At 45.4% G+C, this 72,089-nt stretch overlaps 2 protein-coding genes across 2 annotated transcripts; one reads left to right on the top strand and one right to left on the bottom strand.

The window, feature by feature from the left end:
• Positions 1-19,097: 19,097 nt before the first annotated feature.
• Positions 19,098-53,874, top strand: LOC137532447 (man(5)GlcNAc(2)-PP-dolichol translocation protein RFT1-like). Its single transcript, XM_068252933.1, has 8 exons — positions 19,098-19,175; positions 34,152-34,230; positions 37,645-37,695; positions 39,896-40,026; positions 42,848-42,992; positions 46,874-46,979; positions 49,451-49,700; positions 50,894-53,874. Exons 1-8 carry the CDS (start codon positions 19,098-19,100, stop codon positions 51,056-51,058), a joined length of 1,005 nt encoding a protein of 334 aa, XP_068109034.1. The 3' UTR covers positions 51,059-53,874.
• A 15,258-nt stretch (positions 53,875-69,132) lies between these two features.
• On the bottom strand, positions 69,133-70,991 carry LOC137533699 (E3 ubiquitin-protein ligase TRIM11-like). Its single transcript, XM_068255035.1, has one exon. It carries the CDS (start codon positions 70,989-70,991, stop codon positions 69,429-69,431), a length of 1,563 nt encoding a protein of 520 aa, XP_068111136.1. The 3' UTR covers positions 69,133-69,428.
• Between the last annotated feature and the right edge of the window lie 1,098 nt (positions 70,992-72,089).

Here is a 72,089-nt window from a genome sequence, read left to right as displayed (position 1 = left end):
GCCTATAGCTTCAAGTTTTACACAGCCATATCAAACCCACATGTAGACAGCCTGTTTCGGACTTTTGGTCCTCATCAGAACTCAACAAACTGCGCCTGGGGCAAGATACCCGCTAGCCCCCCCCCCCTACATCCGTCCCTGCCCATCCCCAGCGCAGCTTCAGCCTTGTCACTGATTCCTGGACATTGGTCTCCAGAATCTGCTGATACTGAGCGGAATCCATGCCTCCCTCAACCTTGACAAAATTCCCAGTCCCTGCACTGGCCACACAGCCCCACAGCATGATGGAACCACCACCATATTTTACTGTAGGTAGCAGGTGTTTTTCTTGGAATGCTGTGTTGTTTTTCCTCCATGTATAATGCCCCTTGTTATGCCCAAATAACTCATCAGTCCACAGCACCTTATTCCAAAATGAAGCTGGCTTGTCCAAATGTGCTTTTGCATACCTCATGTGTATTTGTTTGTCCTGTGGGCTTCCTCTGCATCACTCTTGCATACAGCATTTCCTTGTGTAAAGTGCACCGAATAGTTGAACAATGCACAGTGACTCCATCTGCAGCAAGATGAATGATGTTGTAAGTCTCTGGGTTGACTCTGACTGTTCTCACCATTCGTAGCTTCTATCTATCTGAGATTTTTCTTGGTCTTCCACTTCAAGCCTTAACTTGAACTGAGCCTGTGGTGTTCCATTTCCTAAATATGTTCCTAACTGTGGAAACAGATAGCTGAAACCTCTGAGACAGCTTTCTGTATCCTTCCCCTAAACCTGTAACGATTGGTGTCAGCACGCAGAGAGAATCTGATTATTGGTGATCTGCAGTATCACCAAGAATGCAGATATATAGCTGATTATTGATGATCTGCAGAATCACCGATAATACAGATATATTGCTAACCTCTGGACACCTATGGTATGTGAATGTTTGGTGTAACAGTAATACTTTGAGTAATGCACCTGCTGAGCAGGTGATCAAAGGCAGTGTAGCAATACTCCAAGTGGTGGAGTCAGGCTGGAGATAGAAAGGACCAGGAGGAGAGTGACACCTGAAGGTGGATGTCACTGTCTGATCTGGAGACTATCTCTTAATGTGAGAGATAGCTCTCGAGGTCGGGCAAGCCAGGTCAGGAACACATGGTCAAATAAAGTACATAGACAGAAGGCTGATTCGGTATCCAAGACTAGCAGGGTTTGGCAACAGAGTATCAGATATGCGAGGTACCGAATCAGAGATCAGAGGGATAGTCAGGAAAGCAGTAAGTCATAACAGATATCAACAATGCCTAGTCTGGGTGTGAGGTCCTTGGTCTCTACACCCTGGAACTAGTCTGATGTATAACAGAATGATCGCACAAGTTCCCTAGTCTTGGGTGCGAGGTCCGTGGTCTCGGCACCCTGGAACTAGTCTGGAATATAACACAGATGATAATACAGATCCCTAGTCTGGGTGTGAGGTCCGTGGTCTCTACACCCTGAAACTAGTCTGGAGTATAACACAGATGAAGATACAGTTCCCTAGTCTGGGTGTGAGGTCCGTGGTCTCTACACCCTGGAACTAGTCTGGAGTATAACACAGATGAAAATACAGTTCCCTAGTCTGGGTGTGAGGTCCGTGGTTTCTACACCCTGGAACTAGTCTGAAGCATAAACAGAATAACAATACAAGTGAACTGGCTCAGTGTGAATTCCCAGAGGAGCCTGGTTCAAACACACTGGAGAATCTGACTAAGGTCTGAGTGCTTCCACGTAGTGATCGCAACGGCAGACAACTAGAGACTGGCCAGCAGTAACTATATATGGAGTAGTGCTCACCGGCACCACCCCTGATTGATCAACCAATAGTAACCTGCTCTGGAGTCAGCTGATCGGCGTGATCAGCTGACCTCTCCTTGCCCGGTATAGGAGTTCTGCCTCTCAGCACGCGTGTATTCCTAAGCCTGTGTGCACTAACAGACCCAGCCACACCAGACCCACGCTGCTGCGTGCAAACCGCCGCGCTGGACACGGAACTAGCCGCCTTACTGTTGTTCCATGTGGTGACTTTTCCGCGTTCTGCCCTGTTACCAGCCGCACGCGTCCGTGTGCAAACCGCCGCATTGGACGCGGAAACAGCCGCCTCCTCAGCAGCACACGCGGCGGCTTTTCCGCGTTCTCTAACAGTACCCCCCAGCCCCCCCCCCGAGTGGACTCCGGACATCTCCTGCCCGGCTTCTCAGGATGTAAGTCATGGAACTCCCTTTTCAAGTCCTCTGTGTGCATGCGACATTCTGGTACCCAAGTTCTCTCCTCAATGCCATACCCCTTCCAGTGCACCAAATACTGCACGGAGTTCTGCACAAGCCGAGAGTCTAGAATCTTCTCAATTTCATACTCAGGTTGGTCATCAATCAACACAGGGGGGGGGGGGGAGCGGAATCCACGTGCACTGCCGGCTTGAGCAAGGACACATGGAACGATCTCACACCTCGCATGCTGGTAGGGAGATCGATGGCATAAGTGACGTTATTGATTTTCCTGGTCACTGGAAATGGACCTACAAATCTGGGACCTAACTTGGGAGAAAGTTGCTTCAGGGCCAAATGTCGTGTGGACACCCAGACCAAGTCTCCTGGAAGGAATTCCCACTCTATAGAACGTCTCTTATCAGCCTGTTTCTTCTGACTCTGAAAAGCCCTCCTCAAATTCTTTTCTACTTTTCCCCAAACTTGTCTCAAGGACTTCTGCCAATCCTCCAGGGCTGGAAACGGGGTGGCAGCCACTGGTAACGGGGTGAACTTAGGTGATCTTCCTGTCACCACCTGGAATGGGGAGAAACCTGAGGAGGAGCTTTTCAAATTGTTGTGTGCAAATTCTGCAAAAGGCAGGAACTTGACCCAGTCGGTTTGAACATCTGCCACGTAGCACCTTAGAAACTGTTCCAGAGACTGGTTGGTTCTCTCGGTCTGGCCATTGGTCTGTGGGTGGTAGCCTGATGAAAATGATAACTCCATGTCTAACTGATGGCAAAATGCCCTCCAAAATTTAGAAACAAATTGGACTCCCCGATCTGACACTATATTTTCCGGAATCCCATGCATTCGGAAAATATGTTGGATGAAAAGATCGGCCAACTCCTGGGCTGAGGGGAGTCCTTTCAGGGGAACAAAATGGGCCATCTTGCTGAAACGATCGACTACCACCCAAATGACCGTCATGCCCTCAGACCTGGGGAGTTCGCCCACAAAATCCATGGACAGATGGGTCCATGGCTCACTTGGGACTGGCAAGGGTTGCAACGTCCCAACAGGTGCCTGACGGGAGGGTTTGCTCCTAGCACACACTGCACATTCTCTTACATACTCTTTGCAGTCAGTTGCCAATGACGGCCACCAGGCACATCTCGCAATGAGATCCTGAGTTCTGGTGGCCCCAGGATGCCCAGCATTCTTGTGGGAATGGAACAACTGCAGTATCTGTAGACAAAAAGGCAATGGTACAAACATGACCCCTTTAGGCTTTCCCTCTGGTACATCCTGTTGGAACGGACTCAATGTTTCTGTCCAGTCCCTCCAGGTCTCAGTGGCGGCCAGAACCACTTTCTGAGGGAGAATGGTTTCTGGGACTGAGGGCTGTGCTGTCTCGGGCTCAAAGCACCTGGACAAGGCATCAGCTTTGATGTCCTTACTACCAGGGGTATACGTGATTACAAATCTGAACCTCGAGAAAAATAACGACCACCGAGCCTGTCGGGTCTCTTAGCGCCCTCAATGTACTCCAAATTCTTGTGGTCAATATAGACAGTAATGGTATGTTCTGTGCCTTCTAGCCAATGTCGCCATTCCTCAAAGGCCAACTTAATGGCTAGAAGTTCCCTATTGCCTATATCGTAGTTCTTCTGTGCGGGTGAAAACCTACGTGAAAAATAGACACAGGGATGTAATCTTCCTTACAGCACAGGCACTACTCCTACCTCTGAGGCATCTACCTCCACAATAAAGGGGAAGGTGGTGTCGACATGTCTCAAAATGGGTGCAGAACAGAACAATTTCTTTAAAGTGGAGAAAGCAGCATGGGCCTCAGGGGACCAGTGATGAGTATCTGCCTGTGACGAATCAACGTTTATTCGTCCTAAAAAAAAGTAGTTAGAGCCTTATAAAATATTCCCTGTCGCCACTATTAAAAGTGACAGCAGAGGGAAAGGCTTGGTTTATAAGAAGATCAGGGGAGCCAGGGGTTAACAGTCCCTCTCCCTGGTCAAATGCTAACAAACACTGGAAATACATTGCTTCTCCCATCCAAGGGTGGAATTTGTCACCTAGCCTTGCTGGGTAGTTATATAGCTCATCCATCAGAGGAAGGTGAGACATCAGCCTGACAGAACCAATCTATGCATCCACTGGTAGACAGCCGGGCACCGACCCAGCAGGAGTCCGACACACATAGCTGCCTTGTGGCCTGAGTTGAAAGGAGACAGGAATGATCCTTATCACGCCATCTGGCGGCACCCAAGCATTCAAAAAACTGAAGAACCTATATTTAATAAATAGGCACAGATTGGTAATATTTCTGGTGTTCCCAAGATCGCAGTTCCCTCAAATTCACGGAGTTTATTAGATTCCACACGACACTGGTCCTGAGAGATTTTCAGCCCTCTGGATCTTTCGGAACCAGTGCCAGTAAGGTGAAAGTGAGGGACGGTGCTATTAGCGATCATCCAGACTCCTCGTGTTTGGTATTAGCAGATTCCCCCACTTGTGCTGATTATGAATATTTATTTGGGTTCCTGATATTACCCACGGGCATGCCGAGAGAGGGCAAAATATGAATTGGCCCAAAACCTCTCCCTGCCTAAGGGGGCATTGCCTTATTCAAATTGCAAGGCTGGACTTGTATGTGTCATAACTCCTCCCACCTACAGTGAGGAACAAAACTGACATGATTCAAAAGTCCAGTGTCCTTTACCTTCAATCTGATGCCTAGTAACATCCTGGCAGCCCGCAAGGACGCGGGCAAACCCTCCCTCTTGGAACTTCCTAACAAAGGCCTGTTGGCCGCATGGCAACCGCCATTTTGGGACTTTCGCCAAAGACTTGCGATTGCCGCATGGACTACCAATAACGGTATTTGAACTGTATATTAAGACATTCTGTTCTCTTTTCCTCTCTTCTCTCTGTCAATCAATCTGTTCTAAAATAAGCTGTGTGTATGTAGTTTAGAAATAAACTAACGATTTTATCGTTCAGTCTTGTGCCTGTTCTGGTCATCTGATTGCTGCTATAATGAATCTGCCCTCTGAAGAGTCAGTCATACTACCGCATTGTTTATGATTTGCTTATAAATTGTTGATTTGCTAGCTAGGTTGTAAATAACCGTTTCTTCCTTCTAGGATTAGCTCGTACCAGATTTCCTGTGCGAAATCGATAACTTCGTTTCTCGATTATAAATACAATTCGAGATTGCATCATATAGGGACCCAGTAACCTTTCTTTAACGTCACATTGCTCACAGTCTTTAAGCCGTCGGAAGTGACTATTCCCCGAACGGTGACTTGAGCGTGTTGAACGTGATTGGGCTGGCTACCGTATTATGATAGCGGGAGTCTCTTTCCTCCCTGAACTTGAGAGAGTGGTGGCAGTTTACTTTATTTACCTGATTTCCAGCGCGAAATCGATATTTTTTTGTTTACCGATTGTACATACAATCAGAATTGTACATGTATGGGCACCTCCAACCAATCTTAACCGTTTACTACGCACACAGTGAATTTGCCTCCAGCAGTCTCTAGTGCATGAGACCTGCATGGCAACAGTGGCCTAGTAATACGGGATTGGTGGAGGTTTGTCCCATTACATATTGTCGGCAGCTGCGCGACCAATCTTTATTGTCAGTCTGTTCACCGTACTTCCTGCGTATGCTAACGGGAGCAGATTAGACGGGATTGGCACGCTCTGTCGCCTTTTCTTCTTACCTCTGACGATCCAGCAACCGGTCTCGTTGTCCGTCTGCACCCGTACTTCCTGCGTACGCTAACGGGAGCAGATATCGACGGGATCGCGGGGCTGGATTGTCACACTGCCCCTTTCTTTGTAAGACTGGTTAGAGGCGAGATCACCGTAGAGTACCCCTTTATAAACCTCCTATAGTAATCGGCGAACCCCAGGAACCTCTGGAGAGCCTTCAGTCCCACCGGTTGGGGCCACTCAAAAACAGCTGAAACTTTCCCAGGGTCCATAGAGAGGCCAGAGGTTGAAATTATGTACCCCAGAAAGGCAACAGAGGTTACTTCAAAAATGCATTTCTCCAGTTTAGCGTACAGCATATTTTGTCTCAGCTTTTGTAACACAAACTTAACATGCTTTCTGTGCTCTGAGAGGTTGGACGAGAAGATTAGTATGTCGTCTAAGTAGACTAAGACGAATCTGCCCAATACTTCTCTAAAGACCTTGTTAATTAGCTCTTGAAAGACGGCAGGGGCATTACACAACCCGAAGGGCATCATCAGGTACTCGTAGTGCCCGTCGGGTGTGTTAAAGGCCGTCTTCCACTCATCACCGTCCCTGATCCGCACAAGGTTGTATGCGCCCCTTAAATCAAGTTTTGAAAAAATCTTAGCATTGGTGACCTGAGTAAACAAATCGTCTATCAAAGGTAGATAGCGATTTTTTACTGTAATTTTATTTAAGCCCCGATAATCAATGCATGGACGGAGGCCTCCATCCTTCTTTTTCACAAAAAAGAACCCGAAGGGCGAATAAAACCTTTAGCCAAGTTTTCTCGGATGTATTCCTGCATGGCCAATTTCTCTGGCCCAGATAAATTATAGAGATGACCTCTAGGGGGCATACAACCAGACCTAAGATCAATGGGGCAATCAAAGGGACGGTGTGGAGGAAGTTTATCTGCTGCCTTGGGACAAAACACGTCCGCAAATTCTGAATACTGATCTGGCAATTCCTCCATGTGAATCTTGGTTTTACCAACGGTTACTTTCGCAGGACAATGATGATAGCAATGGGCAGACCAGCTTGTTAGCTGACCCGTAGCCCAATTGATCTGAGGCGAGTGAATTTGTAACCATGGCATGCCAAGAATGATCGTGGAGGTTGCGATTCGTAACACAAAAAATGGTAAACTTTCTTTATGCAACACCCCTATTGTGACCCCCAAGTCTGGGGTCTGGGAGAGAGGGTGGTTACTCTGCAGAGGGGAATCATCCACTGCAGTGACCCGGATCTGTTGTTTTAGTGGAGAGATCGGGATCCCCAATTTCTTAGCAAATTCATAATCCATAAAATTAGCCGCTGAGCCAGAATCTATGAAGGCCTCAGTAGTCTCTGTCTTATCCTGCCAGGAAATAGTACAAGGGAGAAGAAAACGTTTATCCTCTAGAGGTAAGACTGCGCACCTAGGGTATTACCTCCGACTACACCTAGGCGGCAGGGTTTCCCGACTTCTTGGGACAATTCCGCACTTTATGACCCCCCTCTGCACAGTATTGACAAAGCTGCTCTGTTTCTCTGCGTCTCCGTTCCACCTGAGACAATCTCGACCGACCAATCTGCATTGGTTCCGGTGGAGGTTAAGCTGGTGGAGATGGAACAGAAGGAGATGCTGCGTAGGACAAACGTCTCAGATTGTTCCTACCCCGGGTCTGTCTTTGGTATCGTAAGCGACGGTCAATTCTGATGGCCAACGAAATGGCCTCATCGACAGATTTGGGCTCAGGATGGCCCAACATCAATTCCGAGACCGCATCTGACAGCCCTGAAAAGAAACAGTCTAATAAAGCAAATGAGCCCCATCTGGCCGAAACCGCCCACTTCCTGAACTCAGCTGCTTAACTCACAACCGGATCTTTGCCCTGCCGCAATGTCTTGAGCTTCCGCTCTGCGGTAGAGGCAATGTCCGGGTCATCATAAATTATAGCCATAGCTTCAAAAAATGCCTCAACTGAGACTAGCGCGCTATCACCTGGCTGGAGATTATATGCCCAAGTCTGAGAATCTCCTGACAGTAGTGTCTTGATAAAAATTAATTCTCTGGACTACGGTTCCCGAGGAATTAGGTCTTAACTCAAAGTATGATAACACTCTGTTTCTAAAATTCCGGAAGTCAGATCTGTGACCAGAAAACTTTTCAGGTACAGGCATGTGTATGTCTGTGCTAGGAGGAGATCGCACTGTATCCACAGCCATCTGTAGGGTTTGCGCAGACCCAGACAAGGCATTGATCTGGGTCTGATGATCGCCCAGCACTAAGCTGAAATTTTCCACCGAGGTGGTGAGTGCATCAAGACGGCTGCGGAGTGCGTCCGTTTGGGTTTGGTCTGCCGTTCTGTAACGATTGGTGTCAGCACGCAGAGAGAATCTGATTATTGGTGATCTGCAGTATCACTAAGAATGCAGATATATACCTGATTATTGATGATCTGCAGAATCACTGATAATACAGATATATTGCTAACCTCTGGACACCTATGGTATGTGAGTGTTTGTTTGGTGTAACAGTAATACTTTGAGTAATGCACCTGCTGAGCAGATGATCAAAGGCAGTGTAGCAATACTGCACTTGAGGACACAGAACCTTCCAGCAGCCTGAGACTCTCCAAGGGGTGGAGTCAGGCTGGAGATAGAAAGAACCAAGAGGAGAGTGACACCTGAAGGTGGACGTCACTGTCTGATCTGGAGACTATCTCTTAATGTGAGAGATAGCTCTCGAGGTCGGGCAAGCCAGGTCGGCAACACACGGTCAGATAAAGTACATAGACAGAAGGCTGATTCGATATCCAAGACTAGCAGGGTTTGGCAACAGAGTATCAGATATGCGAGGTACCAAATCAGAGATCAGAGGGATAGTCAGGAAAGCAGAAAGTCATAACAGATATCAAACAATGCCTAGCCTGGGTGTGAGGTCCTTGGTCTCTACACGCTGGAACTAGTCTGATGTATAACAGAAAGATCGCACAAGTTCCTTAGTCTTGGGTGCGAGGTCCGTGGTCTCTACACCCTGGAACTAGTCTGGAGTATAACACAGATGAAAATACAGTTCCCTAGTCTGGGTGTGAGGTCCGTGGTCTCTACACCCTGGAACTAGTCTGGAGTATAACACAGACGAAAATACAGTTCCCTAGTCTGGGTGTGAGGTCCGTGGTCTCTACACCCTGGAACTAGTCTGAAGCATAAACAGAAAAACAATACAAGTGAACTGGCTCAGTGTGAATTCCCAGAGGAGCCTGGTTCAAACACACTGTTGGATCCGACTAAGGTCTGAGTGCTTCCACGTAGTGTTCGCAACGGCAGACAACTAGAGACTGGCCAGCAGTAACTATATATGGAGTAGTGCTCACCCCTGATTGATCAACCAATAGTAACCTGCTCTGGAGTCAGCTGATCGGCGTGATCAGCTGACTCTCCCGGCCCGGTATAAGAGTTCTGCCTCTCAGCGCGCGCGCGCGTATTCCTAAGCCTGTGTACACTAACAGACCCAGCCACACCAGACCCACGCTGCTGCGTGCAAACCGCCGCGCTGGACGCGGAACTAGCCGCCTTACTGTTGTTCCATGCTGTGGCTTTTCCGCGTTCTGCCCTGTTACCAGCCGCACGCTTCCACGTGCAAACCGCCGCATTGGACGTGGAAACAGCCGCCTCCTCAGCAGCACACGCGGCGGCTTTGCCGCGTTCTCTCACAAAACCATGATGATAAACAATATTTGTCTTCAGGTCATTTGAGAGTTTTTTTGAGACCCATATGTTGCTACTCTTCAGAGAAGATTAAAAGAGGAGGGAAACTTACAATTGACCCTCTTAAATACACTTTCTCATAATTGGATTCACCTGTGTATGTAGGTCGGGGGTCACTGAGCTTACCAAGCCAAATTGAGTTACAATAATTAGTTCTAAATGTTTTGGAATCAATAAAATGACAACAGTGCCCACATGTATGCTCCTGCCTAATTTTATTTAAACATTTATTTATTTATTTATTATTTATTATTGCACGCTTTCTGTAAGGGCTCGTTTCCACTGATGCGACGCGATTTCGCCGGCATCCCGACGCTTGTAAAAACGCATGCGGATGCGTTTCCGCCTGCGTTTTTACCCGCGATTTCGCGTGCGATTTCACATGGCAGGGTGCCATGCGAAATGAACCATGACACTGCCAGGGCAAAATAACATTGAAAAAGGTGCGAAATCGCACGCGAATCGCGGGTAAAAACGCATGTAAAAAACGCATGCGTTTTTCCTATTAAATACATTAGCGGCGATTCGCACGGATTCCCGACGCAGGCGAATTCGGTGGGTCCCGTCGTGCAGATTTGGCCCGCCGCCAAATCGCTCCCGCACGCCGCACATATGGAAACAGCCCCGGCCACTTCAATGTACCAAGCGAATCCGAATGTCGGCGCCGCATGAGGATTCGCTATGGTGGAAACGAGCCCTTAATCCAATGAACTTCATATCACTTCTCAAATATCACTGTGTGTGTCTCCTATCTATATATATAAAATCGGATGTATGTATGTATGTGTGTGTGTGTGTATGTGTGTGTGTATGTGTGTGTGTATGTGCCGCGATCACGCGAAAACCGCTTGACCGATTTGAACGAAACTTGGTACACAGATCCCTTACTACCTGGGATGATATGTTCTGGGGGTCTCGCGGCCCCCCTGCACATGTGGGCGGAGCTACAAACAGCCAATCAGATTCCACCAATTCAAGTCAATGGAAAAAATGTAAAAGGCTGCCATTCTCACAGTAATCAAGCCAAAGTCCCCACACTTGGCACAGTTGGTCACTTGGTGACCGAGGTTACAAATCCAGGAAAAGTGGGCGGAGCATAAAACAGCCAATCAAATTTCAACCGTTCATTTTAAATGGGAAAATGTAAATTGCAGCCATTCTTAGACTGTTAATTGCAGGGTTCTCAAACTTGCCACACTTGGTCACTGGGTGAATGCGATTAAGATTCAAGAAAATGGGTGGAGCCTACAACAGCCAATCAAAATTCACCTATTGATTTTCAAGGGGAATATTTAAACTGTTGCTATTCTTACACTGTTAATGGCAGAGGCTTCAAACTTCCTACAGTCGGTCATTGGGTAACTGGGGTCCAAATTCACTAAAGGGGCGGGGCCACATACAGCCAATCAGATTTCCTTAGTGGATAAACTGCTTCCATTCACACATTTTTGATGCCAGGAACCTGAAAGCTCACAAACTTGGTCATTGAGTGACTGTGTGTCAAGGTTACAAAAAGTGGGTGGAGCCAAAACAACTTTTACTGGGAAAATATAAACTGCAACCATTCTTACACTGTTAATGGCAGGGTTCTCAAACTTTGCACAGTTGGTCATTGGGTGACAGATTAAGATTTTGGAAGGTGGGTGGAGCCTACAACAGCCAATAAAAATTCACCTTTTGATTTTCAAAGGGAATATTTCATCTGCTACCATTCTCTTATACTGGTAAAAGCAGATGCCTCAAACCTGGTACAGTTGGACACTGGGTGACTAGGGTCCAAATTCAGGAAGGGAGCGGAGCCACAAACAGCCAGATTTGTTTATTTTTCAATGGGAATATACAAAGTATTGATACCAAGGACCCCAAAGCTGATAAACTTGATAATTGAGTGACTGTATGTCAAGGTTAGAAAAAGTGGGCAGTGCCAACAACTTCATTTTTTACATTGCAGGGTTCCCAAACTTTACACAATTGGCCACTGGGTGACTGGGATGAATATTCAGAAATGTGGGTGGAGCCTACAACAGCCAATCAAAATGAACCTATTGATTTTCAAGGGGAATATTCACATTGCTACCATTCTTACACTGTTAGTGGCAGAGGCCTTAAACCTGATACAGTCAGTCATTGGGTGACTGGGGTCCAAATTCACTATAGGGGTGGAGCCACAAACAGCCAATCAGATTTGTTAGATTGATTTCAGCCATTCTCTTATTGGCAGGGTTCTCAAACGTGACACAGTTGGCCACTGGGTGACTGGGACTAATATTCAGAAAAGTGGGTGGAGCATACAACAGCCAATCAAAATTCACCTTTTGATTTTCAAGGGGAATATTTACATTGCTGACATTCATGCACTCTTAATGGCAGAGGCCTAACATCTGCTACAGTCAGTCACTGGGAGACTGGGGATTAAATTCTGAAAGGAGCGGGCCAAAAACAGCCAATCAGATTTGTTTAATTTCAATGGTGAAATGCAACTTATTGATGCCAAAGCTCATAAACTTGGTCATTAAGTGACTGTATGTCAAGATTAGAAATAGTGGGCAGAGCCAAAAACAACTAACTTTTTACATGGGGAAATGTAAACTGCAGCTTTTCTTACACTGTTAATGGCAGGGTTCTCAAACTTCACACAGTTGGTCACTGGGTGACTAGAATTAATATTCGGAAAAGTAGGTGGAGCCTACAAGAGCCAATCAAAATTCACCTATTGATTTTCAAGGGGAATGTTGAAACTGCAGCCATTCTCACACTGTTAATAGCAGAGGCCTCAAACCTGCTACAGTCGGTCGTTAAAGAGAACCTGAACTGAAAATAAAAAGTCAAAATAAACATGCACAGGTCATACTTACCTCCCGTGCAGTCTACTCCCCAATCTCTTTCTCCTCTCCCGTGTCCCATTTGTCCACTGTGATCAATGGAATTCTCCGTCCTCCATTTTAAAAATGGCCATTACCCCATAACAGCTTCCTGCTCATCACACTGTTAAACTGTAATATCGCTCACTTGAGCCATAGGAAAACATGGACATTACCTTGTACATTCAGTTGTAACTGACAGCTGCTGATATATAACTGACAGCAACTGGTATATTTCAGTTCTGACAAAATATTGTCAGAACTGGAAGTGATCACTGTAAGGAGAAAATGGTGAGCTTCTGAGAGGAACTGACAGTGAGGTAAGTATGTAATATTCATTTGCAGCGACGTCATGTGTTTATTTTAAATAATTTTACTCACTTCAGGTTCCCTTTAAGTGTTTGGGGTTCAAATTCAGTAAAGGGGCGGAGCCAAAAACAGCCAGATTTCTTTGCTGGATAAACTGCTTATATTAGCACAATTTTGATGCCAGGAACCCAAAAGCTCACAAACTTGGTCATTGAGTAGTGACTGTGTGTCAAGGTTACAAAAAGTGGGTGGAGTTAAAAACAGATTTTTCTGGGAAATTGTAAACTGCAGCCCGTCTTCACTGTTAATGGCAGGGTTCTCAAACTTAGCATAGCTGGTTACCGGGTGACTGGGATTAATATTCAGAAAAGTGGGTGGAGCCTAAAAATGCCAATCAAAAAATCACATGTCACATTTCAAGGAGAATATTAAAATTGCTGCCATTTTTGCACTGTTAATGGCACAAGCCTCAAACCTGGTACAGTTGGTCATTGGGTCACTGGGGTTCAAATTCAGAAAAGGGGACAGAGCCACAAACAGTGAATCAGATTTGTTTCATTTCATGGGAAAATACAAATTATTGATGCCAAGGACCCCAAAACTCACAAACTTGGGCATTGAGTAGTGACTTTGTGTCCAGGTTACAAAAAGTGGGCGGAGCCAAAAACAAATTTCACTGGGAAAGTGTAAACTGCAGCCCTTCTGTTTATTTCAGGGTTCCCAATCTTTGCCCAGATGGTCACTGAGTGACTGAGATTAATATTCAGGGAAGTGGGTGGAGCCTATAGTAGCCAATCAAAATTCACCTGTTGATTTTTTAAGTGGAATATTTAAATTGCTGCCATTTTTACACTGTTAATAGCAGATGCCTCAAACCTGCTACAGTTGGTCATTGGTTGACTGGGGTTCAAATGCTGGAGAGGGGTGGAGCCACAAACAGCCTATCTGATTTGTTTAATTTCTATGGGAATATACAAATTATTGATGCCAAGGACCCCAAAGCTCACAAACTTGGTCATTGAGTGTTTGTGCGTTAGGGTTAGAAAGTGGGCGGAGCCAACACCAGTCAAATACATACCCGGGCAACGCCGGGTCATCAGTGGGTGAAGACAAATACAAATTTCACTGAGAAAATGTAAACTGCAGCCATTCTGTTAATGGCAGGGTTTTTAAACTTTGCACAGTTGGTCACTGGGTGACTGAAATTAATATTCAGAAAAGTGGGTGGAGCCTACAAAAGTGAATCAAACTTCACCTGTTGTTTTTCAAGGGGAATATTTAATTGCTACCATTCTTGAACTGTTAATGGCACAGGCCTCAAACCTGGTACAGTTGGTTATTGGGTGACTGGGGTTCAAATTCAGAAAAGGGGGTGGAGCCACACACACCCAATCAGATTTGTTTCATTTCAATGCAGATTATTGATACCAAAGACCGCAAAGCTCACAAACTTGGTCAGTGAGTAATTGTGTGTTAGGGTTAGAAAAAGTAGGCGGAGCCAACACCAGCCAAATACATACCCGGGCAACGCCGGGCAATCAGCTAGTATGATATATTTAACTGACATTTTTTATCGTAACAACCAACAATTTATACAGGAAAATCATGACAATTAACAACGTTGCCCAAACTTTGGCATCCCTCTGTATCTAAAATAGCCTCCTATCTATCTATCTATCTATCTATCTATCTATCTATCTATCTATCTATCGTATATGTATGTATGTATGTATACTGTATATCGGGAAGAGAAGGGAAATCCAGCCTTGGGCAATACATATGTTAATTCACAATTGATACCTTGTAGGAGGGCAATTTAGGAGTAAAATATAACTTTTAATTCATTAAGCTAAAATTGGACGGAACACAGATACTACTAATAGTGAACAACGTGACCACAATTGGGTTGATAGGTATATGGTTATTAGTCATACGACAAACCTATCAATCTCCCATTGTTTTTATTATAGACCCCACACCAAGAACCCTACATGTTTCGTTTCATTTAATTAGAAACTTCGTCAGGAGTAAATAGTATTAAAGTGCCAGAGTGCAATTTGTTCGCCAGAAAGCTGGCTGTATATAAGTTTATGAATTCCCCTACTATGCAACAGAAAAGAAGGGAAGAAACAGATGAAAACACGTTGGCCATTTTGAATGGACTCATGGAGGAGAATAGAACTGGGGAAATACAGCTGGAGGCCCAAAAGAGTGATCTGACTATAAAAAGCAAGTTTTGTCCCAGCATTAGCGGGTATGCGACAATTCAGACCTTTGTTGACACAGTGGTATAATAGCAGACAGAGAAACCTGAGCCTAGATGAACAGAGTGCTTTGGATAAACTGATGAAAAATGACAGCTTGGTTATTAAGAAATCTGACAAAGGGGGTAATGTTGTTATAATGTCCCGTGATGCCTATATTAAGATGTGTACGACAATTCTATCAGATGAGAAACAATACAGGAAGCTGGATAATAATCCCACAGCTCTATTTGTTCAGAAACTAGAAAAATTGTTAAAGGAGGCTAAAGTGAAAGGTGTCCTGGACAAAAATGACTTTGACTGTATTATTAACAAATCCCCTACCACGGCTACGTTCTATGCTCTCCCGAAAATACACAAAAATGCCTCCACACCACCGTGACGACCAATTATATCAGGCAATAACTGCCTAACTGAACAGACTAGCAGATATGTAGATTTCTTTCTGCGACCTTTTGTGGAAAGTCTTCCTTCCTACCTTAGAGACACTATGGACCTCCTTAATAAATTACATGACGTACATATTACAGAAAATGTCTGGCTGGCCAGCCTCGATGTCGAATCGCTATATAATAATATTGGTCATGATCTGGGCTTGAGGGCCACCGAACACTTTCTCAAAACAAGAAGTGTCCATATGAAAGATCACACCTCCCTAATCTTGGAACTAATAGAATTTATTCTTACTCACAACTATTTTTTGTTTCAGAACAAATATTACTTACAGGTGAGAGGATGTGCCATGGGGACGTCTTGCGCCCCTTCTTATGCAAATTTGTTCTTGGGGTGGTGGGAGGACACCCTGGTGTTTGGAGAGGAACTTGCTGTGTATACTTCCCATGTCATTTTCTGGGGCCGTTTCATAGACGACATCTTTATCTTGTGGGACGGCCCCAGAGATCTGTTCATTGATTTTGTTGATCAGCTCAATTCCAACGAAATTGGTATGTTTTTCACATACGAGATTGATAGACATACCATACATTGTCTCGATGTGCAGGTAGCCAAGAACGAACAGGGAGGGCTGGATACTAAGATATATCGTAAACCAACGGCTACAAACTCACTATTAACATGGGAGAGTTACCATCCAGAACCCCTTAAAAGAGGCATTCCCAAGGGGCAGTTTCTTAGAGCCCGCAGAAATTGTTCAAATCAGTCCGATTTTGAAAATGAATGTCAGACTTTGCACAAAAGATTCACAGAACGTGGGTATCCTAAAGCAGTGATATCTGACGCACATGAAAAGGCACAAAGAGTTGACAGGAAAAACCTATTGATCCCCAAGAACAGGGACCAGGCTATAGGAGGGAACAAACCTAAATTGATCAGCACTTTTTCTAATCAGTCCAACAACATCAAGAGAATTATTGATAGACACTGGTCAATTTTAAAGTTGGATCCACAATTAAACACGTACCTACCACGGGCCCCTCTAATCACCTATAGAAGAGGAACAAATTTGAGTGATAGATTAACACATTCCTTTTTGCCAGTGAAGGGTGCAGGTGTAGAAACTAAAAAGACCTGGCTTGGTAGCCCCCTAAAGGGAATGTTCAAATGCGGCAGGTGCAAAGCCTGCACAAATGTGTTGAAATGTAAGGATTTCATTGCCCCTAAAGATGGACGTACATTCGAATTGTTTGACTTTTTTAACTGCGAGACAGAGGGGGTTGTGTATGCAATACAATGCCCCTGCCCCCTACTTTATGTGGGTGAAACCACAGGGGCAATTAAGACTAGAGTCCTGGAACATCTGGGGGATATCTACCATAAACGCAAAACATCGGTGGCTAAACATTTTGTGGAAAAACATGGAGGTGACCCCAACTGTCTACGCTTTTGGGTAATACAGAGATGGAAGATGGGTCCAAGAGGGGGCAACCTTGATCAGAAATTGAGACAGTTGGAGGCCCGTTGGATCTATAGATTGAGCACCTTGAGTCCAGGTGGCCTAAATGAGGGGTTCACTTTTGCCCCCTTTATTTGAGATTGCCAGTTAATTCGTTCCCCCCTTGTCACTATTCCTTCCTTATGTGTCATTTTCTTTGGAATTTCTAAACCTCTTTTGCCTTTTTGTATGGTCTTGAGCTGATATAAGTAATCCATTGTAAACAATCTCTTTCGCCCGACATTTTTCATGTACCACCTGAGTATGCGCCAATAAGTATACTGTATAAGTGGTGGGGTGAGGGGATTTAGATCATCTAGAATTAATGGTTGTTTACTAAATGGATAACAGGATGGATGCCCCCCCCCCCCCCATACACATATGGATAGTGTATACAATAAAAGAATAAGCATTATTATGTGCTCAAATCTGTCATATCCTTTGGGCAGAGACTAGTTGGTAATACACATATTTATCTCTTCCCGGATATGTCTGCTATGTATTATAATTGTGGGTGGTATCTGTTTGGATTAGGTTGGGCTCCTTTAAATCTACCCGTTTAATACTGGTTATTTTATTCCTTTAGGAGATCACAATGGATTTATTTCTTTCTATTTATGATCATTGAGGTCTTTCACAATGGACGCTGCACACACGCCGACGCCGCTGTCAGCGATGTGTGTTTACATTGCGAGGCTGTTACCTTGGCAACCAGGCTTGGAGACGTACGCGGAAGCGGCCGTTCTGTTGGTGACGTCACGCAATTTATTCACTGCTCGGATACGCCTGACAGGCGAAGAAGTCGTGCGCACAGAGCGGCCTCCCATTGGCCAATCCGGCGGGTGAGTGCGCCCTGATAGGCGCAGTCAGCACACCCCTCCATAATCTTACAGCCAATCAGGACTTGGCTTTTTCGTACGGACTTTTACCGGCACTGTTTCCCCACAATAGTTGAAGGGATTACTTCCTGCCTTCCACGATTGGCCAACTAATCCGTGGAGCGCTGATGTATGTAAGTGGAGCGCTGGAATCCGCGTTTTAGTGACTGTTTTTTACATTATGCGCTCCTATGGCCCTGATACCTATTGGATGATGTGATGAGTGACAGGCTTAGTCACCAATGGAGGGCTAGTTTGTGGGCAGTGCAGAGAGAGGTGTAGCTACCGCCCCTCCCAGTGTCCAGTGCGAGCCTTTCCCTCAGTATAAAAGGACAGCTTCAACGGGCAGCATCTGTTTGGCTTCCGCCTTGCTGCCATACTTGTTGCTACTTTAATATGTGTACTATGTGATTCTGATCATTTCTTTATTATTTTGGCACTTTTTGCACTCTGGCACTTTAATACTATTTACTCCTGACGAAGTTTCTAATTAAATGAAACGAAACATGTAGGGTTCTTGGTGTGGGGTCTATAATAAAAACAATGGGAGATTGATAGGTTTGTCGTATGACTAATAACCATATACCTATCAACCCAATTGTGGTCACGTTGTTCACTATTAGTAGTATCTGTGTTCCGTCCAATTTTAGCTTAATGAATTAAAAGTTATATTTTACTCCTAAATTGCCCTCCTACAAGGTATCAATTGTGAATTATTACAAATCAGGTGTGTTGTTCAATACATATGTTGCAGACATTGATATATAATATAGGTAGTAAATTAGATGTCAGTGCCATATAAATACAGTGCTGCCCATAATTATTCATACCCCTGGCAAATTTCAACTTAAAGTTACTTTGTCAACCAGCAAGTCATTTTTTGATAGGAAATGACATAGGTGTCTCCCAAAAGATAATAAGACAATGTACAATAGGCACTATTGTGGAAAAAGAACATATCTTGGCTTTTATTTACATTTGGGCAAAAAGTATCCAGTCCAAAATTATTCATACCCTTCACAAACTGTCACAGTCTGTGGGAAAATCCAAAGTTCTATACCATTCCAAATAGTCCGAGCTGTTCTAAAGTATCCTAGTTACCCTGATTAATTGGGAACAGCTGTTCTAATTAACTCAAAAACAGCAGCTCTCTGCGGTTGGTTTATGGACAGTCATGGCTAAGACAAAGGAGCTCAGTGAGGACCTGTGGCTGCGCATTGTGGCTGCTCGCAAGTCAGGAAAGGGTTACAAGGTCATTTCTAAACGTTTTCAAGTTCCATTGGCTACAGTGCAAAGAATTCTTAAAAAATACAAGATGTTCCGCACTGTGGGAAATCTCGGAGGATGTATTGGGTAGCCAAAAGTGACACCTGTGCTGGCCAGGAGGATTGAGAGAGAGGTGAAAAAGAATCCAAGGATCACCACCAAGGCCATCCTGGTGAATCTGGGCTCTGTTGGTGGCAATGTCTCAAGGCAGACAATCCAACGGACACTGCACACTGCTGAGTTCCATGGATGCAGACCAAGGAGGACGACACTTCTCCAGATAAGGGGCACAACAGCTTGCTTGGCCTTTGCAAATGCTCAAGACGACTTCTTGTCTTGTGTGTTATGGTCAGATGAAACAAAAAAATGAATGATGTTTCCTTCATTTGGCGTAAAAAAGGAGAAGCCTTCAACCCAAATAACACCAACCTCACTGTCAAGAACGGTGGTGGGAACTTTATGCTTTGGGGGTGTTTTTCAGGCAATGGACCAGGGAACCTAATCACAGTAAACGGCACCATGAAAAAAGAGCAATACATGAGGACTCTCAATGAGATCAGGCAGTCTGCAGAGAAACATGGCCTTGGGCACCAGTGGACATTTAAGCATGGCAATGACCCAAAACACACAGCAAAAGGGGTGAAGAAATGGTTAGCAGACACCAACATTAATGTTTTGGAGTGGCCCAGGGCCAGCCAGAGTCCTGACTTGAATCCAATTGAGAATCCGTGGAGGGAGCTAAAGATTAGTGTTGGGCGAACAGTGTTCGCCACTGTTCGGGTTCTGCAGAACATCACCCTGTTCGGGTGATGTTCGAGTTCGGCCGAACACCTGACGGTGCTCGGCCAAACCGTTCGGCCATATGGCCGAACTAAGAGCGCATGGCCGAACGTTCCCCGAACGTTCGGCTAGCGCTGTGATTGGCCGAACGGGTCACGTGGTTCGGACCCGAACGCGCTCTGATTGGCCGAACTGTCACGTGGTTCGGGTAAATAAATACCCGAACCACGTCATATCTCCGCCATTTGTCTGTGGGTTTAGCTTTGGGTAGGCAGGCAGGGTAGTTCGCGCTCCAGCCACGCTAGCCAGGGTCCCCCCCAGTCATTGTGTGTCGCTGCTGGGAATAGTAGTACACCGCTCGCTCAGCATTCTGTTTACTGCCACTCTGTGTACCTCGCTCAGCCACACTATATAGCATTCTGTTTACTGCCACTCTGTGTCTGCTGGGAATAGTAGTACACCGCTTGCACAGCCACACTATATAGCATTCTGTTTACTGCCACTCTGTGTACCTCGCTCAGCCACACTATATAGCATTCTGTTTACTGCCACTCTGTGTCTGCTGGGAATAGTGGTACACCGCTCGCTCAGCCACACTATATAGCATTCTGTTCACTGTTCTGTGTCTGCTTGGAATAGTGGTACACCGCTCGTTCAGCCACACTATATAGCATTCTGTGTACTGTTCTGTGTCTGCTGGGAACAGTAGTACACCGCTCGTTCAGCCACACTATATAGCATTCTGTGTACTGTTCTGTGTCTGCTGGGAACAGTAGTACACCGCTCGCTCAGCCACACTATATAGCATTCTGTTCACTGTTCTGTGTCTGCTGGGAATAGTGGTACACCGCTCGCTCAGCCACACTATATAGCATTCTGTTCACTGTTCTGTGTCTGCTGGGAATAGTGGTACACCGCTCGCTCAGCCACACTATATAGCATTCTGTTTACTGTTCTGTGTCTGCTGGGAATAGTGGTACACCGCTCGCTCATCCACACTATATAGCATTCTGTTCACTGTTCTGTGTCTGCTGGGAATAGTGGTACACCGCTCGCTCAGCCACACTATATAGCATTCTGTTCACTGTTCTGTGTCTGCTGGGAATAGTGGTACACCGCTCGCTCAGCCACACTATATAGCATTCTGTTTACTGCCACTCTGTGTACCTCGCTCAGCCACACTATATAGCATTCTGTTTACTGCCACTCTGTGTCTGCTGGGAATAGTGGTACACCGCTCGCTCAGCCACACTATATAGCATTCTGTTCACTGTTCTGTGTCTGCTTGGAATAGTGGTACACCGCTCGCTCAGCCACACTATATAGCATTCTGTTTACTGTTCTGTGTCTGCTGGGAATAGTGGTACACCGCTCGCTCAGCCACACTATATAGCATTCTGTTCACTGTTCTGTGTCTGCTGGGAATAGTGGTACACCGCTCGCTCAGCCACACTATATAGCATTCTGTTTACTGTTCTGTGTCTGCTGGGAACAGTAGTACACCGCTCGCTCAGCCAGAGTATATAGCATTGTGTTTACTGCCACTCTGTGTACACCGCTCAGCCAGACTATATACCATTGTTTACTGACACTCTGTGTACACCACTCAGCCACACTATATACCATTGTTTACTGACACTCTGTGTACACCGCTCAGCCAGACTATATACCATTGTTTACTGCCACTCTGATTCTGCTGGGAACAGTAGTACACCGCTCGCTCAGCCAGACTATATACCATTGTTTACTGACACTCTGTGTACACCGCTCAGCCAGACTATATACCATTGTTTACTGACACTCTGTGTACACCACTCAGCCACACTATATACCATTGTTTACTGACACTCTGTGTACACCGCTCAGCCAGACTATATACCATTGTTTACTGCCACTCTGATTCTGCTGGGAACAGTAGTACACCGCTCGCTCAGCCAGACTATATACCATTGTTTACTGACACTATATAGCAGACTATATAGCATTGTGTGTACACCGCTCAGCCAGACTATATACCATTGTTTACTGACACTCTGTGTACACCGCTCAGCCAGACTATATACCATTGTTTACTGCCACTCTGATTCTGCTGGGAACAGTAGTACACCGCTCGCTCAGCCAGACTATATACCATTGTTTACTGACACTCTGTGTACACCGCTCAGCCAGACTATATACCATTGTTTACTGACACTATATAGCAGACTATATAGCATTGTGTGTACACCGCTCAGCCAGACTATATACCATTGTTTACTGACACTCTGTGTACACCGCTCAGCCAGACTATATACCATTGTTTACTGCCACTCTGATTCTGCTGGGAACAGTAGTACACCGCTCGCTCAGCCAGACTATATACCATTGTTTACTGACACTCTATGTACACCGCTCAGCCAGACTATATACCATTGTTTACTGCCACTCTGATTCTGCTGGGAACAGTAGTACACCGCTCGCTCAGCCAGACTATATACCATTGTTTACTGACACTCTATGTACACCGCTCAGCCAGACTATATACCATTGTTTACTGCCACTCTGATTCTGCTGGGAACAGTAGTACACCGCTCGCTCAGCCAGACTATATAGCATTGTGTTTACTGCCACTCTGTGTACACCGCTCAGCCACACTATATAGCATTGCGTACTCTGCCAGTCAGTGTGTATATTGCTGGGATCAGTAATACTCCACTCACCGTCAACCACTATATGAGCTCAACATGAGTTCCCCAGAGACCTCCGCTGTGAGCAGCACTCCCAACAACAGCAACAGCCAACGCCCCACGCAAGCTATAACATCCACCCCAGCAGCCAGTGGTCAGCAGCAGCCCTCCCCGGAGGAGAACGTTGTGTCCATCAGTCCGTCGCCAGAGCGATTAATGAGGGCTGCCATTGAGGAGATGATGGGGCCTGATGTGGAGGAGGAGGTCTGGCTCAGGCCAGCATCCCAAGTTAATGTTGAGGACGATGAGGGGTCTGTGTCTGGGGATGTTGGGGTGGCAGAGGTGGTGGGTGGGTCAGACTCAGGAGAAGAGTTGTATGATGAGGATGATGATCGGGACCATCTGTATGTGCCTCAGAGTCCGACCCCGGAAAACATGTTGTATCGTGTGTTTAGGTACTAAAATCTGCGTTCCCTCCCAGTAGTGTTGGGCGAACAGTGTTTGCCACTGTTCGGGTTCTGCAGAACATCACCCTGTTCGGGGTGACTATATAGCAGACTATATAGCATTGTGTTTAATGCCACTCTGTGTACACGGCTCAGCCACACTATATAGCATTGTGTTTACTTCCACTCTGTGTCTGCTGGGAACAGTAGTACACCGCTCACCCACCACTGTATAGCATTGTGCTCTGTGTCACTGCTGACAATAGTGGTACACCGCTCACCCACCACTGTATAGCATTTCTGTACTGCCACTGTACTGCTGCCAGTCAGCGTGTACTTTAAGGATAAGTGAAATGAGGAAGAAATCCGGTGAAAGAGGGAGGGGCAAGGGAAGAGGTGTTTCCCCTGACGGTTCACGTACAGGCCACAGGGGAGCACCCAAGAAAACCCACTCAATACTGCCCATGTTGTCCAGGACAACAACCCTCACAGATCCAAAAGAACAGGACCAGATAATTACTTGGATGACCTCTCAAGCGTCCAGCAGTGGGTTAAGCAGCACCAGCACATCACGCACGAGGTCCGAGTCCTCAGCCAGTTAAAGTCTGGGCTTTCTTTGAAGACTGCACTGAGGATGTTACCATGGCGATTTGCAAGGTGTGCAAGACCCGCCTGAGCAGGGGGAAAAGTATTAACAACCTCTCCACCACCAGCATGAGCCGCCACATTCTATCCAAACATCCCACTCTGTGGGCAAACGCGGCAGGACAGGGTACCACCAGCAACACTGCCTCCCTTGGGTTCACCAGACTCACCACCAGACCCGCCTCAGCAGCAGCAGTAGCCCAGCCATTGCGTGGTTCACAACATTCACAAACATCAGACGATGCTGACACTGTCACTTTCCGGACTAGTGCTCTTGAGGTCTCCCAGTGTTCATCAAACACAACAACCAACAGCCCTTCGGTGTGCAGCGCTACGGTTGAGTTGTCTGTTTCTGAGATGTTTGAGCACAAGAGGAAATTGCCAGCAAATGACCCCCGGGCCGTGGCAGTAACAGCCAGCCAGCATAGCCAAGCTTCTGGCCTGCGAAATGCTGCCATATCGAGTGGTGGAGACAAACAGCTTCAAGGGCATGATGTCAGTGGCCATCCCACGTTACGTGGTTCCCAGCCGCTACCACTTTGCGCGCTCTGCAGTGCCTGAGTTGCATGAGCACGTGGTCAGCTAAATAACCCGAAGCTTGAAGAATGCCGTTGCCTGCAAGGTTCACCTCACCACTGACACCTGGACGAGTGCGTTCGGCCAGGGTCGATACATCTCCCTTACCGCGCACTGGGTGAACCTTGTGGAGCCTGGCAGCGATTCCTCACCTGCTACGGCGCGGGTGTTGCCCACGCCGCAAACAGCTGGATAACAACAGCAGCACCTACCTCTCTGACTCCTTCTCCTCCAACGCATCTCAAAGCTGTACCTCATCCGGAAATGCTAACCCAGCACCAGCAGCAGTAGGATCGTGGAAGCAGTGCAGCACAGCTGTTGGCATGCGTCAGCAAGCGTTGCTGAAGCTGATCTGCCTTGGGGATAAGCAGCACACAGGGGAGGAAATTTGGAGGGGAATAAAGGAACAGACGGATTTGTGGCTGGCACCGCTGGACCTGAAACCGGGCATGAAGCTAGACACCTGGCACGAACTGGCAATGTACGCAATAGAGGTGCTGGCTTGCCCGGCAGCCAGCGTTATGTCGGAACGCTGTTTCAGTGCTGCCGGAGGCATCATCACAGATCGGCGTATCCGCCTCTCCACAGAAAATGCAGACCGTCTGACTCAAATTAAAATGAATCAATCCTGGATTGGAAACGACTACGCAACACTCCTGGACCCCAACCAAGTAACATGACCGATGAACATCTGGGATGGTTTAGCGTTTCCGGTCCCTGTTTATTGAACCTCTCATCTGTATTACATTTATGACTGCATGGCGGCAAAAAGCATTGCTGCTATATCCGCACGCTTTTTGTCCTCATGCAAGGCCTGGGTTGTTGTGTCTCACAAAGCGTGGCCTTCTCCTCCTGCGCCTCCTCCTGTTCCATCACGTGTGCTGCTGCTGCTGCTGGGTTACCGTTGCCGCGTGGTCCCTGTTTATTGAACCTCTTATCTTTATTACATTTATGACTACATGGCGGTACAAAGCATGCTATCCGCACGCTTTTTGTCCTCATGCAAGGCCTGGGTTGTTGTGTCTCACAAAGCGTGGCCTTCTCCTCCTGCGCCTCCTCCTGTTCCATCACGTGTGCTGCTGCTGCTGCTGCTGCTGGGTTAGCGTTGCCGCGTGGTCCCTGTTTATTGAACCTCTTATCTTTATTACATTTATGACTACATGGCGGTACAAAGCATGCTATCCGCACGCTTTTTGTCCTCATGCAAGGCCTGGGTTGTTGTGTCTCACAAAGCGTGGCCTTCTCCTCCTGCGCCTCCTCCTGTTCCATCACGTGTGCTGCTGCTGCTGCTGCTGCTGCTGGGTTACCGTTGCCGCGTGGTCCCTGTTTATTGAACCTCTTATCTTTATTACATTTATGACTACATGGCGGTACAAAGCATGCTATCCGCACGCTTTTTGTCCTCATGCAAGGCCTGGGTTGTTGTGTCTCACAAAGCGTGGCCTTCTCCTCCTGCGCCTCCTCCTGTTCCATCACGTGTGCTGCTGCTGCTGCTGGGTTACCGTTGCCGCGTGGTCACTGTTTATTGAACCTCTTATCTTTATTACATTTATGACTACATGGCGGTACAAAGCATGCTATCCGCACGCTTTTTGTCCTCATGCAAGGCCTGGGTTGTTGTGTCTCACAAAGCGTGGCCTTCTCCTCCTGCGCCTCCTCCTGTTCCATCACGTGTGCTGCTGCTGCTGCTGCTGCTGGGTTAGCGTTGCCGCGTGGTCCCTGTTTATTGAACCTCTTATCTTTATTACATTTATGACTACATGGCGGTACAAAGCATGCTATCCGCACGCTTTTTGTCCTCATGCAAGGCCTGGGTTGTTGTGTCTCACAAAGCGTGGCCTTCTCCTCCTGCGCCTCCTCCTGTTCCATCACGTGTGCTGCTGCTGGGTTAGCGTTGCCGCGTGGTCCCTGTTTATTGAACCACTTATCTTTATTACATTTATGACTGCATGGTGGTACAAAGCATGCTATCCGCACGCTTCTTGTCCTCATGCAAGGCCTGGGTTGTTGTGTCTCAAAGCGTGGCCTTCTCCTCCTGCGCCACCCTCCTCCTGTTCCATCACGTGTGCTGCTGCTGGGTTAGCATTACCGGTCCCTTTTCCTGGAACCTCTTATATGTATTACATTTATGACTGCATGCCGACAAAAAGCATGTTACCTGTGCAAAGAAAACAGACATTTCCCGCATTTAAAAGACAGTTTTCCCTTTGAAACTTTAAAATCGATTTTCTCAAAAACTATAAGCTCTTTTTGCTAAATTTTTTTTTCCTCTTGTACCCACTCCCAAGGTGCACATACCCTGTAAATTTGGGGTATGTAGCATATAAGGAGGCTTTACAAAGCACAAAAGTTCGGGTCCCCATTGACTTCCATTATGTTCGGAGTTCGGGTCGAACACCCGAACATCGCGGCCATGTTCGGCCTGTTCGGCCCGAACCCGAACATCTAGATGTTCGCCCAACACTACTAAAGATCAGGGTGATAGCAAGAAGACCCTCCAACCTGAAAGATTTGGAGCTTATTGCTAAAGATGAATGGGTAAAAATACTTGTGGAGACATGCAAAAAGCTGGTCTGCAATTGTAGGAAGCGTTTGATTGCTGTAATAGCCAATAAAGGCTTCTCTATTGATTATTGAGAAGGGTATGGATAATGGACTTGACACTTTTTGCTCAAATGTAAATAAAAGCTGTGAAATTATTTTTTCCCACAATAATGCCTCTTCTACATCGTCGTATTCTCTTTTGGGAGACACCTATGTTATTTCCCATCAAAAAATTGCTTGCTGGTTTAAATAAAAGTAACTTTAAGTCAAAATTTGCCAGGGGTATAAATAATTATGGGCAGCATTGTACTTAATAATAATATGGTAGGACATTAGACTATGACTATGGTAGGATTAGAGTGTGAGCTCCTCTGAGGACAGCCAGTGACATGACTATGTACTCTGTAATGTGCTGCAGAAGATGTCAGTGCTATATAAATACATAATAATAATATGGTAGGACATTAGATTATGGCTATGGTAGGATTAGAGTGTGAGCTCCTCTGAGGACAGTCAGTGACATGATTATGTACTCTGTAATGTGCTGCAGAAGATGTCAGTGCTATATAAATACATAATAATAATATGGTAGGACATTAGACTACGACTATGGTAGGATTAGATTGTGAGCTCCTCTGAGGACAGTCAGTGACATGACTCTGTACTCTGTAATGTGCTGCAGAAGATGTCAGTGCTATATAAATACATAATAATAATATGGTAGGACATTAGACTATGACTATGGTAGGATTAGATTGTGAGCTCCTCTGAGGACAGTCAGTGACATGACTATGTACTCTGTAATGTGCTGCAGAAGATGTCAGTGCTATATAAATACATAATAATATTATGGTAGGACATAAGACTGTGACTATGGTAGGATTAGAGTGTGAGCTCCTCTGAGGACAGTCAGTGACATGACTATGTACTCTGTAATGTGCTGCAGAAGATGTCAGTGCTATATAAATACATAATAATATTATGGTAGGACATTAGACTGTGACTATGGTAGGATTAGAGTGTGAGCTCCTCTGAGGACAGTCAGTGACATGACTATGTACTCTGTAATGTGCTGCAGGAGAGGTCAGTGCTATATAAATACATAATAATAATATGGTAGGACATTAGACTATGACTATGGTAGGATTAGAGTGTGAGCTCCTCTGAGGACAGTCAGTGACATGACTATGTACTCTGTAATGTGCTGCAGAAGATGTCAGTGCTATATAAATACATAATAATATTATGGTAGGACATAAGACTGTGACTATGGTAGGATTAGAGTGTGAGCTCCTCTGAGGACAGTCAGTGACATGACTATGTACTCTGTAATGTGCTGCAGGAGATGTCAGTGCTATATAAATACATAATAATAATATGGTAGGACATTAGACTATGACTATGGTAGGATTAGAGTGTGAGCTCCTCTGAGGACAGTCAGTGACATGACTATGTACTCTGTAAAGTGCTGCAGGAGAGGTCAGTGCTATATAAATACATAATAATAATATGGTAGGACATTAGACTATGACTATGGTAGGATTAGAGTGTGAGCTCCTCTGAGGACAGTCAGTGACATGACTATGTACTCTGTAATGTGCTGCAGAAGATGTCAGTGCTATATAAATACATAATAATAATATGGTAGGACATTACACTATGACTATGGTAGGATTAGATTGTGGGCTCCTCTGAGGACAGTCAGTGACATGACTATGTACTCTGTAAAGTGCTGCAGGAGAGGTCAGTGCTATATAAATACATACTAATAACATGGTAGAACATTAGACTATGACTATGGTAGGATTAGAGTGTGAGCTCCTCTGAGGACAGTCAGTGACATGCCTATGTACTCTTTAATGTGCTGCAGAAGATGTCAGTGCTATATAAATACATAATAATAATATGGTAGGACATTTCCCATCAAAAAATTGCTTGCTGGTTTAAATAAAAGTAACTTTAAGTCAAAATTTGCCAGGGGTATAAATAATTATGGGCAGCATTGTACTTAATAATATTATGGTAGGACATTAGACTATGACTATGGTAGGATTAGATTGTGAGATCCGCTGAGGGCAGTCAGTGACATGACTATGTACTCTGTAATGTGCTGCAGAAGATGTCACTGCTATATAAATACATAATAATAATATGGTAGGACATTAGGCTATGGTAGGATTAGAGTGTGAGCTCCTCTGAGGACAGCCAGTGACATGACTATGTACTCTGTAATGTGCTGCAGGAGATGTCAGTGCTATATAAATACATAATAATAATGTGGTAGGACATTAGACTATGACTATGGTAGGATTAGATTGTGAGCTCCTCTGAGGACAGTCAGTGACATGACTCTGTACTCTGTAATGTGCTGCAGAAGATGTCAGTGCTATATAAATACATAATAATAATATGGTAGGACATTATGCTATGACTATGGTAGGATTAGATTGTGAGCTCCTCTGAGGACAGTCAGTGACATGACTATGTACTCTGTAATGTGCTGCAGAAGATGTCAGTGCTATATAAATACATAATAATAATATGGTAGGGCATTAGGCTATGACTATGGTAGGATTAGAGTGTGAGCTCCTCTGAGGATAGTCAGTGACATGACTATATACTCTGTAATGTGCAGCAGAAGATGTCAGTGCTATATAAATACATAATAATAATATGGTAGGACATTAGGCTATGACTATGGTAGGATTAGAGTGTGAGCTCCTCTGAGGATAGTCAGTGACATGACTATATACTCTGTAATGTGCAGCAGAAGATGTCAGTGCTATATAAATACATATAATATGGTAGGACATTAGACTATGACTATGGTAGGAATTAGATTGTGAGCTCCTCTGAGGACAGTCAGTGACATGACTGTGTACTCTGTAATGTGCAGCAGAAGATGTCAGTGCTATATAAATACATATAATATGGTAGGCCATTAGACTATGACTATGGTAGGAATTAGATTGTGAGCTCCTCTGAGGACAGTCAGTGACATGACTATGTACTCTGTACAGTGCTGCAGGAGATGTCAGTGCTATATAAATACATAATAATAATATGGTAGGACATTAGACTATGACTATGGTAGGATTAGAGTGTGAGCTCCTCTGAGGACAGTCAGTGACATGACTATGTACTCTGTAATGTGCTGCAGGAGATGTCAGTGCTATATAAATACATAATAATAATATGGTAGGACATTAGACTATGACTATGGTAGGATTAGAGTGTGAGCTCCTCTGAGGACAGTCAGTGACATGACTATGTACTCTGTACAGTGCTGCAGGAGATGTCAGTGCTATATAAATACATAATAATAATATGGTAGGACATTAGACTATGACTATGGTAGGATTAGAGTGTGAGCTCCTCTGAGGACAGTCAGTGACATGACTATGTACTCTGTAATGTGCTGCAGGAGATGTCAGTGCTATATAAATACGTAATAATAATATGGTAGGACATTAGACTATGACTATGGTAGGATTAGAGTGTGAGCTCCTCTGAGGACAGTCAGTGACATGACTATGTACTCTGTAATGTGCTGCAGGAGATGTCAGTGCTATATAAATACATAATAATAATATGGTAGGACATTAGACTATGACTATGGTAGGATTAGAGTGTGAGCTCCTCTGAGGACAGTCAGTGACATGACTATGTACTCTGTAATGTGCTGCAGGAGATGTCAGTGCTATATAAATACATAATAATAATATGGTAGGACATTACACTATGACTATGGTAGGATTAGACTGTGAGCTCCTCTGAGGACAGTCAGTGACATGACTATGCACTCTGTAATGTGCTGCAGAAGATGTCAGTGCTATATAAATACATAATAATAATATGGTAGGACATTAGACTATGACTATGGTAGGATTAGACTGTGAGCTCCTCTGAGGACAGTCAGTGACATGACTATGCACTCTGTACAGTGCTGCAGAAGATGTCAGTGCTATATAAATACATAATAATAATATGGTAGGACATTAGACTATGACTATGGTAGGATTAGAGTGTGAGCTCCTCTGAGGACAGTCAGTGACATGACTATGTACTCTGTAATGTGCTGCAGAAGATGTCAGTGCTATATAAATACATAATAATAATGTGGTAGGACATTAGGCTATGATTATGGTAGGATTAGATTGTGAGCTCCTCGGAGGACAGTCAGTGACATGACTATGTACTCTGTAATGTGCTGCAGAAGATGTCAGTGCTATATAAATACATAATAATAATGTGGTAGGACATTAGGCTATGATTATGGTAGGATTAGAGTGTGAGATCCGCTGAGGACAGTCAGTGACATGACTATGTACTCTGTAAAGTGCTTATAAGGATCCCTCCTGTAGCATGTCCTGTCGGTTGCAGTTGAGCTGAAATCGAGCAGTTTTGATTTCTCTGCCTGCATTTGGTTGCTTGGTATTGATCGCATTCGCAATGAGTCTCATTGCCATCTGCAATCACTCTGCAATTCAGAGCAGCTCAGGATGTTGTCATAGACCCACCTATAGCTTGCTGCAGTTGAACTGCAGTCAGACAGCTGTGGATTTCTTACATGCATGTGGTTGCATAATCTGGCATGCATTTGTAATGAGAGTCCTTTCCATTCACAGTCAGCTTGCAGCCTTCAATCAGCCTAATGTTGCCCATATGTGGTACAATAAAAACATTCGATTTTTACATTTATTCGACCAAAAGGATCGAATCGAATAAGAGTTGAAAATAATCTTTTATTCGATCAAGAAAAGCAAACGATTATCCCTTTTTAAAAACAAATAAAAATCTGATCGGACATGTTGGAAAAATCTTTATATTCGATCTAACAGAATAATCGAACAAAATAATCTAATTGAAACAAATGGTACCGTGTATGGGCACCTTAACACAGGATTGTGTGATTACCATTCAGCTGTGTGGGAATTTGCATGTCTGCTCTCATTGGCTGATCCCCCATAGAAAAGCCATGCTTCTCCTCTCACACCACGCCCATTATAGCGTTCAGCTTTGCCTTAGTTGACTGCAGCGTTCCTTGTGTAAAGGTTGAATATTGTATCGCATTACCTTGCTTTGCCTGCCTGGACGTACACTGCGCCCGCGGGGGTACAGTGAAGTCTTTTCCTAACCTTAGAGATAGAACAGAGGCACCAGTACAGTAAAATTGGATAAAAGTTTTAAAATGGCTTGGAGGAAGTGGTGGACTTACCTCCGCAAAGCAGACACGAAAGACTGTCTGATTTTATGCAAACACATTTATTAAAGGTACCCCAAAGTATGCAACGCGTTTCACAGGCACAGCCCGCTTCATCAGGCAATTAAATGGGGACAACAGCTGTGGACAAGAGACAACACATAATGCTATAACGAATTCTGCATATACATTTTGTTTTATAAAAAATGTATGTAATTTAATATGTACTGTACATCTAATAATTGATTCAAATAAAATAAAAACCGTGGAAATAAATACATATAATATATGGCAAGGTCAAAATGGATTGTAATGAGGTTATTAAAAATAGAAGTTGATAAACCTGCTGGATAATAAAGTGCATATTGCGTATTGATAGTAAAACGCTAGTTATAGGGGAATATCAGGGGTCGAGTCCTGCGTGGACGTGGGTAGACGGCGTCCACCTGCTTTTTTCAGAGAGTGGACGCTGTCCACCCTGGCTTGTGTGGAGGGGAGCAGCGCAGAGAAGGAGAGCTATGGGGACAGCGGGGAAGGGCAGACGTTTCCCCTCCCCTTCCCTCACCTTCGTGCTCCCCTTCCTGCCTCTCCCCTCCGTTTTTTTCACATGTCGGGTCGGCGTCTAAAGTGGGCGGAGACTTACCGCCTTCTTCCAGCCGCAAGGGACGCTCCGCTCTGTTTGCGGCTAGAAGACCAGACTAGCCGCACACAGAGCGGAGCTTCCCTTGCGGCTGGAACGCTGTAAGTCTCCGCCCACTTTAGCCGCCGGCCCGAAATTTGAAAACACCGAAGGGGAGAGGCAGGAAGGGGAGCACGAAGGTGAGGGAAGGGGGGGAGACGTCCGCCCTTCCCCGCTGTCCCCATAGCTTGCCTTCTCTGCGCTGCTCCCCTCCTGCTGGGGGCACACCTGACTAAGAGAAGTGATATGGCTTACCAGAATTCCGGCAGTAACACATGTAGCGCCCCAGTACTGGTATATGGGCGTTGTCTGTTATTAGCAGTTCTACAGATAGTGTAGGCTAGATGTGACTTGTGAAGGGCTCCTCCCCTCTCACTCAGAGCTTGCTGACAGCAGGTGTGTTGGTTACCTCAGCAACAGCAATTCCCCTCACACACTGCACTGCCTGAGAGACCTTCCTAACTCCTTCTATTCCTTACAGTTTAAGAAGAAATCTGCACTAGCTAGTGATTTCTGATACAGTTCTGGATGCCTGAGACAGTTCTGCACGGATTTCTAAAAACCTACTAATATTTTGTCTCAGACACTCTTGATAAATCTGGCCCACAGTACCTTACAGTCAATGTACATCATGTGCATAAGGAATAAAAACATAACCCTCCTCCGTCCAACTCGCAACAGACTATCAGGATTTGTACAGCATGGAGAGGTGGCAGCGCTTTCCAAGACAGGCTGTATCTGAATGACTACCAGCATAGAGGCACAGAGGCTAATTATAAGCGGGATACAACACTTGCATTCAAAACAGATGCACCAAATTAACATAAAGGAGGATGTTGGCTTCCAAAAACAGTTTGCATGCAGAGTGTTCCATACTAGACCCATCAACCTCAATGAGGTATACCTCATAACCTCTAATTACCAAACCAATATAGTGTGCACCTAGGAGTAGCTGGCCATGGTTTACACATTTTTTTTTCTAGACAACAGGGGAGCATTGGCAGCACTGCTATACCAGGCTGCATCTGAAATGGTTACCACCAGAGGCATGCAACAGAGGAGTACTGTCATTTCTTCCCTGTAGACTATCGGGATTTGTTCCTTAACTCATGCTGGATGTGATTACTCAGCTGCCGGACGGCATAGGTGCAGTGGTCACCACTTGATGATCGCATATAGCCTGGTGTTGGCATAGACCGCATGCAGGACTGCCACTGTACACCGGACCCTCCACGCCGCGGCCAGCGAGGCATGTGACACTGTAACACTAAAACACAGCTGGTGCAAGCTCCACCCACCTACGTGTTTCACAGCTAATCAACTGCTTCATCAGGGTGTTTTAAAATTCTATACTGGCAGGGGAGGACGGGAACCTGATTAAATAATGATTGTTTTCATTTGCGGTTTTGTGTTTTCTCTACAGGACTTTGTAGACTGGAAACAGGCCTGGCTAGCCTGGAGTTTCTTCAAACAGTCGTTTCTGAAGCAGATCCTGACAGAAGGTGAGTTACATAAACAGGACTTCATTCATTGATCACATTATACCCCTTCCTGGGCGCCCCATTCTCCCATCCAGGCGCATGCACGCTGCTTCCTTTCCCGTAGTTTACCCGCTTTTCCATGGCAACTGATGAAAGATCCACTCTGTATATTCTCCATGTGTGTACTGGTGGCGTCACCTGATGAAGGGGTGGAGACACTGAAACGCGTTGTGCCTTCACCAGTGCATGGACACCTGACGGGCCAGCTGCCTGAGTCCTTTTCCCCTGGACTTGAGGTAGCCATACACTGGTCGATTTGCCATCAGATTCGACCAACAGATAGATCCCTCTCTGATCGAATCTGATCAGAGAGGGATCGTATGGCTACCTTTACTGCAAACAGATTGTGAACCGATTTCAGCCTGAACCGTTCACAATCTGGTGTGGTGGTGGTGCTGCTGCCGCCGCTCCCCCCGCCGCCGCCGCCGCATACATTACCTGCTTCGCTGGCACGATTGCCCCTGGTCACCGCTGCTCCGTCTCCGCTCTGGTCTCCAGGTCCGGCATGCTTTACTTCTTCCTGCCCGGCAGGAAGTTTAAACAGTAGAGCTCCCTCTACTGTTTAAACTTCCTGCCGGGCTAGAAGAAGTGAAGCATGCCGGACCCGGAGACCAGACAAGCGTGGAGACGGAGCAGCGGTGACCGGGGGCAATCGTGCCAGCGGAGCAGGTAATGTATGCGGACTATTGCGTCGGTCGTCGGGTACTCGAACGCCGCTAGGGACGCGCTCCCTACCCGCGCGCGATTGACGGTAATTTTCCGCACGGAGCGACCGACGGGATCGGACGAAATGTATCGCAATTCGGCGTGTTGCGGTAACGATGTGACAGCAGATTCGATCCCAGTGATCGAATCTGCTGTCGATCTGGCGGGAATCGGCCTAGTGTATGGCCAGCTATAGACTGCTGTAGGCCACGGCGGTTTATCAGGTGACACCTCTGAGGTCAAATCGAGAGGGCTATCTCCCAAATACTACAGGCTCACTGTGTTTTATCGCACAGTAAGTGCATTTTTATTGTGCATTTTTATTGCATAAACCTGTTTTACACCATGGAGCGCTCCTCCCCTCCCATCCCCCATTCTCCCACGACTTCTAAAACGTCTTTAAGCACACCATGATTCTTTACATGGAACTGAGCACCAGAGATATACGTATATATTTTTAGATGAAGCTTCCCATAAGGAAGGTTTGTAATGGTGTGTAACTTTGGGTGGTGGGGGTTGGGGTGAGCTTCATTACTTACCTACAGTGTGCTGCTCCTCTGGTCCCTGACCTGTAGGACCAACCAGCTCTGAACCGCGTTTTGTAGTTCCCAGCAGTGTCCCTCTTGCGCATGCGCCGCAATGCATGCCAGGGGATGTTCTCGCATTCACAGACTACATCTCCCAGCATGCATTGCGACGCACGTAGGAGAGAGAGAGAAGCGCAATACGAAAAGTGGATCGCCATGAACCACCTATTGACTTAAAGCAAACCTGAAGAGAAAATAAAACTGAGATATTGAATTGTATGTGTAGTACAGCTAAGAAATATTGTTTTCCAGTACAGGAAGAGTTAAGAAACTTTAGTTGTTATCTATGCAAAAGAGCTTCTCTGAGCTATTACTCACTGGGTGGAATACAGTCCTGTTTTCTTAAGCACTGAAACAGCCAAGAAACAGTGAGGGACAGCTTGAGATCAGGTTTTACTGCAGGAGAGTTCAAAGGGTCATTATTTCTGCTTTGTTTTATAGCTTTAAAGACAGAGTGTGGTTGTAAAACTGCGACTTTGACAGAATGATGCAATGTTATAAAAAAAAAAAAATCTATGTAACTGAATATAAAAATACTAGTAGACCTAAGCCCGTTTCAAAAACTGGCTCTAGGTCTGTGTTGAATCCCCTCCCTTCCCCTTCCTTTCCTCTCACTCTCCCCGTGACCGCCGCAGTCACTGCGCATGCGTGCGCCCACCGCGCACCCACTGCGCGTGCAGCCACCTGCCCGTCCTCCCTCAGCTTTCCTCAGTCTGCATCCCTCCCTGCACATGTGCAGTAGCGCAAAGCACGGGACACACACACACACAAACAGGAAGTGCAGGGATGGGACACAGAGACAGGTTTTATTATAGAGGATGAGACGTTTTGCTTTGCTACTAATGTTTTATTCATTATCCGTACTATATATACAATTCATCATCTCATACCTATTTTTTTTTCTTCAGGTCTGCTTTAAAGTGGAACTGAAATAACCTAAAAAAATTTCACTTAGCTGTGGCTTCTGCCAGCCCCCTGCAGCCGTCGCCGGAATGATCCTCCGTTACCCGCCACGGCTCACTTTCACTTCACACAGTGGGTGTCACTTTGCCTGGGCGGCCCTGGCTGTACGGGTCCTCGTTCATGCTCACACCGCCGGGAGCATACTGCGCAGGTGTAGTAGAGATTTTCTTGTACTGCGTCTGCGCAGGGCACTCCTGGCTACTGGAACGTGTACTAGGATACGCGTGGCCAGGGGGCGGTGGACGTCAGCTTAGAAGTCGGCTTCCACTGCATAAAGAAAGGTGATCCGCAGCGGGGGAACGGAGGATCAGTCCAGGATGTCCCGGGCACAGGATGGCTGCAGGGGGCTGGCAGAAGCCCCAGGTAAGTGAAACTCTTAATTTTTATAGGTTATTTCAGTTATGCTTTAAGTTGTGTGTTTATCAGTTCACATTTCCTGATGCATTAAAATGCGTGCAAACTTGGGCAAGTGTGAACTCTGCATAAGTCTATGAATGGAAACTTTTACCAAGGAATTGCAGGCATAAAACACTTTCCTGCCAGTAATCAAAAAGTTAAAGGACATCCAAGGTGAAAATAAACTAATGAGGTAAACAATTGTATCTGTCCTCCTTCTTCTAAAAATGAATTTTCTGGCTATCCCACAGTTTTATTTTATATTTAAATCTACTTTTTAAGCTTTTACTGTTTCATGACCTCTTCTCAATGACACATTCATTGAAGTACGCCAGAGCTAAAAGCTGTGAACTATTGACCCTTTTTATCTCTTTCCTGCTCTCAGAAGCCATTTACTGGCAGGAAAGTGTTTTATGCCTGCAATTCCTTACCACTGAGGGTTATGCTATAGTCCGACCCAGACAGAAGCTGTCTCTTACATACCTGATATTTAACTCTTTCAGGCAGAGAAAGAAAAAAAGGAACACAGCATAGTTATTTGTGTGCTCGGCACTGTACATACCCATGTCTATCTCATCATGTCACATGTCACTTCGGGTGTTCATTAAGCTGAGCCCCATGCCAAAAATCTTTGCTTCCTGTTGTGAATGGTTTCGCCTGCAGGATGCTGGTAACTTCAGCCCTCGGGGTCCCTCCTTACTTTCTGCCCTCTTTATCCACACAGGGGAGCGCTATGTGATGACGTTTCTCAGTGTCCTGTCTTTTGGAGATCAGGGTAAGAGAACACTATTGTCGCTGATGTATTGATTGCATCTGTGTGTTTAACCTGCTTCCTTTTATCGGTTTTCTCAATGTATTTTTACCTGATCTGTTTGGTAGCTTTAAGATGTACCTGAACTAGGGATGCCTCTTATTAAAGGGAACCCGAGGTGAGAGAGCTATGGAGGCTGACCTATTTCTTACCTTTTAAGCAATACCAGTTGCCTGGCTATCCTGCTGATCCTCTGCCTCTAATACTTTTAGCCACAGCCCTTGAACAAGCATGCTGCAGATCAGGTGTTTCTGACATTATTGTCAGATCCTAACAAGATTAGCTGCATGCTGGTTTCTGGTGTTATTCAGACACTACTGCAGCCAAATAGATCAGCAGGGCTGCCGGGCAACTGGTATTGTTTAACAGGAAACAAATATGGCAGATTCCATATAATTCTCATTCAGGTTTTATTTACATAAAAGCCATTATTTGTATGTTCTCCTCTGAAGCATATTTTTAGTTTTCTTTACATCGTCACAGTAAAGTCCCAATGCTTACGCTGGGTGATATCTGAGGAATAGGACTTCTGAGGTATGTAGTTATCCTAGCCAAGAGCAAGCTCTACAAAAACCTTAAAGAAAACCTGTAATGAAAAAACCCCTCTGGGAGATACTTACCTCTGGATAATAATGAGGCTTCCCTGTCCTCCGGTGTCCTGGCAATCCAGCGATGCAGCCCCTCAAACAGCGGCGAGGTAAATATTTACCTACTGTGATCCTGCGCACAAGCTCGATTGTATCCACTCTACTGCACAGGCGAGAGTCTCTTCCCCTCCTGAGGTAAGTATCCCCCAGAAGGTTTTGTTTTGTTACAGGCTCTCTTTAAAGAGAAACTCCAACCAAGAATTGAACTTAATCCCAATCAGTAGCTGATACCCCCTTTTACATGAGAAATCTATTCCTTTTCACAAACAGACCATCTGGGGGCGCTGTATGGCTGATATTGTGGTGAAACCCCTCCCACAAGAAACCCCTCCCACAAGAAACCTCTCCCACAAGAAACTCTGAGGACCGTGGTACTTCTGGCAGTTTCCTGTCTGGGAACCTTGTTGCATTGTGGGAATTAGCTGTTTACAGCTGTTTCCAACTGCCAAAACAGCAAGCAGCAGCTACATCACCTGCCAGCAGTAAAAATGTCACCATGTAATAAATGTCAGAATGTAAATCAGGGAGAAGAAAGATTTTACAATGGGCAAACACTGACTAAATCATTTATACATAATTATTGTAAAAATGAAGCACATTTTTATTACATTATTTTCACTGGAGTTCGTCTCTTAAATATATATTTCTCATGTAAAAGGGGGTATCAGCTACTGATTGGGATAAAGTTCAACTCTTGGTTGGAGTTTCTCTTTAAGGCTAGAAAAAAAAGAGTGTTACTCACCTGGCGCTTCTACCAGCCCCCTGCAGCTGTCCGGTGCCCTTGCAGCCTCGCTCGGATCTTCCTGTCCCCACCGGCAGCTGCTTTCGTTTTCGGCGACAGGCCTGGCAACGCGTTCCTGGCCGCAATAGTAGTATAGAGGGCGCTAGACCCCAGGTGAGTAAAACTCTTTTAAGGAGGAACTTTATGGAGATATAGTAGTAGGTGAAAAACTAATCAAGACATTACGTACAGGGCCCCCTGATGATCTTTTCTAGCAAAGGTAAATTTATCACGGGAAAGGGGGTATCAGCTACTGATTGGGATGAAGTGCAATCCTGGGTTACAGGTCCTCTTAGTTTGTACACATGATGTCCCAGTCTTTGCATATTCCCGTTTCTTGCCTGTAGACTGGCAGTAAGATCAGACAGCATGTCGGAATATCTGAGGAGTAGGGCATCACAGAGACAAAGTAAAATAAATGAGCTAATGAGGCGTCAGGGGAGATTTTACAGATACAGTTACTTTGAGTCCCGTTCCTTCAATACTTTCACTTCCTGCCTGCTAGCTTGTTGACAATCTACAATCAGGAAGTGGAAATATCTGAGGAGTGGGGCTTCACAGAGACAAAGTAAAGGCATGTAACTAATCATAGTAAAGAGGAGGAATTCCAAGCTGCATAACATTTACATGTAAACCAGAATTATTTACGCCTCTAGAAACAATGTCTGTGCGTCTCTTGTTTAACCTGCTGTGACCTGAGCTGCCCCCTCCCCTCTTCTGTCCTCTCGTTTGCCAGGTGTGTACGATATTGTGAATAATTTGGGCTCGCTTGTGGCGCGCTTCATCTTCCTGCCCATAGAGGAGAGTTTCTATGTCTATTTCTCAAAGGTTTTGGAGAGAGGGAAAACCGTCAGAAATCAGAGGAAGGTGAGTCAGAGCGCCCGTGTTTCCTCATCCGGGGGGCGGGGCCATATCTGGTGGGCAGGGCCGGTTCAAGTAACAATTGGGCCCTAGGGCAAAATTAGCCTGGGGGCCCCCCAACAGACACCCCCCGAACCAAAAAGCGTCATTAGAGGCCCTTTGTTGCAGCCAAATTTCCCTCCTAGGCCCCTGATCTGGCTGCTGACCCTCCCCCAATCACCTCCCAACTTAACAGACTCTGCAGAGTCCCTGGGGAGAAACAGTTAAGATGAGGGAGGGACAACTTGGGGGCCCCTGCAGGCTCTGGGGCCCTGGGGCTATTGCTCATTTTTTCCTATGGTAGCTCCGGCCCTGCTGGTGGGCTTGTCAAACACGATTACTGGCTGGTGGTGACATGCTTTTCATCAAATTCCCTGCATCCCCGAAGTCCCTCCAGAATGTCCTCCCCAACTTGTCCTGTGATATTTGTGCATGTGACCATTGTTCAGTACTATTTTTGAAGCTGCTCACAAATACTCTAATATCTGATGGTCATGCGCCTGTCAGTGAGTTTTGGAGTTTTTAAACTCTTAAGCTCCGCCCCCATACCACAGTACCTGAGACAAAAGAATGTATACTTACCTGGAGCTTCCTCCATCCCCCTGTAGTCTGTGGGCTCCCTCTGTGTCCCAGGTAAGTATAATTCTTTTTATTTTTTGTCTCAGGTTTACTTTAAATAATGCAGATTGCCTGGCTGTCCAGCTGATCCTCTGCCTGTTTTCACCTGTGTAATCGAGCCGCTGGATCGATTCCCGTTCGTCCCCGCAGGCACTTCTTATCTTCAGTTTTTTTTTTTTTTTTTGTCCTGCCCGCCGGTATCGAGCGCGAAATAGATCCGGCGGGTCATCGGACACGTCGGAAATTAGCCATCAGTGACTCGATTACACAGTACAAAATGTACCGTGTACTTCCAGCATAATACTTTAAGCCATAGCCCCTGAACAAGCATGCAGCAGATCAGAAGTGTACCTGGCTGAAGTGTGACTGGATTAGCTGCATGCTTGTTCAGGGTTGTGACTAGACAACTGGTATTGCTTAACCACTTGAGGACCGCAGTGTTAAACCCCTCTAAAGACCAGGCCATTTTTCTCAAATGGGCCACTGCAGCTTTAAAGAGAATCTGTACTCTAAAATTCTTACAATAAAAAGCATACCATTCTATTCATTATGTTCTCCTGGGCCCCTCTGTGCTGTTTCTGCCACTCCCTGCTGCAATCCTGGCTTGTAATTGTCAGTTTTATGCAGTGTTTACAAACAAAAGACATAGCAAGTGATAGGCTGAGAGTAGCTCAGTGTGTGAGTCATACAGAGTGTGCAGGGGGCCTGTAGAGGGTGTGTATAGCTTCTATCCAATCACAAGCAGCACAGCACATTCCAGCCTGACTGCCTGAGCCCAACAGAACGGACAGAGGAGAGAAGATTAGATCATATAACAGAGATAATACAGCCACTGTGCAACTAGGAAAGGCTGCAGTTAGAGCACATTAGAACAGGTATAGGAACTTATAGGATAGAAGAAATGAGGCTGAAAATTTTGTTTGTACAGAGTCTCTTTAAGGCCTTGCTGCAGGGCCATCCAACTCAGCACACAAGTGATTCACCCCCCCCCCTTTTCTTTCTGCCCACCAACAGAGATTTCTGTTGTTGGGGTCTGATTTGTTTATTTAATTTTTTTAACCCTTTCGGGACCGGCCGCCTAACCCCCCTTCAGGACCAGGCATTTTTGCAGAAGGGGGGGGGGGGGGGGAGGCGCGTTTGGGGGGTCAGGCAGCCGGATCCCTGCAGGGTCTGGCTGGGCTGTCTCCCCCCTGTGTGGCCCCTTGTCAGCAGCAATCACTCACCTTCCAGGCTCCAGCGACGAACCCCTCCGCTCCGGCCGGCATCTCAGCTCCTACTGCCGCTCAGTTCCGGGTCGCGGCTTGATGACGTCAGAGCGAGCGGGGATGCCGGCAAGAGCGGTGGGGAGCGCCGATTGTCGTGGGAACGGCTGGGAGGTGGGTGGATCCTCTTCTTTACCCTCTACCGCCGCAGCTGTCAAATTGATCACTACGATCCGACGGCGATCGTAGTGATCACGTGATCAGGAGCCAATCGCAATGGCTGCTGATCACTGAGGGGAGATGCCAGCTGTCATATAACAGCTTAATATCCCCCTCCGGGTGCGCACGATCACGTCGGGACGGTAGGTTAGCGCGGACGTTGAATCAACGTCCAGTCAGAACGGTAGCACCACCTGCTGGACGTTGATTCAACGTACCTGGTCCTCAAAAGGTTAAAAATGTGTATTTTTATTTTTGTGGTTCCCCCTCCCTCCCCCCGCCAGCCAATCAGCGTGATCGGTTGTCATAGGCTTCAGCCTATGACAGACGATCACTTCCCTGCCTCTGCAGGGGACAGCCATGTCACACGGCTGTCCCCTATACAGCGCTGCCTTAGATCGCAGCACTGTACCCAGTAAATAGACGGCAAAATGTCGCTGTCTAACAGTCTCCTAGCGGCGATTGCTGCTGGGAGAATGAAGGCGGAGCCCGCAAACCACGCCCCAAAGACCTTACGCTGATTAGCGTTAGGCGGTCCTGGGGCTGTTGCAGCCCATCGGCATGACGCGATCAGGAAGTAGTTAAAAGGAAATAAATATGGCCACCTCCATATCACTCTCACCTCGGGTTCACTTGAAATGGTAAGATATTACTAGTTACTTTTGTGAAACATGCTTTTAGTGTGTACTGTTCTTGCTGTTTGGTATCATGGTGGTTTTGTTGTTATAACTGGCACACTTGTGTTTTAGGAGGAGATCTCTTCAGCGTCGGAAGTCCTGGAGTCACTACTGAAGCTGGTTTCTTTAATTGGCCTGATTATCGTTGCATTTGGTTATGCCTATTCCCAGCTAGCATTGGATGTGTATGGAGGTGAAATGCTGAGTTCAGGCTCAGGTAGGTCTATAAATAATGACCACATTGGACAAACCGATTCCACCTCCACGTTCATGATGCTTACTACAATGCAGCTGACCATCGATGTAAAATCTTGGCTCCACCACTCAATTTGGGGCAACTTTTAAAGGATACCCGAAGTGACATGTGACATAATGAGATAGACATGGGTATGTACAGTGCCTAGCACACAGATAACCATGCTGTGTTCCTTTTTTTCTTTCTCTGCCTGAAAGAGTTAAATATCAGGTATGTAAGTGGCTGACTCAGACAGGAAGTGACTACAGTGTGACCCTCACTGTTAAGAAACCCCCCTTTTTATCTCTTTCTTGCTCTCAGAAGCCATTTTCTGCTAGGAAAGTGTTTTATAGTTGGAATTTCTTATCAGTGAAGGTCACACTGTAGTCACTTCCTGTCTGAGTCAGGACAGAGTCAGCCACTTACATACCTAATATTTAACTCTTTCAGACAGAGAAAGAAAAATGGAACACAGCATAGTTATTTGTGTGCTTGGCATTGTACATACTCATGTCTATCTCATCATGTCACACGTTACTTCGGGTATTATTATTATTATTTAGTATTTATATAGCGCCGACATATTACGCAGCGCTGTACAGTATATATATATATATATATATATATATATATATATATATATATAAGCCAAGGGATGAGCAAAGGAGCTCACAATCTAATCCCTACCATTGCCATATGTCTATATTATGTAGTGTAAGTACTGTAGTCTAGGGCCAATTTTTTAGGGGGAGCCAATTAACTTATCCATATGTTTTTGGAATGTGGGAGGAAACCGGAGTGCCCGGAGGAAACCCACGCAGACACGGAGAGAACATACAAACTCTTTGCAGATAGTGCCCTGGCTGGGATTCGAACCAGGGACCCAGCGCTGCAAGGAGAGAGAGCTAACCACTACGCCACCGTGCTGCCCAAAGGGTATCCTTTAAGGTGGCCATACATCAGGAAATGATGGGCAGATTCAACCAAGAGACAAATCGCTCTCTAATCCAATCTGATTACAGAGATCTGTCAGCTGCCCATACACCACAGACCAATTCCCGATCAATTTCAGCATTCAGAAATCTCTTGGGAATCGGGCGAACTCTCCGCTGCCCCTCTTAGTGTATAATTGTGCATGTACAGTATGTGTGCATTTATACATTACCTGTCCTGTGTCGCTGTGCCGTCCATCTTCTTAATCTGCCGATCTTCTATTAGCCCTATACATGCCGTTGGTGTGGCGCTCCGGGTTCTATGCACAAGCACTGTAATAACAGCGCAGGAGATTTGGGCGCAGCCGGCGCCACCATAGACTATAATAGGAATCACCTCTACAGCGGCGCACATTGAGTAACTTTGGCACTGTCAGAAGTCGGAGCTGAAGTTACTTTTAAAAAACTGTAATTCGTCCACCAGCAATAGCTGGAAGCTGAATTACATCATTCCCCACCATCCACGTGGACCTGGAGGGGGAATAGTAATTATCGCCACCGGGACTTGTGCAGGAGCAGGATAAGCCGTATATCGGCTGTATCCTGTGCCCAAGTCTCCCGGTGGCGAGTTCTCTCGTATGTGCGCCAGCGGCGTGTATGGGGCTAATGGAAGAGATTCAGAAGACGGATGGGCACCGCAACACAGGACGCAGTGGCGTAGGGATCGCCATAGCAGCTGCCATGGGGCCTGTAGCCAAGGGGGGCCTGGGGATCTCGGCCAGCTACAAGGGAGTCTGCAGCAAGCCTTATAGAGGGGATATCTATATTGGGGGGCTAATGTGGCTATTTGTACTCGGGGGGCTACCTATAGGGGGCTAATCTGGGTGCCTATACTGGGGGTCTACCTAAACTAGGGTGCCACTTCAGGCTGCCTACTCTGGGGTCACATCTGGCCACCCATACTGGGGGTACCTCTAGCTCCATATAGTGGGAAGCTACTTGGGGCACAAAGGTACATTACCATTTTTTTTGGGGGGGGGGGAGGGGGTGTAATCAAAATTTTTATATGGAGCTCCATGTATTCTAGCTATGCCACTGACAGGAAAGGTAATGTACTATATATATGCGCACATGTACATTTATATATTACTAGCTGGACGCCCGGCGTTGCCCGGGTATGTATTTGGCTGGTGTTGGCTCTGCCCACTTTTCCTAACCCTAACACACAATTACTCACTGACCAAGTTTGTGTGCTTTGCGGTCTTTGGTATCAATATTTTGCAATGAAATAAAATTAATCTGATTGGCTGTGGCTCCACCGCTTTTCTGAATTTGAACCCCAATCACCCAATGGCCAACTGTACCAGGTACAGGTGATTAACAGTGCAAGAATGGCAGCAATTAAATATTCCCCTTAAAAATCAATACGTGGATTTTGATTGGTTTTTGTAGGCTCCACCCACTTTTCTGAATATTAATCCCAGTCACCCAGTGACCAACTGTGCAAAGTTTGAGAACCCTGCCATTAACAGTGTAAGAATGGCTGCAGTTTACATTTTCCCAGTAAAATTTGTATTTGTCTCCGCCCACTTATGACCCGGCGTTGCCCGCCTATGTATTTGGCTGGTGTTGGCTGCGCCTACTTTTCTAACCCTAACACACAATTAATCAATTACCAAGTTTGTGATCTTTGCGGTATTTGGCATCAATAATTTGCATTGAAATGAAACAAATCTAATTGGCTGTTTGTGGCTCCACCCCCTTTCTGAAATTGAAACCCAGTCACCCAATGATCAACTGTACCAGGTTTGAGGCTTGTGCCATTAACAGTGCAAGAATGGCAGAAATGCAAATATTCCCTTTGAAAATCAATAGGTTAATTTTGATTGGCTTTTCTGAATATTAATCCCAGTCACCCAGTAACCAACTGTGCAAAGTTTGAGAACCCTGCCATTAACAGTGTAAGAATGGCTGCAGTTTACATTTTCCAGTGAAATGTGTATTTGTCTCCGCCCCCTTTTTGGTTATGGGAATAAAAAGTATCCTATACTTTATTCCAGGTAATGTACTATGTGTGAGCCAAATTTCATTCAAATCCGTTCAGCCATTTTTGCGTGATCGAGTAACAAACATCCAAACATCCAAACATCCGAACTTTCCCATTTATTATATTAGTAGGATTATTATTTAGTATTTATATAGTGCCGACATCTTCCGCAGCGCTGTACAGAGTATACTGTCTTGTCACTGACTGTCCTCAGAGGAGCTCACAGTCTAGTCCCTACCATAATCATATGTCCTATGTGTGTATATCGTGTAGTGTATGTATTGTAGTCTAGGGACAATTTTAGGGTGAAGCCAGTTAACTTATCTGTATGTTTTTGGGATGTGTGAGGATACCGGAGTACCTGGAGGAAACCCACACAGACACGGGGAGAACACACAATTTCCTTGCAGATGTTGACCTACAAGGCGAGAGCGCTAACCACTACACCACCATGCTGGGGGAACAGCGCTGGGAGTTAAGTAGCTCATCCCAATATTGCTCGGTGTTATCGCTACGCACCCAATCGACCACGACGCCCCGACATCTTGCAGCATGTCCAATCGGCGTGCTCTGCCTGAAATTGGTTGCATTGTCGATCAGGCATGCACTTGGCAGCACCGATTTACATCAGTTTCAGTCATGATTATCGAATCTGATGGTCGATCGGCTGCCAAGTCACTAGATGTATGGACACCTTTAATGTACTCCACATCTTGAGCTGCGACATTTAGACTGTATGGCCCTTTATACATTCACTCAGCGTTCACAACTGAAGCATTGCTGGAGTAACTGTTGGCTCAGGTGAAGCTGAGTGCTTGCTAATAGCTTCTGTTACAGAATCAGAATAACTTGTATACAAAGCTGAACCCATTGTGTTGTTGCAGGACCGGTCCTCTTGCGCTGCTACTGTGTCTATGTTCTCCTGCTGGCCGTCAATGGAGTGACTGAGTGCTTCACCTTCGCTTCAATGAGTAAGGAGGACGTGGACAGGTGAGGGACTCATCAGTCTCCAGTCATTTATTATGCATCCTTATCGCCCTCTAGTGGACAAAAACGGTAAAAAAAAAAATCATACAGTGGCAGTCTCTCCTAACGTGGCCTTACATGATACAATAAAATGATCCAATTTTATGGCAATTCGATAAACGATCGGTTGTCCTGGAAAATTGAAAGCTTTTTTTTATTAATTCGAGCAATAAATCTGATTGGATTTCCTGATTTTATATATATATATATATAAAATAATATATATATAATGTTACATAGTTACATAGTTACATAGTTACATAGTTATTTTGGTTGAAAAAAGACATACGTCCATCGAGTTCAACCAGTATAAAGTACAACACCAGCCTGCTCCCTCACATATCCCTGTTGATCCAGAGGAAGGCGAAAAAAAACCCTTACAAGGCATGGTCCAATTAGCCCCTAAAGGGAAAAATTCCTTCCCGACTCCAGATGGCAATCAGATAAAATCCCTGGATCAACATCATTAGGCATTACCTAGTAATTGTAGCCATGGATGTCTTTCAACGCAAGGAAAGCATCTAAGCCCCCTTTAAATGCAGGTATAGCGTTTGCCATAACGACTTCCTGTGGCAATGCATTCCACATCTTAATCACTCTAACTGTAAAGAACCCTTTCCTAAATAAATGGCTAAAACGTTTTTCCTCCATGCGCAGATCATGTCCTCTAGTCCTTTGAGAAGGCCTAGGGACAAAAAGCTCATCCGCCAAGCTATTATATTGCCCTCTGATGTATTTATACATGTTAATTAGATCCCCTCTAAGGCGTCTTTTCTCTATACTAAATAAACCCAGTTTATCTAACCTTTCTTGATAAGTGAGACCTTCCATCCCACGTATCAATTTTGTTGCTCGTCTCTGCACCTGCTCTAAAACTGCAATATCTTTTTTGTAATGTGGTGCCCAGAACTGAATTCCATATTCCAGATGTGGCCTTACTAGAGAGTTAAACAGGGGCAATATTATGCTAGCATCTCGAGTTTTTATTTCCCTTTTAATGCATCCCAAAATTTTGTTAGCTTTAGCTGCAGCTGCTTGGCATTGAGTACGATTATTTAACTTGTTGTCAATGAGTACTCCTAAGTCCTTCTCCAAGTTTGATGTCCCCAACTGTATCCCATTTATTTTGTATGGTGCTAGACCATTAGTACGTCCAAAATGCATGACTTTACATTTGTCAACATTGAATTTCATCTGCCATGTATGTGCCCATATAGCCATCCTATCCAGATCCTGTTGCAATATGACACTATCTTCCTGAGAGTTGATGATTCTGCACAATTTTGTATCATCTGCAAAAATAGCAACATTGCTCACTACTGCATCTACTAGGTCATTAATAAATAAATTGAAGAGCACTGGACCCAGAACAGACCCCTGTGGGACCCCACTGCTAACAGTCTCCCATTTTGAGTACGATCCATTGACCACAACTCTTTGTTTTCTGTCCATTAGCCAGTTCCCGTCCTCAATAGCACCCTGCACAGGCGTAGGATGCTATTGCGAACGGGAACTTGAAGAAAAATATGCATGGTCGGGCCTGTCGGGGAAAACGCCGCAGCTCTCTGCAGCGGACTGCACAGGCGCAGAACTTCTTCATCTGCGTAGTCCGCTCTGGCCCACGTGGCGGTGATTGACAGCGCCGCTCGCACAGGCGCAGTACAGGCCGACCTGGAGGTTGGCCTGACATCATCGCCGGGGATCGGGAGCGAGCTGCGGCGAATGGCTGGAGGGAGAGCTGCGGCAAGGGACATGCTGGGAGCTTGGGGCTGGAGTAAGCCCCGGGTAAGTAGCACTTATTTTCTTTAGATTGCCTGATAACTCCTTTAAAGAGACACTGAAGCGGAAAAAAATTATGATATAATGGTTGTGTAGTAGGGATAATTACTAAAATATTAGTAGCAAAGAAAATATTCTCATATTTTTATTTTCAGTTATATAGTGTTTTTTATAACATTGCATCATTCTCTAATATTTGCCGTTTACACACTACTCAGCATTCTAAATGTTTTTACAGAGCAGTCTTGTGAACTATTGACCTGTCCTCTGGAGAGAGAAAAAGAAAATACAGTGTCTGACAGTTGAGATAACAAGCGTCAGAAGACAGAGCTCTCTGCGACTTTGAAAGTCGTGGAGCTCAATGGCTTTTTTGCATAGATAACGAGTTCCTTAACTCTTTATGTACTGGAAACAATATGAGACTTATATCTCTGCTCCTAATGCTTTATTTCTTAGCTGTACTACAGATACAAATCATTATATCCTAAGTTTATTTTCACCTCAGTGTCTCTTTAAGTAGAGGTTGATAGAAGCTCGCTGGGACATATTTGATTTGAGATTTTACATTTCACTTTGGCTGCGCTTGAAGCGATGCGTCTGATTTGGGTGTTGCTGGTTTACGACAGTCTGTGATCTTCTCTGCTTTCTGCTCACAGGTATAACTATGTCATGCTGGGCCTGTCCCTGACCTTCCTCTGCCTCTCCTACTACATGACTCTGTGGCTGGGCAGTGTGGGGTTTATCCTGGCAAACTGCTTCAACATGGGACTGCGGATCGGCCACAGCTTACTCTACATCAGCCGGTATTACCGAGGGAGCCCCTACCGGCCGCTCACCGGACTCCTCCCATCCCCCGCGGTCATCGGTGCGCTGTGTGTCAGTGCGGCAGTGACCGCATACTCCGAGGTAACCAGTCCGCTTCTGCAATTCCTCTGTAACCCCTTCAGTGCCGGGTGAGGTGACACCTGCGTCCTGTTTGTGCATGCCATCCTCTGACAGCGTGTAGATTTCACCTGCTCTCCTCGCGCGCTCCCGCCTGTCGCTCCGTCGGCTGCCTGATGGCTGAATTTTTTTTATTATTTGTATGCGATTGGAAGTGCTGTGGAATCTACTGCCAGCAATTGCACAGCGCTTCTGATTTGCATTTTTTTTGGTAATTAAAAGTAAAAATGCTTACCTGGTCTTCAGTGGTTCATTTTCGGCCTTCTTCTGTGGACGTAGCCCCGCCTCCTAGAACAAGAGGTCATAGGCACTCCTCTAGCTCCTAATAGAGAAGCGCTGATGAGCTCTTGTGGTAGGGGGCGGGGCTACACATCAGAAGTCGGAACCCCTGCAGAGTGTGTCAGGCCATGCCACCTGCTAAACTTTGTTGGCATATCTTGTGTCTGTTTGGAGGGGGTAAGTCCACCACTGCCTCCACAAATGTTATACTTTTTAGACATTTTTATTCTTCTGGTGCCTCTGTATCCCTGTTACATTGTTCTAAGTCCACCCTTGGTGGAGGGGTGTCGCCCCCTTTTTCCTTATCTACGGAGAGCAACTTCTTACTCCTGAGTGGGGTCAGGTCTAATCTCCCCACCTGCTTATACAGTGGTTGCCTTTAAGGTAACCCTGCTTTGGAGTATATTTGTATTTACTGACTTAATCCCATATTTACCAGTACACAGTGATGGGCTCAGGAGTCCCTAAGGACTCAAATTCGTGATTAAAATGAGGCTTAATTACCTCAGCTGTGCGGCTGGGAGAGAGGGGATTAGTTACACACAAGTCCGTTGTCTTCTATGCTTTCCAAACGTCTTGCACGCGTCCTATTGGATGCGTTACAAGACTCACTACGTGCACTTCCTTCTTCAAGCCGGAAGGAGGAAGTGTGCGGTGGTGAGGCTTGCAAGCTGTTTGGAGTGCAGGGAGGACGACGGACTTATGGCTCTTGGTGTCCCTATTTTTGTTCACTACAAAAAAAATACTATTTTTTATGCTAGTGCCACTGCCTCTTTGGCTGAGCGCACTGGTCCTGGAAACAGAATATATGATAGGATTGCTGTGTATATATTTGTACTCCCATGTGTTTATTGCTGTACCTTTCACTCCTGTAACAGAAGTTCCTGTGCTGTGACTCCGGCTGGTCCTATCGCCTCGCCCATGTCCTCGTTGGCTTCGTCTGTCTGGCTGTGACGCTGGCGGCTCTCGTCCTATCAGAAAACAAACTGATCCATTTCATACGCAGCCATTTCCTGCCCAAGTCGCTACAGAAGAAGGCATAAGAGGTCTGGAATGGACAGCATTGGTGGACACCTCCAGCTGATCGTCCCTCCCGGGGGTTGATGTCGCACTCCGCCCACTGCCGAAACAACGAGGGATCCAAGATGGTGGAGGGGAGTACAAAGTATCGTGGTGACAAGGGACCAATCAGGAGGCAGAACAGCTATCGCTTAGCTGTTTCGGGAGATGTAAAGACGACCATGACGCTCAGTATTGTCCCCATTTTCATGGAGCTGATCATGCTCCTTTCTAAACGATTTAATACCTCCCGTTAAGGCTCATACACACATCCAACATAATACACAACCAACCGCACAACATGACCAACCACACAAGTTGTTTACACGACAAGTACGTACACACAGGCCAACCAACTAAACAACCAACTCAATTAAATACCATGCGCGCAAGCTAAATGACAAACTTCTTAACATGTCTGCATTCAAAAACAACACAGTTGTTCAAACGCCTGTACACACGTTCCAACCTGCCTGTTAGTTGTGCAGTCTGATCTGCCGGTTGCATCTGGCAAACAACCTGTTATTAGTTGGTCATCTGGTTGTTTGCCAATCGTACATACACCCAACTTCCAACAGACAAGTTTAGAAGATAGTTGGGCAGACTGTTGGAACGTGTGTAGGAGTCTTGAGATTTCTGCACACTAGGTAATCATCTAGGACTGGAAGGGAAACGCCAACCAAAATGTTGTATCAGTCGTTTGGGGAACAGTTGTTTGTGGGGAAAATAGCTGGGAAAAGCATCCAAAACACATTTTTTCTATAGATATATATTTTAAATGATTTTATGCTGCCTGCAGTTGCCGGGCACTCGGACATAGAGTCTGTGGGAGAATTTGAGGGGGGTGGTGGGGGGTCCACGTTGTTGTGTCACTTTACTGCGTCATACAGGGTACACAGCTGGTCACAGCATGCCACGGCCTCCCTGCTGACAGCTAGGATGGTCACCACACACGATTGCTTCTGTAATATGAGAATTACAATCAATTTTTTTTTTAAAAAATATGACAAACGTATCCCATGTGCGTGTGATCAATTTCCCTGATTATGGAAAAAAAAAAAGATTGAAACCTCTAAAAAAAATAATAATAATTAGCTTGAGTCTATAAATCAAGACATTGACAATCTATCTTAAAGGAGGACTGTAACAAGAGAGATATGGAGGAGGCTGCCATATTTATTTCCTTTTAAACAATACCAGTTGCCTGGCAGTCCTGCTGATCTATTTGGCTGCAGTAGTGTCTGAATCACACCAGAAACAAGCATGCTGCTAATCTTGTCAGATCTGACAATAATGTCAGGAAACACCTGATCTGCTGCATGCTTGTTCATGGGCTATGGCTAAAAGTATTAGAGGCAGAGGATCCGCAGGGCAGCCAGGCAACTGGTATTGCTTAAAGTGGATCCGAGATAAACTTTTACTCATTGCATAATTGTGTTCCTTTCATATAGATTATTAGTTTATAGTGCATACCTCAATTGGAGTATTGTTTTTGTTTTAATACTCCAATTCCCTAAAGTAAACAAGCCTCGCCCACCGCTTCTCCAGAGAGCCTTGGCACTCTGAGCCTTAGTAGCAAGGGCTTATGGGAGCTCAGTCTGGGCAGATGGAGGAGGTGTTACTAGCCAGAGATTTCAGAGGCGGGGGGGGGAGGAGAGGGGAGTGATGTTTTCACAGGCTGAGGGCTGGAGATGCAGAGCAGCTTGCCTGTGTGTAATGATCACAAGCAGAACATTGCAGCTCTCTTCGTATCACAGGAAGAAATAATCATCTACTGTTGAAGCTGTTTGCAGCTAGGTTTGTTGTGTAAACTATCTAAACTTTAGATAAGATATATATAGTCAAGTTACTTTTTATAGCTATTTTTTCATCTCGGATCCACTTTAAAGTGGAGCTGAACTCTTGCACATGACAGAAGCAAGCAGAGAGAAATACACCCTGTATGTATTCTGAGGGTTTAGCCTATGTAATTCCCCCTCATTTGTGTCTTATCACAAATTGTAATCTGATCTCTCCCCTGTGTCACATGACTGCCATGGCAGAGATGGCAGATAAGCTCATTTGAAAGCACAGGCTGTAAACAATATGTCTGCTTCCATGAATCAGGAAGTAGAAACAATGCAGAATTATTTTAGGATTTGTATCGGCTGTAACAAAGACATGTTTTCGTTTAAAGGTTATTATGATGTTATGTATCTTTTAGAGCAGAGAGGAGGTCTGAGTTCAGGTCCGCTTTAAAAGAAAATAAATATGGCAGCCTTTATATCTCTCTCACTTCAGTTGTCCTTTAAGGTAGCCACACACCACACAAATGTTTACATTTAGGCTGCTTTAACAGTGGGACGTTACAGGCGCACGTTAGAGCAGCCTGTAACGCACCCCACCGCACAGCAATGAAAAATCAATGGGCTGTTCACAGTGCGGACGTTGCGTTACATTGTACATCTACATAACGTACTGCATGCAGTACTTTATACGCGGCTAAGCCGCGTTAGACTGTTTGCACATGCTCAGTACGGGTGTTTTTTTTTATTTTAGGGGCAGAGAGGAGGCGGGGAGAGGACGCTACGTAGCCAGGCACATGGCTACTTGACATTCACTGCACTTGCAGTGTTTACTCTTTGGAGCGGCCGCTGATTGGCTGGCGGGACCACGTGATGCGGAGAGCTCCGCTCACGTGGTCTCCGCAGCGCCTCCGACAGAGCAGGCGCACCTAGAGCTGCTTGTAACGCGGCTCTTGGTAGCGTCCTGCTCCAACACCACCAGGCGTTGCGTTAGGGGCACGTTATGTGCCCTATAACGTCCCTTAAAGGGATACTGTAGGGGGGTCGGGGGAAAATGAGCTGAACTTACCCGGGGCTTCTAATGGTCCCCCGCAGACATCCTGTGTTGGCGCAGCCACTCCCCAATGCTCCGGCCCCACCTCCGGTTCACTTCTGGAATCTCTGACTTTAAAGTCAGAAAACTACTGCGCCTGCGTTGCCGTGTCCTCGCTCCCGCTGATGTCACAAGGAGTGTACTGAGCAGACACAGACCATACTGGGCCTGCGCTGTGCGCTCTTGATGACATCAGCGCGATCGAGGACACGGCAACGCAGGCGCAGTGGTTTTCTGACTTTAAAGTCAGAAATTCCAGAAGTGAACTGGAGGCGGGGCCGGAGCATCGGTGAGCGGCTGCGCGGGCACAGGATGTCTGCGGGGGACCATTAGAAGCCCCGGGTAAGTTCAGCTCATTTTTCCCCGACCCCCCTACAGTATCCCTTTAAACGCAACGTCCTGGTGTGTAAGTAGCCTAAATTTCAAGATTTACAATCAAGGTTTCTGATTGATTGTAACACTTGAAAAATCTGGCCAATGCACCACACACGTGTATTACATTTTTTCCCAATTATGAAAAAAAAAATCACTTGAATAAAAAACAAGTTTACAATTTTTCTGTAGAAACTATCGTTTTTTTTTAATCAAATTACTGTAAAATTGGATTCTTGTATCGTGTTTGGCCACCTTTACACTATTCAGTTTTCATAAACTTTGTTCAGAAAAAACAGCTGCACCTGATCAGCTTAACCTGCTGGCCGTTTTGATTATGCGCAGGCGCACGGCTGCGCATGGTTTTTTATACCTTATTTTTTTTTTAATCATGTAGCTAGCCTAGTGCTAGCTACATGATACCCCCCTCCCTTCCGATTCCCACCCACCCTTCTGATCGCCGCCGGCGCCTATGCCCGTCAGGGTATCCCGTTCTGAATGGGATTTCCTTGAGGGCTTTCCCCATCGCCATGGTGACGAACGGAATGATGTCATTGATGTAGTGACGTCATAGGGAGTCCCGATCAACCCCTCAGCGCTGCCTGGCACTGATTGGCCAGGCAGCGCACGGGGTCTGAGGGGGGCCCTATTACGCGGCGGGTAGTGGCGGATTGGCGGCGAGCGGAGAAACGCGCAGCTAGCAAAGTGCTAACTGCGTGTTTCCAAAAAAATTATTCAAATCGACCCAGCAGGGCCTGAGCCGGTGGCCTCCGGCGTCTCTGGACGAGCCTAGCTCGTACAGAACGCTAGGGAGGTTAAGGTGGCCACACACTATACAATTTTTATATTTCTTTTCAGTTCAAGAATTACAATGCATTTTGATTGATTGTAACATTTGAAAAATCTGACCAATCTATTACACACATGTAAACAGGGTCGGGCTGGGCCACAGTAGCACAGTTTTTTCCCTCGGTGGGCCCCGCCTCCAGGTCTCTGGTGGGCCCCCCCCCTCCTTGTCTGACAGAGCTCCAATTGCTGCCCGCAGCACAAAAATTCTCCTCTCAGTGCTGTAATCACTCATGCTGAGAGCAGTGGCGTAGCTAAGGAACTGTAGGCCTCAATGCAAATTTTACAATGGGGCCCCCCAAGCACTCTCTACACAACAATTGATATGACGCACCAAAACTTGCCAATGGTAGCTACAGTGTCAGAGGTGCAAGAAGGGGATGGGAAATAGCTTGTTAATGATTACCACTGTTCAAAGTATCTATAGAAGTGATTATTATGAGCACAGGACCAATAGAGAGCTAATACTGTAGTTGAGGGAGGGCCCTTCGGGGCCCCTTTGGCCCAAGGGCCCCGATGCGGTTGCAACCTCTGCAAAGTAGGACATTACTTTATATTTCAGGAGGGGACTCTATGCAAAGTTTTGCTGGGCAGCAGTGTCTCTGAATTACAATGCTGCTAAGATCATGTACATTTGGCCCTGTCCATAATACATCATGACCACGCCCACCTTCCGGTGCATGGTCACGCCCTTTTTTCACTGCAATCATGGGATGTGTGGGCCCCAGGTTGAAATTTCTTTGGTGGGCCCCCAGTGTCCCAGTCCGACCCTGCGTGTAAAATTTTTTCCCCAATTATGAGAAGGAAAAAAGTTTGAAAACTCTAAAATTGCTTGGCTCTATAAATCAAGACATTGACAATCTATCCTTCGCCAATCAATCTTCAGCAAAATTTCTTTAAAAACAAAACAAAAAAAACCAGCCACTTCTTATTGACTTAAACAGGAGATCTGATCAGATTTCTTGAATGAAAATAAGAAAAGCTTTCGATATTTCTGTACAACTGATCTTTTTCATCATTTACTGTAGTAAAATTGGATTCTTTCATTGTATTGTTTGTAGCCACCTTTAAATTGATAAAAATGGGGAATTCAATCATATTTCTCACTAAAATAACAAAAAAAAGGTGAGTTTTTTTTTTTATACAGCCAATCATTTTTATCGAGTGTCCATAAAACCGAATCCTTTTTGTATCGTGAGTGGATCACCTTAGAGAAACTTTCAGTTGGGTTGATTATTTTATTTTTTTTTTTTCTAAATGGATGGAAATTTGGAAAGTGATATTTGCTGTTTTTAAAGATTCTCATTCCAGGGCTTTTGTCCTTGCTGTACCATGTGGTGATCTACTGGCCGGAACAAGCATATATTATCAGTGCTGGGCTGTTGGCATGCAGCGGGCTGGTGTCAGGTCACTCACTCATAAACCTGTGAGACCCCTTTTATACTTAAAGAGGAACTCCAGCCTAAACAATCATACTGTCATTAAGTCACATTAGTTATGTTAATTAAAATAGATAGGTAATATAATCTCTTACCCAGCCTGGTTTAAAAGAACAGGCAACTGTTTGTGGTTTTATAGGGGCAGCCATCTTTTTGGTTGAAAGGAGGTGACAGGGAGCATGAGACACAGTTCCAGCTGTCCTGTGTCCTGATCACCCCTCCCAGTTGCTAGGCAACGGGAACAACAACATCAGAAATGAGTTCAGCAGGAACAAACCTCTATGACCAGCAGGGAATTCGGGGAGCAAAAGGTATTTACACTGCAAGCCATCAAAGGAGGCAGCTAGGCAATTTGCATGACAAGTGTATGCAAATTTCTCACCAGCAGAGCAACTCTGAAACTTGCAAAGTTAAGACAGGTCTCTTTTCCAGAGACCTGCAGCACTCAGACCTAAAGAATGGACAAACCGCTGTCATATTTAAAGTAATGCCCATGTTTTCCTATGGCTCAGTTCACACTATACGCGTTTTTCACTGAAAACTTTTTCACAATGCACCGCTATGGAAAAAACGCACACTAACGCACTCTGACGCATACCAACGCATTAATTGTAAAAGGGCCCGGACAGATGTTGGCCTCGCACTCCTGTTTGCATGGCCTACACTGTACAGACTCACTGCTAGCATGCAGGCTAGTGATGCTTTCTGTTGCTATGCGGGGGAGGAGGCCCAATGGAGTGGCTTCTCGGAAGTGACATCATGCAGTTTGTGGAGTGATTGGGGAGAACAAAGCGCTCAGCCGGTGAATGGCGGTAATTGATCGGCCTGGCTGATCGCTGGGCAAGGCACCGGTGGCCGATGTAGACACAGTTCTTGGCAGAGGCAGCTTTTATCGGACGAGTTTCATCTTGCGTGTGTACGAAGCAATCAATACAAGTGAAAAGCATTGCCTCCTAAATGCATGTTGTAACTGGCTAATTTTATAGGAAATCTTAAAGGGGAACTGACGAAAAAGTGTAAAAGATAAAGTACATGTAAACATGTACAAATAAAAAGTACATTTTTCCCCCAGAGTAAAATGATCTGACAGAACCGACAGGTTTAAGAGTAGCCCATATTCTCATGGGGGGCCCTCAAGATTTAAATTATTGATAAAAGCCCTTAGTGAATGGCAGTTGCACCATCCAAGTGCCCCAAAAAAGTGCAGCGAGCAGGGAGGCTGGCCAGCATACTTGTATAAATCCTTTTCAGGGAATGTCTTTATAAAGAACTAGCTGATTGCCCGGCGTTGCCCGGGTATGTATTTGGCTGGTGTTGGCTCCGCCTACTTTTTCTAACCCTAACACACAATTACTCACTGACCAAGTTTGTGAGCTTTGCGGTCTTTGGTATCAATAATCTGCATTGAAATGAAACAAATCTGATTGGGTGTGTGTGGCTCCACCCCCTTTTCTGAATTTGAACCCCAGTCACCCAATAACCAACTGTACCAGGTTTGAGGCCTGTGCCATTAACAGTTCAAGAATGGTAGCAATTAAATATTCCCCTTGAAAAACAACAGGTGAAGTTTGATTCACTTTTGTAGGCTCCACCCACTTTTCTGAATATTAATTTCAGTCACCCAGTGACCAACTGTGCAAAGTTTAAAAACCCTGCCATTAACAGAATGGCTGCAGTTTACATTTTCTCAGTGAAATTTGTATTTGTCTTCACCCACTGATGACCCGGCGTTGCCCGGGTATGTATTTGACTGGTGTTGGCTCCGCCCACTTTCTAACCCTAACGCACAAACACTCAATGACCAAGTTTGTGAGCTTTGGGGTCCTTGGCATCAATAATTTGTATATTTCCATAGAAATTAAACAAATCAGATAGGCTGTTTGTGGCTCCACCCCTCTCCAGCATTTGAACCCCAGTCAACCAATGACCAACTGTAGCAGGTTTGAGGCATCTGCTATTAACAGTGTAAAAATGGCAGCAATTTAAATATTCCACTTGCAAATCAACAGGTGAATTTTGATTGGCTACTATAGGCTCCACCCACTTCCCTGAATATTAATCTCAGTCACTCAGTGACCATCTGGGCAAAGATTGGGAACCCTGAAATAAACAGAAGGGCTGCAGTTTAGACTTTTCCAGTGAAATTTGTTTTTGACTCCGCCCACTTTTTGTAACCTGGACACAAAGTCTAAATGCCCAAGTTTGTGAGTTTTGGGGTCCTTGGCATCAATAATTTGTATTTTCCCATTAAATGAAACAAATCTGATTCACTGTTTGTGGCTCTGTCCCCTTTTCTGAATTTGAACCCCAGTGACCCAATGACCAACTGTGCCAGGTTTGAGGCTTGTGCCATTAACAGTGCAAAAATGGCAGCAATTTTAATATTCTCCTTGAAAAGTGACATGTGATTTTTGATTGGCATTTTTAGGCTCCACCCACTTTTCTGAATATTAATCCCAGTCACCCGGTAACCAGCTATGCTAAGTTTGAGAACCCTGCCATTAACAGTGAAGACGGGCTGCAGTTTACAATGTCCCAGAAAAATCTGTTTTTAACTCCACCCACTTTTTGTAACCTTGACACACAGTCACTACTCAATGACCAAGTTTGTGAGCTTTTGGGTTCCTGGCATCAAAATTGTGCTAATATAAGCAGTTTATCCAGCAAAGAAATCTGGCTGTTTTTGGCTCCGCCCCTTTACTGAATTTGAACCCCAAACACTTAAAGGGAACCTGAAGTGAGTAAAATTATTTAAAATAAACACATGACGTCGCTGCAAATGAATATTACATACTTACCTCACTGTCAGTTCCTCTCAGAAGCTCACCATTTTCTCCTTACAGTGATCACTTCCAGTTCTGACAATATTTTGTCAGAACTGAAATATACCAGTTGCTGTCAGTTATATATCAGCAGCTGTCAGTTACAACTGAATGTACAAGGTAATGTCCATGTTTCCCTATGGCTCAAGTGAGCGATATTACAGTTTAACAGTGTGATGAGCAGGAAGCTGTTATGGGGTAATGGCCATTTTTAAAATGGAGGACGGAGAATTCCATTGATCACAGTGGACAAATGGGACACGGGAGAGGAGAAAGAGATTGGGGAGTAGACTGCACGGGAGGTAAGTATGACCTGTGCATGTTTATTTTGACTTTTTATTTTCAGTTCAGGTTCTCTTTAACGACCGACTGTAGCAGGTTTGAGGCCTCTGCTATTAACAGTGCGAGAATGGCTGCAGTTTCAACATTCCCCTTGAAAATCAATAGGTGAATTTTGATTGGCTCTTGTAGGCTCCACCTACTTTTCCGAATATTAATTCTAGTCACCCAGTGACCAACTGTGTGAAGTTTGAGAACCCTGCCATTAACAGTGTAAGAAAAGCTGCAGTTTACATTTCCCCATGTAAAAAGTTAGTTGTTTTTGGCTCTGCCCACTATTTCTAATCTTGACATACAGTCACTTAATGACCAAGTTTATGAGCTTTGGCATCAATAAGTTGCATTTCACCATTGAAATTAAACAAATCTGATTGGCTGTTTTTGGCCCGCTCCTTTCAGAATTTAATCCCCAGTCTCCCAGTGACTGACTGTAGCAGATGTTAGGCCTCTGCCATTAAGAGTGCATTAATGTCAGCAATGTAAATATTCCCCTTGAAAATCAAAAGGTGAATTTTGATTGGCTGCTGTAGGCTCCACCCACTTTTCTGAATATTAGTCCCAGTCACCCAGTGGCCAACTGTGTCACGTTTGAGAACCCTGCCAATAACAGAATGGCTGAAATCAATCTAACAAATCTGATTGGCTGTTTGTGGCTTCACCCCTATAGTGAATTTGGACCCCAGTCACCCAATGACTGACTGTATCAGGTTTGAGGCCTCTGCCACTAACAGTGTAAGAATGGTAGCAATGTGAATATTCCCCTTGAAAATCAATAGGTTCATTTTGATTGGCTGTTGTAGGCTCCACCCACATTTCTGAATATTCATCCCAGTCACCCAGTGGCCAATTGTGTAAAGTTTGGGAACCCTGCAATGTAAAAAATGAAGTTGTTGGCACTGCCCACTTTTTCTAACCTTGACATACAGTCACTCAATTATCAAGTTTATCAGCTTTGGGGTCCTTGGTATCAATACTTTGTATATTCCCATTGAAAAATAAACAAATCTGGCTGTTTGTGGCTCCGCCCCCTTCCTGAATTTGGACCCTAGTCACCCAGTGTCCAACTGTACCAGGTTTGAGGCATCTGCTTTTACCAGTATAAGAGAATGGTAGCAGATGAAATATTCCCTTTGAAAATCAAAAGGTGAATTTTTATTGGCTGTTGTAGGCTCCACCCACCTTCCAAAATCTTAATCTCAGTCACCCAATGACCAACTGTGCAAAGTTTGAGAACCCTGCCATTAACGGTGTAAGAAGGGTTGCAGTTTATATTTTCCCAGTAAAAGTTGTTTTGGCTCCACCCACTTTTTGTAACCTTGACACACAGTAACTCAATGACCAAGTTTGTGAGCTTTCAGGTTCCTGGCATCAAAAATGTGTGCATGGAAGCAGTTTATCCACTAAGGAAATCTGATTGGCTGTATGTGGCCCCGCCCCTTTAGTGAATTTGGACCCCAGTTACCCAATGACCGACTGTAGGAAGTTTGAAGCCTCTGCCATTAACAGTGTAAGAATAGCAGCAGTTTAAATATTCCCCTTGAAAATCAATAGGTGAATTTTGATTGGCTGTTGTAGGCTCCACCCATTTTCTTGAATCTTAATCGCATTCACCCAGTGACCAAGTGTGGCAAGTTTGAGAACCCTGCGATTAACAGTCTAAGAATGGCTGCAGTTTACATTTTCCCATTTAAAATGAACGGCTGAAATTTGATTGGCTGTTTTATGCTCCGCCCACTTTTCCTGGATTTGTAACCTCGGTCACCAAGTGACCAACTGTGCCAAGTGTGGGGACTTTGGCTTGATTACTGTGAGAATGGCAGCCTTTTACATTTTTTCCATTGACTTGAATGGGTGGAATCTGATTGGCTGTTTGTAGCTCCGCCCACATGTGCAGGGGGGCCGCGAGACCCCCAGAACCTATCATCCCAGGTAGTAAGGGATCTGTGTACCAAGTTTCGTTCAAATCGGTCAAGCGGTTTTCGCGTGATCGCGGCACATACACACACACACACACACATACACACACACACACACACACACATACATCCGATTTTATATATATAGATTAATGCATGCCATGCACTGATGAGGATCAAACAATCCGAAACAGTCTGTATGCATGTTGGATTATTATGGCTCTGTACACATTAACAAGCTGACACATCATTGCATTCCAGAGGTTCTGGAGGTGTGGCTAGCGTACAGGGACAACAATGGTTAATTTGCATATATTCAGCAGTTATGCACTGGGAGACATCTCAAAGCTCACTCCAACCTGAATTATCGCAAATTCTTTCTGTTTTAGGAAAGCAAACTTTTGTTTTTTTTTATAAAGAATAAAGGCCATGCTGAGAATGCCCCCATGAAGAGATGGGCTAGTCCAAAACTTGTCCGATTTCTACTACTTACTGTAAGTGACAGCAACTTAGGAGAAAAGTAATTTATGGCTCATTTTACTCTGGAAGAAACATACTACTTATTTGTATGTGTTTACATATAATTTAAACTTTACACTTTATCGCCATAGTGCCCCTTTAAGTGAACTATGTGGCCAGTTTCTTACCTGGGACGACTTCCAGCTCCCAGATTCCTTCCTTCCTCATTCCACGCTGCTCTGTTCCTCTGCTACCTCCCGCTAAACGCTGCCCTGTGCCTCCTCCATCGCGCTCCTGTGGCTGGCAGAGTTCAATGCTTGAGCAGGAAGTAAAAATTGCTACTACTTGCAACAAGAGCGTGCAGTCGAGGGGGCGTGCGGCCGTTTATGCGCAGTAGCCGGCGACTGGCCAAGTCCTCCAGCTTTCAAAGGGGGCAGCGAAGGAACAAAGCAGATGGGGATGGTGGTGAGGGACCAGGAGGACTTCAGGGGGCTGGAGGAAGCCCCAGAAAAGGAACTGGCTGCCTAACTCCCCCCTTAAATTGAACCATAGATGAAGCACCCTCATGTATTTTACCATATACAGTATATCAGTGGGAACATTAGAGAAAACACCTACCCTGCTCTCTGTTACATTCTCGTGTCCCTAGTGTAGCCAGGTGTCACCTGTGTGGCCAGCAGCCTTTACTCACCTCCCAGGCTCCAGTAATGAGCAGCTCAAACCCCCTCCGCTCTGGCTGGCATCCTCGCTCACACTGCTGTTAAAGTGGTCTGAAAGTCAGCATTTGTACTTTGCTCTAAAAGTTTCCTCACAGCTAGAAAACTGCAATCCCAGAAAAAAATTCTATCATCACTGAAATGGTTAAACAATGTATTTTCTCCTGCTATTCAGATTCGAATCTGCATCCAAACTGGAGATAACAGTATCTTTTTACTTGTTAAACACAAATGTATCAACACTGGAATGTAAACAATCACTTTCTGAGAATCTGTCGCTGCTTCAGGCACACACACAGTTCAGAATAGCTCATTAGAAGGTTTTAACATGTAATAAAAAGCAGTTATATTAGAAAAAGAATAAAATGCAATGCCAGCTTTCAGGGCAAGATAAACTACACTTTGGAAACTTGTAATTTGTAAACAGACAATATTAGATGTGCACAAAAGCAACTATGATAACTGTATGAGTAATAAAAATTAGGAAAACACATTTGTATTGAATGTTATCTCAGAGTTTCAGACCACTTTAAGTTCCGGGTCGCAGCTTGATGACGTCATCAAGCTGGGACCCGACACTTAAAGGGAACCTAAATTGAGAAGAATAATGATTTTTCCTTTTAAAATAATACCAGTTGCCTGACTCTCCTGCTGATCCTGCGTTTCTAATACTTTTAGCCACAGCCACTCAACAAGCATGCAGATCAGGTGCTCTGACTGAAGTCAGACTGGATTAGCTGCATGCTTGTTTCAGGTGTGCGATTCAGCCACTACTGCAGCCAAAGAGATCAGCAGGACTGCCAGGCAACTGGTATTGTTTAGAAGGAAACATCCATATCCCTCTCAGTTAAGGTTCCCTTTAAAGAGACTCTGAAGCCAATAAAAATAGCACTTTTTATTTACCACTCCTCTTCTGCGATATCAGCTAAGATGAATCGCTGCATTCCCGCGGAAAAACAAGGTTTGTAACCTCCTGAACTCCTGGGGCAAAAATCGACTTTCAAAGTTGTGGCTTTTGCTGCCTGGGGAGGCAGAGCTTTGGGCTGTAGCTCTGCCTCCAGTACAGTCAGTCAGCGCTGATCGCCGCCTCTCCCCGCCCCTCTGTCTTCTTTCACTGAGAGGGGCGGGGAGAGGCGACGATCAGTGCTGATTGACTAAACTGGAGGCAGAGCTACAGCCCAAAGCTCTGCCTCCCCAGGAAGCAATGGGGGATTTTTGCTCCAAGGATTTCAGGGGGGCTAAAGACCTTGTTATGCTGCGGGAATGCAGTGATCCATCTTAACTGATATTGAAGAAGAGGCTATCACCTGTCACTGTCCTCTGCCCCCCTCCTCCAGTGGCATGTCCGCCCCCCCCCCACCCCCCTTTACTTCTGCCGCCGCATTCTCCCTCTTCCCTGCACTGAACATTGGGGAAGGATAAAGGCAGCGCGCACAGACTCACCTAATAATGGTTCCAGGCGCTGCAGTTCCCTTCTATCTTCTCTGCACTGCCGCTAGCAGTAGTGCAGAGAATAGATGGGAACGGCAGCACTTAGATCCATTAGTAGGGGAGTCTGTGCCTGCTGCATGTATTCCTCCCTGCTGTGCACAGAGTCAGTACGGGGGGGATGCGGGGGATTCTTGAGCCGGAGGACACAAAATGGCCACTGCAAGGACCAGGATTATCCATTATTAAAATTGAAAAGTATCTAAAATCCAAAATGTAGACAATGCAATACATATGTTATGTAAGTAGAGCAGGTATTTATCTACTCATATATGTGTTTTTTTTGTTTTTGTTTGGGGGGGGGGGGGGTGCATATTATGGCTAATAGTTGCTCTTTAACCACTTTACCCCCAGGCGTACGGATTTCTCCGGCCCTTTTTCCATCCTTTTACCACCAGGGACGGAGAAATCCGCGCTCCCGCCGCTGCCCGCGCTCCCGCTCGCTCATGCGCACACTCCCGCTCGCATGCACGCCGCCGCCCGCTCGCCCGGAGATCAATGAACGGGAAAAAACATTCCCGTTCGTTGATCTAAGCCCCGCAATAATCAGCTGCTTCTCCGAGAAGCAGCGCGATCATTGTGAAAAAAAAAATTACCAGCCTCATAGCACTTCCTGCAAGCGTCCTTTCAAATACATTAGTTTTACACAAAAAATTAACTCATTACCTCCCACACTCCCCAATTTTTTTTTTTGTAATTAAAAAAAAAAAATTACAATTAAAAAAAATACATAAATAGTTACCTTAGGGACTGAACTTTTTAAATATTTATGTCAAGAGGGTATAACACTGTTACTTTATAAACTATGGGCTTGTAATTAGGGATGGACGCAAAACTCAAAAAAATGCGCCTTTATTTCCAAATAAAATATTGGCGCCAAACATTGTGATAGGGACATAATTTAAACGGTTTTATAACCGGGACAAATGGGCAAATAAATTTCATGAGTTTTAATTACAGTGGCATGCATTATTTAAAAACTATAAAGGCCGAAAACTGAAAAATAATACATTTTTTCCCACTTCTTTTCCTATTTTCCCATTAAAACACATTTAGAATAAAATAATTCTTGGCATAATGTCCCACCTAAAGAAAGCCTAATTGGTGGTGAAAAAAACCAAGATATAGTTCATTTCATTGTGATAAGTAATGATAAAGTTATAGACGAATGAATGGAAGGAGCGCTGAAAGGTGAAAATTGCTCTGGTGCTCAAGGGGTAGAACCCCTCAGTGGTGAAGTGGTTAAAGGAAACCAGAGATAAAGAATTAAAAGTTAGTTATACATACCTGGGGCTTCCCGCAGCTCCAGAAACCCTGATCGCTCCCACGCCGCGGTCTTCAGCCTTCTCCGTTCGCCGCACCGGCTCACGGACTTCCAGGGGGCATGGCCAGTCTACGCAAGTGAAGTGCGCTCCTTGCGTATCTCTCTAGCAGCCGCTGGAGAGGTACGCAAGGAGCGCACTTCAGCTACGCCTTGACTGGCCAGTCGGCTGAAGTCACGGGAGCCGGTGCGGCGAACGGGGAAGGCTGAGGACCGTGGCGTGGGAGCGATCAGGGTTTCTGGAGCTGCGGAAAGCCCCAGGTATGTATAACTAACTTTTAATTCTTTAACTCTGGTTCTCTTTAAGGCTAAAACAACCCACAGGCTGAAGTGGTAATGCAGAAATGTGTATGTGGCTATCAATCATGGCCTCAATTCTGGTAGCTATGAGAGAAAAATATTTTTTTTTTTTTTTTGTAGGTAAAATACCTCCTGTGGTATTTTCCTCTCTTTTTTAGCAATTCTGAAAGATTTGTGAGGAAAAACTTGCAATATTTCAGCAGTAAGCATGCAGTGAATAAATAGTTGTATTCTTTAATTGTCTTCCATGAGTTAGGATAGTCTTTGGAAGATTTTTTTTTTCCTTGAGAAGGGGGGGGGGGAGGGGGGGGGAGGGAAGGTGTATTTGATGATGTAGCAACCTATGAAAAGTATGTTTATAGGCATCCCTTATTAAAAATAAATCTTTTACATCTGTAAATCTATTACACAGCCTGAATAGAAACCACTAAAAACTGCAAAATGCATACAAATTGACTTTACCTCCAGGTACAGGCAGGTCTTACACTGATCTGTAAATTATGTGCTAACATGTCCCCTAATTTCCATGAGAATAGCTATTAATACAAATTACCTCACATATTACCTCATGAGGTAAAACATAACTAAAACCTACCAGAATTGCTAAATGACGTTACTTCATGAGGTAAATTATCGCACATGAGGTAATTTGTTTGAAAACCGGAATTGAGTTGATTATGTGGAAAACGGACGCGTGCTTCAGAAATCTGCAGCGTGCAATCCATGCTTTTTCTGCATCACACTGCAATTGCGAATTTGCATTCAATGGAAATGATTTAATTGACATGCATTGCTTTCAGTTTGTACGTAAATAATCGCATTGCGAATTCACACTTAGTGGTAACAGGCCCTTAGGCCCCATTCCCACTTGCAAAACGCTAGCGCTTTTGCTAGCGTGATTAAAATGAAAAAATCGGCATCCACCCTTAGTGATTTTTTTTTGCGATCACAATTAGCACTTCTATAGCACTAAACGCGGTCGCCTGGAAATCGCCTGAAAATGGTGCAGGATACAAATTTACGCTTGCCGACTTGCGTTAATCGCCGGCGATTAACGCGAATCGCCCAAGTGAGAACGAGCCCATAGGGAATTATGGCACTAGCGCTTTAAAAAGCGATAGCACTTGAGCATTTTGCCGAAATCGCCGGCAAAACGCTCAGATGTGAACGGGAAGAGAACCTGAACTGAAAATAAAGTCAAAATAACCATACACAGGTCATACTTACCTCCTGTGTAGTCTACTCCTCAATCTCTTTCTCCTCTCCTGCATCCCATTCGTCCACTGTGATCAATGGAATTCTCCGCCCTCCATTTTACAAATGGCCATTACCCCATAACAGCTTCCTGGTCATCACACTGTTACACTGTAATATCACCCACTTGAGACATAGGGAAACATGGACATTACCTTGCACATTCAGTTGTAACTGACAGCTGCAGATATATAACTGACAGCAACTGGTATATTTCAATTCTGACAACATAATGTCAGAACTAGAAGGGATCACTATAAGAAGAAAATGGTGAGCCTCTGACAGGAACTGACGGTGAGGTTAGTATGTAATATTCATTTGCAGCTATGTCATCTGTTTATTTTAAATAATTTGTCTTGCTGGTCCAGTGACGAGGAGGAGGGAGCAGAAGAGTGCACCTCCTACTATATGCTGGTCAAAGCAGCCATGACCTGGGTCATATTAGGACTGAGTAGTGAATGCTTGCTTAACTTGCCTTTGCTGTGTTACACATGAGCATATATCCATTAAGAGCAGGCATGTCCAAAGTCCAGCCCGGGGGCCTAATGCGGCCCACCAAGCCGTTTCTGTGCCAGCAGCAATAACAGCAACTGATTAGCAGCAGCCACTGTGCTAACTGCGCACGGTATATGGGTTATTCCATGGGAATGTTTTGACATGTCACAGGAACAGTGTACCTAATGGCAATCAGCAAACATTGTGTGTAATTTCTCTAGTTTGGCCCCCTAGCACCCTCAAGAATGATATTATGGTCATTGGCCTGAAAAGTTTGGTATGCCCTGATATAGAGGTGTGTGTCACTCCTGTGTTAGTCGCTCTGCAGTGCAGCATCATCGCATTACAGAGCTATACCGGATAAACATAGCAGTACAAACCTTAAGGTGGCCACACACGATACAATAAAATGATCCGATTTTACAAGTAATTCGATAAAAATGATCATATCTCTCAAAAAAATCGAAAGCTTTTTTTTTTCATTCAACTGAAAAATCCGATCGAATTTCCCATTTTTATTTAAATCGATCCAGAATGCCAGATATTTCTCTTCAATTTCTACTAAAGATTGTATGGTGTGTGTTGGATTGTTAATTTATTACTATACACACCCTAGCAATTTTCTCTGAGTTTCCAATCATTTTTATCATAATTGGGGAAAAATTGAACGTAGGTGTGTGGTACATTGGTCAGATTTTTGAAATGTTACAATCAGTCAGAAAAATTGATTGCAATTCTTAAATTGAACAGATATGTAAAAAATTGTATGGTGTGTGGCCACCTTAACCCCCTTGGCAGTATGAAAAATACCGCCAGGGGGAAGCGCAGCAGTTTTTTTTAATTTTTTTTTTTTAAAACACTCGCTACATGATAGCCGCTGCTCAGCGGCATCCCCCTGCCCGCTTCGATCGCCTTCGGCGATCTCCGATCAGGAAATCCCGTTCAAAGAACGGGATTTCCTGGAGGGCTTCCCCGTCGCCATGGCGACGGGGCGGGATGACGTCACCGACGTCAGCGACGTCGGGACTTCATTGGGACTCCGGATCCAACCCTCGGCGCTGCCTGGCACTAATTGGCCAGGCAGCGCACGGGGTCTGGGGGGGGGGGGCCGCGCGCCGCACCGGATAGCGGCGATCGGGCGCGCGGCGGCGGCGATCGGGGTGCTGGCGCAGCTAGCAAAGTGCTAGCTGCGTCCAGCAAAAAAAAAATATTATTTAAATCGGCCCAGCAGGGCCTGAGCGGCACCCTCCGGCGGCTTACCCCGTGTCACACACGGGGTTACCGCTAAGGAGGTTAAGGAAGCGTCTGAAGGCCCCCTTCCCCCCCTCCCCTGCTGGATGCAGTCAGTAAATATTTATATTCATGAGTAAAGGTTCCTGTTTATTTGCTTTATAACATTTATTTATGTTGTAATATGAAACACAAATATACTGTAAGATAAAGAGACATAATTAATTTCATGTTACATGTTTCTTATCACAGGCAGCACATCGCTGGAAGTAATACAGAGCATAGAGATTATTATCAGTTACAGATAAAGAAATACAATTATAATATAATGTGACAATAAATGAGGATTTCAGGATATAATTATTCAGGACAGAAACCAGGAACTGTCCCTGGAAATCACAGACAGCTAGTAATAACTGGCAGGACAATCAGCCAATCACGAATTCACAATCCCTGTGATGTCACCAGTGGGCGGAGCTCTCACACCCCCTGACTCCCCCCAGATATCTTTATATAACCTGCCGTATCCCATACACCTAACCCAGCATGGAGGGGTTCAGTGAAGGTGGTAATAACTGTATGGAGGTGTCTGATGGGGTCACACAGGGCATCAAAGGAGATCTGCCCGGCCTCATAATCCACATATATCCTGACTCTATCACTGGGGATCCCATCAGGTAACAGGATCTGATTCCTGTCATGTATCACTGAGTACTGATCACCCCCCCTGTCCAAACCCCAGGACTTGTTATTATATCCAATCTGTGACTGCTCTCCATTCCTTTCTATACTGGGGTAACACATCCCGACTGTCCAGAAATCTGATCCCCCAACATCCACTTCCCAGTAATGTCGCCCTGAGGAGAAACTCCGGCTGCTCAATACCTGATAATAACCCTGAAATCTCTCTGCTGTTTCTGGGCGGTTCTGCTCTATATGTGACCAGGATGCAGTTTTCCTGTCATCTGATATATGTAGATCATTACTAGCTGTGTTTACATCCAGTAATATGTCTGCAGGCTTTCCATAGATTGCCTCAGTTACCCCAGACATGATATTAGCCAGTCCTGTGTGTAATGTGTGTGAGATGCCGGCCACATCCAGATCCCTTCCATCATGGAGCTGCTTATCATGTCTGTCCTCCGTGTCACACAAGTCACCTGTGTGTGATTCCTGTAAGACAGTCAGTGGATCAGTCATGTTACACAGCTCCTCAATGTGACGCATCTTCCTGGACAGCTCCTCCTTCTTTATCTCCAGCTGCCCGATGATGTCATCATAGCATTGTACCCGCCTTGTGATGTCACTCAGGACTCTCTTCTCCAGCTCCTCCAGCCGTCTCCTGAGGTCTCTAAACAGGGCAGTGACTCTCTCTGCTTCAGCAGCTGCTTTTTCTTGTGCTTTTCTCCTGAGTTCCTCCAGACTCTGGACTCTTTTCTCAGCCTCCTCTGTCTCTGCCATCAGTTTCTGCAGATCATTCCTCAGCTTCTTCTTCTTCTTCTCAGAGGCCTCCTGTAGTGTCTCCACCTGGTGTCCCCGATGTTCTCCAGCCAGAGTGCAGGTCACACAGACACAGGCAGCATCCTCAGTGCAGTAATACTCCAGGATCTTCTTATGGACGGAGCATTTCCTGGTCTCCGGGGAGGTGGTGGGGGCACATAAAACGTGTTCTGGTGCCTTGCTGTGGGCTCTCAGGTGTTTATCACACAGAGAAGCGTCACACAGCAGACAGGACATAACAGCAGGTACAGGAGAGTCCACACAGTAAGTACAATGGACTCCGGCCTCCTCCTGATCTGACTGAGTAGTCAGGAAACGCTCTGCTATGTTCCTCAGAGCAATGTTCCTCTGTAGTCCAGGCCGCTCCTTGTACTTCTCTCTACATTCAGGACAGGAATAACCTGCAGACCCCTCCTGTGAGTCCAGCACACGATCAATACAGACCCGGCAGAAGTTGTGACCACATCTCAGGCTTACAGGATCTGTATAAATGGTCAGACAGACGGGACACTCCAGCTCCTCGGTCAGAATAGCAGACGCCATCGCTGGCAGCAGGACAGGAAACGAAAGTGAAAGTCTCTGTTTCTCGGAATCCAGAACAACCAGTAACTTATTATGTGCCTGTGGGAGGGGTGAGGTGAAAAGTGCAAATCCAGACCTGTCTAAAACATCTATTCCTCTCTCTGTCTATCTGTCTTTTTTCTTTCTGTCCATCCATCTGTCTCTGTCTATCAGGAAGATGAGGGAAGCAGCTGTGACCCCTCAAACACTCCTCACTGCCACCACTAGCTGTTGCTAGAAACGTCCACTCTGCGGTCGAGTGCTCATGCAATCCGCGTTTTCGTATTTGGGTCAGCTTTGCGCTTTAGGCCGAATACAGGAACGCCACGCACGCACAATTGCAATCTTACACTGTAGTGAAGCAAAGCCACTAACAGTCGTTCCGAACGATACTGTTAGCCACTCTGCTGTCGAGCTACTCGCACTGGCGTTTTCGTACGTTGGGTCAGCTGCGCGCTTTAGGCTGACGTATGACAAACGCCCCACACACAATGCAATTACAATCTTATATGGTAGGGTTGCTCAAACATACAATCAGGCATGGACTTATACGCAGTTACACTTCAGTCTCTTCTAGGCTATGAGTGTTAGTTTAGTACAGCAGAAGTCAAACTTGTTAAATAACGATTTAATATTCCAGGAAAAAAGTGGAACAATGCAGAAAATCTATATATATAAAATCGTGTGTATGTGTGTGCGCGAGCGCCACGATCACGCAAAAACGGCTTGACCGATTTGAACGAAACTTGGTATACAGATCCCTTACTACCTGGGATGATATGTTCTGGAGGTCCCGCGGCCCTCCTGCACACTTGGGCGGAGCTACAAACAGCTAATCAGATTCCACCCATTCATGTCAATGGAAAAAATGGAAAAGACTGCCATTCTCATAGTAATCAAGCCAGAGTCCCCACACTTGGCACAGTTGGTCACTTGGTGACCATGTTTCCAAACCCAGGAAAAGTGGGCGGAGCATAAAACAGCCAATGAAATTGCAGCCATTTATTTTAATTGGGAAAATGTAAACTGCAGCCAATCTTAGACTGTTAATCGCAGGGTTTTCAAACTTGGCACACTTGG

This window comes from Hyperolius riggenbachi, chromosome 9 (assembly GCF_040937935.1).
Source record: "Hyperolius riggenbachi isolate aHypRig1 chromosome 9, aHypRig1.pri, whole genome shotgun sequence".
Classification (NCBI taxonomy): domain Eukaryota; kingdom Metazoa; phylum Chordata; class Amphibia; order Anura; family Hyperoliidae; genus Hyperolius; species Hyperolius riggenbachi.
Note: the sequence above shows the minus strand (reverse complement) of the source record. Positions and strands in the feature narration are given on the sequence as shown.

What these genes read in the sequence shown, in the direction of transcription:
- LOC137532447 (XM_068252933.1), top strand. Translation starts at nt 19,098, where the DNA reads ATGGCTAAGACAAAGGAGCTCAGTGAGGACCTGTGGCTGCGCATTGTG. An exon ending in AATGCTGAGTTCAGGCTCAG is followed by an intron (nt 42,993 to 46,873) that starts GTAGGTCTATAA and finishes GTGTTGTTGCAG; the next exon opens with GACCGGTCCTCTTGCGCTGC. An exon ending in AGTAAGGAGGACGTGGACAG is followed by an intron (nt 46,980 to 49,450) that starts GTGAGGGACTCA and finishes TTCTGCTCACAG; the next exon opens with GTATAACTATGTCATGCTGG.
- LOC137533699 (XM_068255035.1), bottom strand. Translation starts at nt 70,991, where the DNA reads ATGGCGTCTGCTATTCTGACCGAGGAGCTGGAGTGTCCCGTCTGTCTG.